The sequence below is a fragment of the Solanum lycopersicum genome, chromosome 3 (assembly GCF_036512215.1).
Source record: "Solanum lycopersicum chromosome 3, SLM_r2.1".
In the NCBI taxonomy this organism is placed as follows: domain Eukaryota; kingdom Viridiplantae; phylum Streptophyta; class Magnoliopsida; order Solanales; family Solanaceae; genus Solanum; species Solanum lycopersicum.
The window spans coordinates 19,975,847-20,047,935 of NC_090802.1; the positions used below are offsets into that span (position 1 = coordinate 19,975,847).

Here is a 72,089-nt window from a genome sequence, read left to right on the forward strand (position 1 = left end):
TCCTCTTGTGTCGGTACGTGACACTTCGATCCCCTAAATCTATGTGTCGGTTCGTGACATCCGATCCCCTAAATCTATGTGTCGGTTCGTGACACCCGATCCCCTATATCTACGTGTTGGTTCACGACACCCGATCCCCATAATACTACGTGTCGGTTCGTGACACCCGATCCCCTAATTCTACGTGTCGGTTCATGACACCCGATCCCCTAATACTACGTGTCAGTTCGTGACACCCGATCCCCTAATCTCCTTCCATCAATTCATCAAGCCTTCTTTCTTACCAAGGCATCATCAATCACATTATTTTAGTTCATCACGCCTTCTTTTATACCAAGGCCTCATTATTAACAAAGAGATTAGGATTTTGCAAGATTTGGGATTCAATACTTCATCATGCTTATATAATCACAATTATATAATTACATTCATGCAAGCATACAATTAAGCACATAGCAGGGTTTACAGTATTATCAATACATATCATTCTCTATTAAGAGTTTACTACGAATATCGTAAGAGAAACCATAACCTACCTCCACCGAAGACTAGTGATCAAGCAAGCAAATTCCCAAAGCTTTGTGTTTTCCTCTTCGTTTCTCCTCTCTCGATCAATCCTCTCTCTCTCTTTGTTCTTTCTATTTTTCTTTATTCAAACCCTCTTTCGTTTACCCTAATTAGTATATAATTAAGAATAAAAGATAGCAATAATGACTCACTAATTAACTTAAGGTTACCTCTTTTAACCCCCAAGTAATTAGACTTATTAACATTAACCCACTAACTTTATAATTAAAGCAAGAATAGTCAAAAACGTCCCTTAAAACGTATCAAGAATTCCGACCCAGACTGGGATTACGCAGTCTGTGATGGCCCATCGCGCCTGCGACGGTCCGTTCTGGTGCCCCGTCACAGAATTTAGACACTCAATTTCTCTGAAGAGTCTGTGACGGTCCGTCCTGCCATTTCGTTACGAAGTTCAGAGAGTCAATTTTCAGTACCTAATTTCAGATTTTCTAAGTTTTTTGGGACGAGACACCCTCGACGGTCCGTCGTGCCCATGACGTTCTGTCGTGGGTTCCGTTGTCTCAGCCTGTTTTTCCAGAAATAAAATCTGCTGCTCAAAACGACTAAACAGGTCGTTACACCAACTGATATTTATTCTGGTAAACTTTTAGTTTACTTTTGCATGTGATTCCATCATCATGCCCATGTTTGTATACAACAAACAAGAGGGAAAAAAATTAGGTAATCTTTTATATACATATTTATAACCCACTTTTATTGTAGTGATTTGAAGATATTAAATATTTTCATAATTTATAGTCTCAATATAATATTTTTCTTTTTAATTCTTTCAAAACATAAAATATTACTTTTGAGACTCACTGCAAGCACAATATTATTCCATTCCTCCGGATAGTAACAAATTTTCCCTTTCGGAACCTCAACTAATTTTGTGTACTACCACAAATTTTATAACGACATTCTTATGGTGACCGTCTTCTTCAAAGAGAATATTATTATAATTGTCATGGTAAAGTTATCACTTGTAAGACTTATTTCTTGACAACCAATAACAAATTTGTTTGGTCAAAGCCACAACCTTTATAAGAAAGAACTATTTCTTTCTTTTGTCCTTCAATAGTTCATAATTTAACATATCACAATATTTGTGTAGTACTTAAAGTATATGTATGACCAAAATAAACATTCATGTCAAACTATTTTTTTCAATCTCTCAACCTCCCGTAGATGTGTAATGTAAAATTCATCTAACAATACATGAACATGTTCTTATCCGTGCAAACACAAGTAACATTTTCTTCAAGGAAAGGACCATAACCATTTGTACATATTCCATAAGTTTTTATTAGAACTAATTGTCATGTTTTGGCATTATGTGACTCACCTGAACATCACTTTAAGAGGTCAAATGTACCAAATGTACTACCACTTTGTATTCATTTATTTTAATGGAGGATTTACAAAACTTTTTAAATTGGGTTGCACCAACAACAATGTGCTCAACTTCTCATACCAATTTGATGGATAAAAATTACTTTTAAAAGTTACCTTCACATTTGAAGGGCAATCTTAAGAAACAATGTGTCCAATAACGTTTTATAAAAAATTAATGGACAAATCTACCTTCACATTTGAAGGAACATCTTAAGAACCCATAATGTTATTCCTTTTAATTACTACAAAGATGACCATTAACATTTTACCATACTCATGTTCATACATTCAACCACTTGTCATTTTTCAGACAAATTAATAAACTACTACTACATTCACATAAGAGAATGAAGCAAATTAATTGGATAAATTTCATGACTTTTAGTCAAAAATATAAAAGTTTATGTTAATCATCATCATATCATCACTATTGTGCATTAGGACTTAAACCCAATGTCCTACCTATATAAAAACACCTTCGGTCATAAACCAATGGGACTTGAACTCAAATTCTTATTATTACGGTGCACCAAGACTTTAACTTGGTATCTTACCCACTTGGTGCGGTGAAATATGAATTCACCATCTTTCCCTCTACCAATGCCTTATTAAACAAAATGCATTAACAAATTTTTTTTAATAGAAAATCATTAATATAATCTTAACTTGACTTAATGTACAAGAAAAATGAACAAAATCAATTAATTCGCACAACATGTTAGAATCATATAAAATTCTCAAGTTAAAATAAATTCAAACATTTTGATAGTCCCTCTCAACATTGTTATGAAGATTATTATAATTTACTAACCATTTTAGAATAACTACAAAACAAGCTTTATTAGTACAAATAATATATAGGATATGAAGTATACCATGCAACCAAAAATTTACTTGGATAATTTATAAAAGTCACCTACCATTGATTATTAACAGAGAATGAACAAATCATGCTGATAATGTGTTGTAACACTTAAGAACAAAAGAACAATATAAAGATTAAGATAAGAAGAATATAAAACAAGAGGAACAATATAATATACGATAACTTTCTTTATTTGAAGTTTTCACCAAATCTTCAAGTATATACAATATGAAGCCTATGCCTCCATATTAAGTGTAACATAAAGGCATACAAAAGGTTATTCATAAACATGACATTAACATCAATATAATGGTGAGGTTATGAAAGTGAAAAGTTACAAGAATAATGGTTATAATGGTGGAGGTTATGGAGATTATGGTTATCTTCATAATGGAGAAAAGTAATGGAGTAACTTCTTGATCTAGTGGACATCAATAATATATTATTTTATAACACTTAAGTTTTGTATGACTATATTTTTGAAAAACAAACCTTAGGGGAACAAATCAAATATCAATAATATAGGAGACTATTTATGAAAACTCTAAAAAATTTACATTTGTAAAATCTAAATAAGAAATTCGGTCAAATTGTAATTTAACCACTAAACTCAAATGATATAATCATACAATTCACAATACTTTCATCCTAATTCAGTAAATATCTTTAGTTGAGCAACAATGAAAACAAATTTTCACTCTCTGATTTTTGAAAGTCATTTACTGAGGTTACACCCCTAAAATTTCATTAAATCAAGGAGAAAACTTAGGTATCTATATTTTCATTGTTTTTTTTTAATTTGTGAAAGATTTAGCTTGTATAAATTATTCATATAAATCTTCAAAACTAAATTGCAAAAAGAAAGGAAACTTTTGTCAGTTAACTATGGAGGTCAAATAACTATCTTTGATTTATGTATAACCTTTTCACTCTACGTGTGCACGTTTCTTATCTAAATATGAATAGCCTAATAACTATTTTTGATCTATGTATACACGTTTCTCTCTTTATATGTGTGCGTGCGCGTGCGAGTGCTTGTGTGTGCATGCAAGTGTGTCACAATCCAATATATATATATATATATATATATATATATATATATATATTACCTTTTTCCCTTATTGAACAAAATGTCTAATTGTGTAACTAGCAATATTGTGTGTGCGCGAGCTTGTGTGGCCATGCGAGTGTGTAGCGCGTGCGTGTATATAACAATTACATTATATATTACCTTTGCCCCTGACTGAACAGAAAGGCTAATTGTGCAACTAGAAAAAAGACTTAATGTTTAAGCTGAGGCTGTTGGGTATGTAGCAAGAATTGATGGGAAATAGAGGAAAGGAGACGAATTTGAAAAGTTTAAACTCAAAAGGTTGGGAACTTGAAAAGTCCTATAATTCTTTAACGAAAAAGGCAATAGTCCCTCATCGGTAATTGAAATGAAAATAGGAGAGTTTAAATAAATAAACACTCCTATTAATTGTTAAAAGGGTTGGAAAGAGGGACCCCCCTCGCGCCGTCGTCGCTCGCTTGCTCGCTTCGACTTTGGCTTTGGCTTTGGCAAATGATCGAGAGATAATTTTTTAGGACAAATTTATTTTAATTATTATTTAATTAATTAAATGTCCAAAGATTATTTTCAATTAATTAGTTGATAACAGAAATTGACCAAAATGTTTTCAACTTTTTAGTTAACCCGACCAGACTCGGGTCCGCGCGCGTGACCCATTTTAAATTTCAATATACTTAAAAATTCCCTCCATGACTGTTCTGAAAGGTTGCAACTTTCAGGAACAGTCAATACCATTTGAAAGTTTGCAACCTTTCATTAATGGTCGTGTCAATTCTGAAAGGGATGCAACCTTTCAGAATATGCCATTCAGTCTTCAGAATATTTCCCGACGAATTTTTTAAGTACACACTCGAATGCCCGCGTACACACATAGTCTTTTGCTAGTTACACAATTAACCATTTTGTTCTATGAGAGGTAAGGGTAGTATATAATTGATTTGTCACAGTCACACATGCACGCATCCACGCACGTGCACACACAAAGCGAAAAATGTATACATAAATCAAAAATAGTTATTTGACTTTGCAGAGTTAACTGAGAAAAATTTCTCTTTTTTTGCAATAAAGTTTTAAATATTTATATAAATAACTAATACAAGCTAAATCTTTCACAAATTAAAAGAAACAATGAAGATATAGATACCAAAGTTTTTTCCATAATTTAATGAAATCTGAGGGTGTTAACATCAATAAAAGGTTTTCGAGAATTCAAAGAGAGCAAATTTATTTTTGTTGTTATTCAACTAAAGATATTTGTTGAGAGTGGAAAAATGTTTGTGAATTGTAGGATTTTATCATTTGAGTTAAGTGTTTATGTTATAGTTTGACCAAATTTTTTATTAGATTTTCTAAATGTAAATTTTTTAAAGTTAGCACAAAAAGTCTCCTATTTATTGATATTTAGTTTGTGTCCCTACGATTTGTTCTTCAAAAATATAGTCATACGAAAATTAAGTGTAATAGAATATTGATACGTTTAGGTTATTGCATGAGATTTTTATTAATGATTTTATAATTACATGTTTCTCTTACATCCAGCAAAGTTTTAATTCATATACTTGTTAATGATTTTCAATTTATTCAATCAAGTATAATTCATCCAGGAAAAAATAACACTATCATGTTATCACATATATAGGGGCAATGTAATAAAATGAAAGAAAAATAAAATAATTTAGATCTCACAAATAAAGAATAAAAGTTTTAGTGTTGTCAAGGGGTTTCAAACCCTTGGCGCCTCAACTTAAACATTAACTTTGTTGCTAGTTGCACAATTATTCATTTTGTTCAATGAGGGGCAAAGATAATATATAATGAATTTGTCACACACATGCACGCGCACACATGCACATACGCGTGGGCACGTAGACACTCACACAAAGTGCGCACGTAGAGTCTTGTGCTAGTTACACAATTAACCATTTTTTTCAATGAGGGGCAAATGTAATATTTAATGGATTTGTCACGCTTCCACACACATAGAGCGAAAAGTGTATACATTAATCAAAGATAGTTATTTGCTAGTCCATAGTTAACTGAGAAACTTGTACAGAGAGAGAAAAGTGGATATATAAATCAAAGATAGTTATTTGAGTATCCATAGTTAATTGAGAAAAGCTTCGTTTTTTCAATAAAGTTTTTTAAATTTATATGAATAATTTTTATACAAGCTAAATCTTTTACATATTAAAATAAACTACGAAAATATTGATACCAAAGTATTCTCCATGATTGAATGAAATTTGTGGGGTGTCAAGATCAATAAAAGACTTTTGAGAATTCATATAGAGAAAATTCATTTTCATTGTTGTTCAACTAAAGGTATTTGTTGAGAGAGGAAAAACTTTTGTGAGTTGTAGGATTTTATCATTTGAGTTTAGTGTTTTAAGTTAGGGGCGGACCCACATGCACCCGAGAGGGTGCAGGTGCAGCTAATAACTCTTTTAACAAATGTCATATATATATATATATATATATATATAGATAGATAGATAGATAGATAGATAGATAGATAGATAGATAGATAGATAAAATGAGTATATATTTAAATGTGCATCCTAACAAACAAAAGTTGTTGTTGGTGTACTGGTTGAATGCGCCAAGTTGCTGCACAACCGCGCAAGATTGATTTCCGATGAAGGCAATATTTTTAAACTTTAAAGTCAGTCTTTTCTCTTGGAAAACTTTTTGAAAGTTTGCTTTTATCATAACACATTTTTCACTTCATCTGGTCTCGCTCATTTCTTAACCACCCTTTCATTGCTTTCTTAATTGAACGTAAAAACAAACAAAAGCCCTAGCAAAATTCTGAACAAAATATAAGACTAATCTTTCCTAGCACAATTCTAAACAAAATATAATACTACTAGAAAATCTACAACTTATAAGTATTCTTCACTGCATAATTGAAATCCTACTCCTATTATCTCAACGTAAATTGGTAACTACTTCTTTATAAGCATTTTCTTTTTTGGAATAATTTGTTGTTGATTCTTCTAATTAGAGATGGATAATTTTTGATGATTCTTCTCGACCATGTGCTATTTTTAGAGACAATTCTTTGCATTTTATATATGAGTTTTATTTGCAGCCATTTAAACTGAATCCTGGAGAATGAATATCCATCGATAAATATACCCCTCGAATACAAAATGATGTGAGAAGATACTATATTCAGCAAGGGTCTCACCACTCCTAGCCTTACCCTTGAGTCACTCTTAATAGTGTCCCCCTATCTTCAAATTCTGAGTTTGTTTTCTGTTTAAGGTACAATTTGACCAAATTTGTTATTTAAATTTTCTAAATGTAAATTTTTTTAAGTTTGCACAAATAGTCACCTATATTACAGATATTTAATCTGTGCCCCTACGATTTTTTCTTTAGAAATATAGATATACGAAAATTAAGTGTAATAAAATATTGATATGTTTAGGTAATTACATGAGATTATTGTCAATGAGTTTATAATCACATGTTTATCTTACACCCAACAAAGATGTAGTTTATATACTTGTAATTCATTCAATCAAAGCATGATTCATCCAGGAAAAAATAACAACATCGTGTTATCACATATATAGAGGTGGTGTAATAATATGAAAGAAAAATAAAAGAGTTGAGATCTCACAGACAAAGCATAAAAAATTAAGTGTTGCCAAGGGGTTTCAAACCTTGGCGCCTCAACTTAAACAATAAGTCTTTCGCTAGTTGCAGAATTAACCATTTTGCTCAATGAGGGGCAAAGGTAATATATAATGGATTTTTCACACGCACACACAAAGAGAAAAGTGTATACATAAATCAAAGATAGTTATTTGAATATCCATAGTTAACTGAGAAACGAACGTGCACACACGGTGAGAGAGAAAACTGTATTCATCAATCAAACATAGTTATTTAATAGTCCATATATAACTGAGAAAAGTTCCTTTCTTGCAATAAAATATTAAAATTTATATGAATAATGTATATAAGCTAAATCTTTCAAAAATTAAAACAAACAATGAAGACATAGATACCAAAGATCTCTCCATGATTTAATGAAATTTAAGGGGTTTTATCATCATTAAAAGACTTCGGATGATTAATGCGAGAAAAATTGTTTTTGCTATGGTTCAACTGTAGATATTTGTTGGGAGAGGAAGCAAGTTTTGTGAATTGTAGGATTTTATCATTTGAGTTTTAGTGTTAAAGTTACAGTTTTACCAAAATTCTTATTGAGATTTTCTAAATGTTAAATTTTTTAAAGTTTGCACAAGTTATCTCTTATATTACTGATATTTAATTTGTGCCCTACTATTTGTTCTTCAAAAATATAGTCATACGAAAATTAAATGTACTAGAATATTGATATGTTTAGGTTATTGCATGAAATTATTATTAATGAGTTTATAATCACATGTTTATCTTTCACCCAGTAAAGATGTAGTTCATATACTTGTAAACGATTTTCAATTTATTCAATCAAGCATAATTCATCTCGGAAAAATTAACAACATCGTGTTATCACATATATAGGGTGGTGTAATTATATGAAAAATTATTCGTCAAAAGCTAATACAATAAAAGATGAAAGATATACATAATTTCATGTAATAATTATATGGATTCATAATATTATAACTAAAGAATGTTAAAAGGTGTAAATAACGTTTGCAATAATTCGTAACAACTAGGAAAATTTATAATGTTATAAGTAGAGGATTAATTTGCAATAGATGTATTTCTAATAATTTTTATACTTAGATAAATCAATATGACTTTTAATTAATGTTACTATTTTTTCACATAGTTATTACATTTTGGTTTAATGTAAGGACAAAATAAAAATATTTATTTCATATTACTGAATATAAATTTTATTTTGTAATTGATAAATTTTCAAATGATTGATATATATTCGCATAGTTTCATTCTTGAGAAGTTAAATAATTTTGAAAAAAGGTGCTCGAAAGCATATATTTACATCACAAGAAAATGTGTTAACAAAAACAAATGAATTCAGATTACATCATGTTAACTTCACATATTGAAACATTACATACTAATGTATATATTAAGAAAACAAATAATTATTATATCAACAAAATTATTTTTCTCAAGTACTCGAGGTTATAGAATGTATCCTCTTAGGATCATTCAATTTACTTTATTAGAATAGTGGTACCCCATATTCCGCTAAACTTCGAACTCACTCAGGGACAATAAATCATACAAAAAAATTTAAAATGCAAGAAGTAGGAGATTAAAAAATAAATTGGTTGAAAAATAAGAGAAAGTCGCTCTATTTATAGTCAAGAAAGGGCAAATGAACAAATATTTTTTGTGTCTTATTTGAAATGTCATGACCTTCCGAGAAGTCACAACCTTTTGGAAAAGTCACAACCTTTTGGAAAAGCACAAATCACCGAAAAATCGCAAATCTTTGAAAAAAGTCACAGCTTATTGGAAAAGTCATAACTCATCGAAAAAGTGACATTTTCGAGAAGTCACAACCCTTTGAAAAAGTCACAATTTATTGAAAAAGTCACAACTCTTTGAAAAAATCAAAGCTCATCAAAAAAATCACAACCCTTTGAAAAAAGTTTCAACTAATCGAAAAAGTTACAACTCATCAAAAAAGTCACAACTAAGTTAGGGATATTATAGTAATTTAACATTCAAAGACTTCATGATTTTAAGGTAACTAATTTTTTGACTCATGTGTTGCACGCTATTACCATTTCCGAAAATATATGTTATAGTAAAAAGTAATTCTTATTGAAGCGAAGATTTTGAATAATGAGCTTAGTAAAAAATAATACTGCAGATTCTTTTGTGAATGTTTGACTTAGATCGTCATATATATCTCTTATTTACGCAAATCTATTAAAATGGTCAATGAAAAATTTTATTAGTTAAAGGCAATAATGTATATATTTATTTCAATTTGATGAGTTTCAATTATGTAATTAGTCTTATCTCGCTAATATTAACTTAAAGCCAATTTTGTTTTGTATTTTTCTTGTCATCTAATCAGATGTGTTTTGCATGTGTATTCCACGTTAAATTTTTTAGATGTCATATGAACATGTGAAAAGAACAACTACATTTTATATATTCACATATTTTCACAGTTTCTTTTCTAAAAAAATAAAATTCAGAATATTTTAAAATAATATATTTTGATGTTAGAAGATCTTGTTAACTTGATAATACATTTGTGACATGTATAATACTTTAATTTAAATACAAATACCTACCCAAATATAAATATATATATTTGCATTAACAAAAATATTTATCTCCTAAAATTAACTATTAAATAAATAATAAAAATTAAACTAATACAAACTTCAACTGGTGTTATTACAAGTCATATAAAATTTTCTTCATCTAAAATATTGAAATACTAGAAATAGTAAAAAAGTAAAACAAAAGGGCAATGTTTATATTGTTGTTTCCAACAAATTTTAAACATATGGAAAATAAATAAACCATACAAATAAAATATGAAGAAACATGATTTTATTAATCAAGATAGATTGGGGATACAATTCTGTTGATCCCTTGATTCTATTCTCTTAAGATTTATACATGATTCGAGGGCCATTAGTGGCGTATTTCTCGAACTAGGATGATTTAGATTTGACCTCTCTATATGAATAATCCATCAATTTGTGGAGTATTCAAGATCTTGATCTTTTTATGAAATTTTCGAGATGCCTTTTAAGGGAATTTAGTACCCTTTATATATGCATAAACTAGGGTTTAGGGTTGAGTAGCCTCCAAGAATCTTATTTAAGTTGAAAACAATTTGTAGAGTCTAACTCAAATTGAACGCATCTTGTAGAGTCCACAAAATTTCAATGTCTACAAATGCCCCTGCTTCAAGGCTTGATGGAGTGTAGACTTGTGAAACTCAAAGACGAGGCTTGAAGTACTCATTCTTCCATCTTTGCAGCTTCAGATTTTAAGATTTGATTTAAGAGAGAAGAGATGAAGGACAAATTTGGTCCCACTGGGCGTGCCAATTTGTTTCCAACAAATTTTAAACATATGAAAAATAAATAAACCATACAAATAAAATATGAAGAAACATGATTTTATTAATCAAGATAGATTGACGGTACAATTTTGTTGATCCCTTGATTCTACTGTCTTAAGATTTATCCATGATACGAGGGCCGTTAGTGGCGTATTTCTCGAACTAGGATGATTTAGATTTGACCTCTCTATATGAATAATCCATAAATTTGCGGGGTATTCTAGATCTTGATCTCTTTATGAAATTTCAGAGATGCCTTTTAAGGGAATTGCGTACCCTTTGTATATGCATAAACTAGGGTTTAGGGTTGAGTAGCCTCTAAGAATCTTTATCTAAGTTGAACACAATTTGTAGAGTCCCAACTCGAATTGAGCGCATCTTGTAGAGTTCCAAAAAATTTCGATGTCTACAATTGTAATAACAAGCAAACTTCGTGGGAGTTTAAATCACATAAACATTGATGAATAAAGTCATTCTTTTGTCTTGAGCATTAAAAACAAATTGTGACAATTCTCTATATTTTGAAAAAAAGATATACAAAAGCATATATATTCATCTTAAGAGAAATTGTTGACAAAAATAAATGAATTTAGACTACATCATGTTAACTTCATATATTGAAACATTACATACTAATGTATATATTAAGCAAAAAAATAATTATTATATCATCATAATTATTTTCCTCAAGTACTCAAAGTTATGGAATATTATACTCTCTTAGAATAGAATAACTTACTTCATCAGAATAGTGGTACCTCATAGTCCGCTAAACTTCGAACTCACTCGACAACAATAAATCACACAAAAAAATTTAAAAGGCAAGAAGAAAAGTAGAAGATTAAAAATATTGTGGTTGAAAAATGAGAGGAAGTCCCTCTATTTATAGATAACAAAGGGTAGTAAAAATAAATATTTTTTGAGTCTTATCTTAAAAGTCATGACCTTTTCAAGATGTCACAACCCTTTGAAAAAATTTACAACTTATTGAAAAAGTCACGACTCTTTGGAAAAGTCACAACTTATTGAATAAGAGTCTATTTGGCTCAGCTTAAAAGTTGATCAAACTGACTTAAAAGCTGATTTTTGACTTATTTAGTTGTTTGGCAATACTCAAAATAACTTATTTCAAGTTTTTTTTAAAAAAACTTATTTTAAGCCAAAAGTTAAAAGTTGGGGTAGGGCTTCTTCTTTTTTTTAGCTTATAAGTTGTTTTAAGTTGACCACATTTTTTCCTTTTTGCCGTTAATATTTTTATACAATCTCCAAATTACCCACATAACCCTAATATTTGTATTATTTTAGTTTTTCCACTTTTATGTTAGTAAAGTGTTCTCATGTTGATATTTGTATTTGAATCAAACAACTTATTTTTGAAATATGAATTAATATTCCTTTTCCAAGTAATTTGTTGATAAAGAAGTATGTGGATAAATCTTAAATCTTTCAAGTGATCTATTCAAATTATATATTATTAAAATGTAAAATAAGTTGCACATATAACTTAAATAAAAATTTATATTCCTCTTATAAATAATTTGTGATAATAAAGAAATATGTGAATGCTAGACAATTATTATTACCTATGGGTGAAACTAAAATAAATCTAAAATCGTTCTTTGATCTATTCAATTTATATATCTTTAAAATCTATGATAAGCTTATATTCCTCTTATAAATAATTTGTGATGAGAAAAAAATATGTAAATGATAGCAAAATATAATTATTTATGGCTGTAAAAAATAAATTAATTAACTTTTATTATGTTAACAGCTTTTAAGGGCATTTCAGACATTTTGATTTAAAAAGCTGCTATCAGCACTTATTTGCCAAACACATCAACAATTTTTTTAACTTCAGCACTTTTATCCAAACGCATAACTGCTTATTTTAAAAATAAGTTTCAGCACCTTCAAAAGTACTTTTTAAAGCTGTTTTATTAAGCCCATCCAAACGGGCCCTAAGTCACAAATCTTCGAAAAAGTCACAACTTATCGAAAAAGTACAATCCTTCAGAAAATATCACAACTTATCAAAAAAATCACAACCTAAGTTAGGGATATTATAGTAATTTAGCATTCAAGTTAGGAGTTCATGTTTTTAAGGTAATACAGAAAATAGATAGATAAATAAATAAATATCATATATATATATATATAAAGAAAACCTTAGACCTGCCTATGTGGCGCCACCACAAACCAGAATTTCCTTTTAAATTTATTTATTTTCAAAACTAGTCTTCCCCTTTCATGAAAAATAGTGACTTTTATGAAAAGTTGCGAATTTAATGAAGAGTTGTGACTTTTACAAAAAGTTGTGACTTTTATGAAGAGTTACTACTTTAATGAAGAGTTGCGACTTTCATAAAATGTTGTGACTTTTATGAAAAGTTGCGACATTAACGAAGAGTTGCAACTTCTATGAAAAGTGTTTACTTTTATGAATGGTTATGACCTTTCGAAGAGTTGTAATTTTTTTAAATAGTTGTAACATTTTCCATAGGCACAATACATATTTGTGTACTAGCCCTTTGTTGTCTATAAATAGAGGAATTTCCTCTCATTTTAAAACAAGAAAAATCTAAACCTCTTTTCCTTTACATTATTAATGTTTATTACCACGTAATCTAGTATGTAAAATAATAGTGTCTTAGTTTTAATAACTGATAGATTTAAAATATTACTTTATAAATTCTCTAATATTAAATTCATGCACGAAGCTCTCTCTCTCTCTCTCTCTCTCTCTCTCTATATATATATATATATATATATATATATATACATACATATACATACATACATACATACACACACGTTTACATAGGTTCCTTCTAAAGTGAAAATGTAGTCATATTAAAGGTCTAATGTTTGTTATAATGGAAAGTTTCCTCTCTTTATTCAGTAGGTAGAAGAATGACAATTTTTTATTTTTATTTTTTTTCAAGAATGACAATTTTGAACTCTCTATAATACATCAACCGCATAGTTGACTTAAAAGATGATATACTGATACCTTATAAACCAATTCTAATACGTTAAGGCATAGTTGACCTAATAGATTAAATAAAAATATTTTTACATCATTTCAAATAGGTTAAAGTACATTTTTTAACCTTTTCCATTTTTTCCAGTCGTGTATGGAGAATGATTAGAACTGTTTCAAGTCCTAATTTGAAGATGAGACATCTAGCTTGTTCAGATTAAAAGTTATCAAAACATTAGGAACGTTTTGCTTTTATCAACACAGGAAATAACAAATAAGGCTTCTCCTTTAGATATGTACTCCCACAAACTTCTTTTTTACACATCAATCAAAAGGGCATACAATAGTTAATTGCCATTTCAAGACTTAACATAGATAATCATATACACAAATAGAAAACTCCCACTTCTCTTGCTGTTAACCAAAAGAGTCTTATCAGCCTTCACTTATAGAAACAGTAAAATAGCATGGAGATGACCTACCTACGCAAGAAAATTTATAGCGTAAATAATGACTTCATTATCATTTTACTAAAACTCGTATTCATACACACAAGCACCTCCACTATATCATGTCTCTCTGCATCAAAATGAGATTCCCTTTACACCACAGTTTCTCCAAAAAAATTACTCTTTTATATAAGTTACAAAATTGAAGTGACTTCGGAAATCCACATGCTTCTCTGCTCTCTAGCATGTTTCAAAACTTGTACTTCAATCTCCTAACTGCTCTTTTCAATCACTTAACTGTCGTCCAACAAGAGACGGTGGTTGTAGTGCTCTTTTGTACGTCCAAGCAGCAGACAGTTTCAACCGCAAGGCAATCTCTGAATTGGACACAGTAACATGCAATGATCTGTTCTCCAGCACTATGGAGGACTCTGGAACCATGTCAAGAGTAGCTCCATGACTGCTGAATTTAATTCAAGTAAGACTGCTCTCAACATATTCCATTGCTTTCCTTTTCACAACCTCCATTCGTTCATCATCACCATGCATCTTTTCGTACTCAAGATACTTCTTAAAGAGGAACTGCACTCCAGACATCACAAACCATTAGAAAGGGATAGGGCACCACCATCTTAAAACAAGAAGAAAACCAATTGAAAGAAACATCTTAGCAATTATTCCAGGGTCTTGAAAATATAATAATCACCTTCATCTTTTTGGGTGGAAGGCTGAGAGTAATTGCCCTTTCAAATAAGGCACGGATCACATCTGCATTTCCCAGACGAATCTCCTGTTCATTTGGTTTAGTTTTGAGTCATGTAAAATAAAAAAGATTTTCTTCGCACACACATAGAATGCAGTTTAATACAGTACCTGATCAAGATATACGCTCCACAGATCAGTTCTCTTCGGATATTCACGAAGCATCTTCTCAAACAAGGAGCGACCCCTGTCAGGAACTCCACACTTGAACTCTAGAATAGCTGTCTGTGTGATAAAGTTAATATGTTTGTGCGCAGGAAGACTTAGCAAAGCACGATTCACCACTGACTGGACTCCATCTTGTTTTTGTTTCAATAGCCACTGAGTCCGCCTAAGCCAAACCTAAAAGCAAAGGACAACAAGAGTTGGCAATAGCTAAATAGAAATCAGCCAAAGTATTTCCAAAACCACTCTTAGGTGTCAGTACCTTGCACGAATGCTTGAACTTCTTAACCATCTTGTTAAGAAGTTCATCTGTGAGTTTGTGTTGCTCAGTCCTCTCATACATTCCTAACAAGGCCAAATGCACTTTTTTGGGATCACAATACTGCAATGCTCTTTGGAATACTTTTGCAACAGCTTCCTGGATCGTAATCAATAATGTGGGATTCAGAAGCAAATACTTAAACCGTAAATAAAAATAGCTCTACATTATTGTTTTGCTGTACCTCTGGGGGATTTCCATACTCGTTTTCTAAATTGAAGAAGGCAACCCAAACATTCAGCTTTTCTAACTCTTCTCGCACGTTTATTGTCCTCAAAGCCCTAGAGAAAAGAACCAATAAACAATTAACAGGTTATACATAATTTTCCATCACATTATACAACTCATAGTACCTAAGAACACAACTGCACAAAAAAATCATCACTTCCATGGCCAAGTATGAGTTGTGCATTTGACTTTGCACCTCATGTGATTATTTTAATTGTTCCATGCAAGGAATCCTTAGGAGCAAAAGTGTTGTACTTAAAAAAAGATAAAGATCACAAATATCTTCTGAGGCACTTAAATGTAATGGCACACCTGCCCAAGATAGTTTTTCCCAAAATGTGATCATTAGATTGACAGTGAAAGGGGCGCAACCCTAACAGAAGGAACTCTTTTTTTTGGAGAGTTTACGGTCCAGTTAATATATAGACTACCCTATCAAATAGAAGTTTGAATCACAAGAAGCAGACTTCACAAGGAGCATACATAGTTTAGAAGAGCTGAGAACAACTAAAAGTAATAGCTTCACATCCAAGAGCTTAAATACCAATATGACCAAAGGTTTATCGAAGGATAAAATTCCAGCTACATCCTTATACTACCAAAGATATTTGCTTGTTTAAACTCTTCATTTGCCAGAAATAGAATTCACGGTAGAATATATAACTTCGAAAGATTACCGTTCTGCAATCGATCGTGCCTTCTCAACATCAGCCAAAGACAGCACAAATGCCATGTATTTTATCCAGACAAAGCTGCTATTTGGGGAACTTCTAACTAATTTCTCAAACTCATCTTCATCCCTTGGAATATCTTTTTCCAGTAATCTTTCCTCAGCAGCTCTAATTTCTTGTTCCCTGCTTAAAAAGATTGCATCACATGAACACAGTTATGATATGGACAACATTGCGCTCTGTGAATTAGTAAACCGGAAGAACAGGTAAGAAAGAAAAATAAACGGTACCTCAATCTTTTAGCTTTTTTTGCTACATGTTTCTGGTTCTTGTCATCTGAAGTACCGAAATTGGTAGTAGCACCACCTGAGTTTTGATTGACTACATCACCCATATCCAAATTTTCTGTATCATCAAGTGGGACCTCCAGTGGTGGTATGGATGCACGAGATTCAACTTCAGCAAGGAACAGGTCCTTCCCATCAACAGATTCATCATCAAGATCCTCCCGGCCTTGAGAGCTACTCTCGGGTGATGAAGTTGATTGAATACCAATGGGAAGAGCATCTCCATTCACTGCATGACCAGAACTCGGCCTTGCATATGTTTCACCACTTGTAGCATCATTAATATATGAATTCTTCATCCCTAGTGAAATTCGATGTCTTTCCTTATCCACCTGAGAAAAGGTTGAAGAAAATGTGTTTGAAATGGAACAGATCCTGATGGCAGAAATGACACAAGCTATACAGCCCGTAGTTATCACTCATGCAATTCTCAAAAAGCTAGATTAGCACTTGTAATGATGTAGGAGGAAGAGCAATAAAATAATTTGACATGCAAAATCAAGTATCGACTTCTAGAATTCACGTATATAACATGGTCTAACATTGTTAATTTTGTCCAAAACGAGGAGAACGAAGAGCAAACAAAGCATATAAATAAACTTAGTTACATCAATCTCCCTTTTCCTGTTGGCATGATAAAATTTCATGTATTTCAAAATATTTGTCTACACTACCAAATAGGAGTGTCATACAGAACAAGCATTTACCTTCAAAATCTTTGCCGTCACTCTATCCCCAGCTTTATGTCTAGAGTCAATATTGTCGACATGATCGTCAGAGATTTCTGATACATGGCACAACCCAACCTAGAAAATGAAGCTGGAATCATCAGCATATATGTAAAACACAGCTTTCTGCTAGGAACTATAGCTTATCAATATTGCAAATTGATGAGAAAAATACATTCATGATTAGTATCAGAACATTCTTCAAGAATAGGGAAATTTCTTATAGCTGAAGAAAATACAAAGCAGAAAAAAGTTGCAGCTATCAGTAAAGAGTCAAGAAATTCATTACATCTGATGAAATTACAATAACGTAAAAAGATGTAGACTGATTTATTAATAATAAAGTGAGTTGGATCCATGTTTCAAAAGTAGTAATGTGGTACCTTAGGTCATAACTTATTTTCAAGTCAAAACTACTTGAAGTGACTGTTACATACCAAGTTTGTGTGATCAACTGTGATAAACAATCCATATGGTTCAACTCGCTTGATTCTACCAGATATGACATCACCAACAGTCAAATTACTTAGAGCATCTTTATCAGACTTGGGAGCACCAACTGCACTTGATGTCCTTAGAGTGATTTCAACTCGCTTAGACAAGGGCTCCACGGAAACCACCCTGTAGTACAGAAACTTAGTATACGAGAACATGAGGATTGAGACAGTTAAACAATTTACTCATAGTGAGAAAACTTACCTTCCAATGACAAGTTTACCAACAGGGAATCCTTTCTCTATATTTTCCACATAGCCATCAGACAAGTTTGACAGGAGAACTTTCGCATCAACTTTGCGCGAAAGTATTACGAAACATCCTTTCGGTGATACATTTTTCACATAAGCCTAAAGTAAAAAATGGAAAAGGAACCTCCATATTACACTTGATTGGCAGAAGAAGGAAATCAATCATAATTGCAGATGCAGTGACATAGAAAGACTAAACTACTAAAATGATTTTACCAATGAGTTTAAGTATACAATCAGTCTATATCATGTTTTTTTTTTTTTTGCTTTCTATCTAGAATGTTTTTAATGATAAAGGACGAATAAACAAGAGTTTTTAATGCATATGTAAGAATGAAGGATGCTGAAAGATTTCATTAGAATTCCCTATGATATGTCTATATACTGATTAATACAACAATTAATATCCGATTTAATATATCTTCTATATTTTATATTTATATTATATTAAAAAAAGACACATGATTGTGACTTTTCTGAAGTGTTGTGACTTCCCCAAAAGTTGTGACTTTTCCAGAGACGTGTGACTTTTCTAAAGGCTTGTGACTTTTCTGATAAGGCACAATACCATATTCATATTACCATTTGTTGCCTATATATAGAGGGGTTTCTCTCATTTTTAAACTACAAATTTCGAAGTTTCCTATATTTCTTCTTAAAAACTCAAGTGTGATTTTTGCATTCATTGAGTGAGTTCGAAGTTAAGCGGAATTGGAGGTACTACTATTCTTGTAATACAAAATTATAATTATTTTCTCTGATTTTTTTCCGTCATTTGAGGACCACTAATAGCATATTTATTAAATGTCGGTTGATTTGAACCTCCATAAGATAATTTGATCACGGGGCAAACTCTGAGAAAGACTGTATTTGATATCTTGATCCCTTTATGAATATCTTACAACCAATTTATGAGATATTTGAGATGCCCTCTTCAAGGGAATAGGCATCCCCTTTTATAGGCTTGAGTAGCCTCCAAGAATTTTTATTTTCTACTTAACCATCTGAAGGTTAATCAAAATGAGGACCAAAGTAGAACTACCAAAATAATGTTTACTAATGATAATATTATTGCATCAGAATTCATGATCTACGAAATTTATAAGACTTCAAAATTTGTTTATTTCAAATGCAAAATTAGTGAACAACTTATAATGGCTCCTTTTCATAGTTAAATTGCTTCATAGAGAAAATCTTATTATTTGCTCAAGTAATGATGCATTTTGCAATTGTAAACTGATGCGGGTAAACATTGCTATGCAGCTTGCAAGAGAAAAAGAAACATATAAGCTGTACCTGCACCATCATATTTGGACGAAGGTCCTCAATTTTCTCCACCAATACAGGAAAATTCCTGAATAAAAAATTAACAAGGAAAACAGAAAAAAAAATCAATCAAGAAACAAAAAGTACAGAAATGATATGGGTGCCAACACCTTATATATCCACATTGAAATAATTGTCAGATAGCCACAATGAGTAACTGAATACTTCTTTTTGTACAAGTAACAACCTTCTCAGTCAATTATTTAGTGTTGTTGGAAAGATATCTAAATTGTTTATTTCGATTTAGAGGGATGGAAACACTTATGTGGAAGGGCTTCTCTTTACATTCCCTCTTCTTTCGTTTCCTAAGCCAAACAAGGGGAATAGCCCGTCCGCCTCTAGTAATCTAGTACTGAGTATAATTCCAAAGTAATGCGACAACTTTGCCAATTCTATAACCAATTTACCTGAAATATTATGAGACAACTATAATGGGACATTATGGCCTAATCGTCTATTAAGTCCCTTGGTGCTGCAGTGAGGAGGATCGTGAATACATAAGAAGGTCCAATGCACTTTGAATAACAGAAGTCATAACTGGGATCAAGTGCATAGCACACATCAGCCTTAGAATTCATTGAACAGAACCTCTATTGCCCTGCCTAGTCAGCTAATTGACTCCCTTGGGTCTGAAGGAGGAGGATAGTGAAAACATAAAAAGTTCCAATGCACTTAAGATAACAGAAGTTATCACTCGGATCAAGCGCATAGCATACATTGACCTTAGAATGCATTGAACAGAACTCTCCAGAAACCTCCTAAATCAGGCAACAACTACTTTTATCGGCTAGGCGTACCATCATATTTTTTTAAAAAAATAACATCCGTAGAATGTTCTATTTTTGCAGCATGATATGAAATCTATTGCTGATGAAGATCATAAATGCATCCAGTCTCATGAAGTTCATGTATGTTGACCTTGAAGAAATAATGCAAGAGGACAAGGTCATAACTTGTAGACGTCTTAGGATGTTTCCTCAGAAAATTCAAGTGCAAGGGATTTGGAACTTACACTGTGTCATTGTGTGCAGAGAGTTTCTCCTTCTGGGTTTTGTGTGAAATAGACCGCAGCGAAAGATCAATATGAACAGTTCCCTTGCCTGACTGAGCAATCTCCAGCACTTTGCACTTTACGAACTGTCCCTCATGATATCCAGACAGAGGATCGGCTACCCCTGGATCTGTCAGTTCAGTGAAATGAACCTTACCATATAGGTGAGGATCAATCTGAACAAGCAATCCACCAACACCTGGAAGGATTTTGGAAATCCTGCCACCCAAAACACTGCCTTCACGAATATGAAATGCCACACTTTCACTTGAATGATCTGTGGGACCATCTCCTTGACAGGCAGTTTCTGGATCAACCAACAGTGGATGTGAAATTATGCGCACTAACTTCTTCTCCTTGTTACAACGTAAAACATAACCAGAGAAGGCCCTGCCGACAGAGAACCTTTCCTGAAATTCATCTAGCTCACTAGGTTCACTTGAGCTATTTAAGATGTAGAGCTGGGCCTTAACATCTCGGGATATCGTTAGCCAAGCCCATTCTTTGTCAACTTTGTACACAAAGCCAGAAACGAGCTGGCCAGTTGAATAACTGATTTTCTTATCGGGTTCAATTTCATCAGATCCTGGATCCAAAAGTAGAACAACCATAGTCAAAAGGGATACCTTCAAAAATAAAAGCAGACTTGCATTACTTGAACATGATTGAATCTGTCAATTTAACAAATGTAAATCTAAATATCATAACCACCCTAGTGCATAAGCTTTATTTTGTTTAACCTTTTCTGCATCCATTCTACCCATATCGGTGGAACTCATAAAAGATGAGATTTTTCAAGCTTAGAAAGTGAACATTTGTTGATTAAAATTTAACAGTTTTGCATCATGAATATATATGCCAACCACAAATTTATAAGTCTGGGGAAAAAATAGACCTCAGAGAATACCCCCAACATATCCTGTATATAGAAAAGGACAGGATCATGAGACTTTTTGGTGTTGGTAAACATAAAATAAGCATGCAAAGACACAAGGATTGTGTAAAATATTGTCCTATTACATGTCAGGCTTGTGAGGCTAGCAAAGAGACAAAAACTAAGGCAGCAAACCTTCTAGTTATGATAACAAAATACAAATTTCAGTTTATTGCACTCTCTCAAGTGGAGTTTCACAGCCAAAAGTAAACTCAGACCAATCAACAGGGCTTTATGTGCACGTGTGTATGTGTGCACGCACGTGTGGGGGGGAGGGAGAGTTAGTCTTATTAAAGGTGAAAAGCGCAAAAATGCTCCAAGGTCATAAAAGAGGTGTAAAGGGAAAAAAATATATAAATATATATGTTTAGTCCAAGACTAATAATTATATATATGAATGACAAACATATGACCAATGAATTTGAATTTTTTTAAATTAAAAAGTGAAATATCAATTGTTTAGTGTCAATTCTTCATGAGAGGCTCATTGTCAAGGAAAAGTTTGTCTTAGAACCTTGATGACGATACTGAAGCGCATATGAAGTGACGCGAAGCACTTTAACATGTTTTGAGCCTCGCTTCAGGGCTTAAGCACGCTTAAAGCGCGCCTTTGATAACATCCGAGAAGGGGGGGGGGGGGGTTCATTTGATCTTACAACAGAAAATATGTTCAGAATGGACGAGATTGAAGCCACTCAAGTGAAGGGAATCCATAGGAGGTACTAGTCGGCAAAAACCAAATAGGTATCATGCCTACTTAGTCATGTTATCATTTCACCTGTAAGTGTGGATGGTTTAATGGATAGCTCCCACTGATAGCCTCTCTTAACACTTTCTGACATATTGAGCTTTGAAATGATCCTTGCAGTAAGAGTCTGCCCAAATCTGAAGTTACTAAATGGAGCTTCAGCATAATTGTCATCTGATGCCTATTCATCAAGAATTGAAAGAGACAAGTTAAGGTACACAAAAATTAAGTTACATTTATTTTTTACTACTTCTCTTATTTCTTTAAAGAAGGCAAGGATTACTATTACCAGATATACTTTCTTTCTTTTTCTATTGCGAATGGGATGAACTCGAGGGTGGAGAGAGGAACTCATTATATCATTACATATTCATTTGAGAAGAAGTCATCAAGTAATTGCTTACCTCTGTTATGTGCACCCTCCCATGGAAACTTGACCCAAATTTTAGTCTCAGTTCAATTGGCCTTATTTCAGTAATCTGCAGTTAATTGAAAAGATAAAATATAGTCCCGGCTAATTTGTGATCTGAATTCTTCGTGCAGAAGAGTAACTATTGCAAAGAAAGATACCCATACCTCTGCCTGAACTAGCGACCCAACATTATAACCAGATTTCCTTTTAGCCCTCTTGGAATTTGACGTTTCAATAGCTTCACTGATAGACTTAAGCAGCAGCAGCAATCTCCCACTTGTTGAAGGAGAAGGAAGGGCCATAACAGTTGCAATGACACTACATTAACGAATAATGAATTGAAAAATAGAAATCACAATATCAAGCATCAAATAAAAATGACCTACTTTAGCTATCCATACAATAGAAAGCACAGTAGCATGAAACTGGAATTGGAGAGTACATCGATGAAGTAGGAATGAGTACATTCTTCTACAGCAATATGGGAAGGAAATTCTAAGAAACTTGAAGCGGTAGACAACAATCCCCCCTCCCCTTTTACACAACTAGTTCCCCAAAAAAGATTCTAATATTTTGGTATGTCCCATAACTAAATACTTCTTGAGCCTTGACATAGAAGTTGAAATCCCCTTATATTACATACTAGATAGAAAGATGTGCACACTCCTGACCACTCCGAAAGTGATTCAAATTCCGTGGTAGCCTTCTCTTCTATAATGTTCCATTCAAGTATCGGTTAGCTATATCTTCTGACTGGCATAAGCGCACACATCATACATAGATTGTTTCTCCTACATTTCTAACCATGGTAAAAGCACATTGAATGTTCACATTAGCTTAAGACTTAAGTTCCATCTAACCAAGTTCCCACTTCTCAAGGATTATTACAGGGAAAAATTGGCATTGCCAGATATATAGATTATTCCATATTTCACGAGAAACCATACAACTAGATTCTTCAATATGATTTTTCCTTTTCGACCATATCAACTCATCTATCTCATAGCTACCTCATCCAGCCATTTGTGTGTCACAGCATAAATAGCAACCATGTCGAAGCAAGTTTTACTCTGAAATTTCTGATTCACTTTATTTCCTTCCAAAATCTAGTGATACATGTAAGGTCCTAGCTTACACTGATGAAACGTTGCAGCTTGCAACATTTTCGATTAATTCTAGGGGGTATTTGTTACCTCCCACCAACATCAACATCTAGTAACTCTATCCACCAAAGTTTGGATAGATAGCAAGAAATCACCTAATGTGTTTGCCTCTGCTAGAATTTGAACATGAGACCTCATATTATTCAACCCACTTCATTGACCACTAGGTCACATCTTTGGTGCTTAAGTCACAGCATTTACCCCCATGATCTAAGATCTGTCTCATTTTCTTTACAGTCGAAATTTCTAATTGTTGAAGAGTCCCACATCTCTCTTATGGGATGGACAATCTCTTTATATGGCTTAGGTAATTCTCACCCTTTCGGGTTGAGATAGACCCAAAATTCATTTCTTTACATGATATTATAGCAGGACCCATCCAAATTCTCGTTTCCCGATGTTGGGCCCCATGTTAAAAATTGTCCATGCTCCTGATTTCCATTCGTGGTGTTGAGGGAGGTGTTTAAGAGTCCCACACCAGGCTCTTACAGAATAGGTGGTCTCTTTATATGGCTTGGGCAATCCTCACCACTTGAGCTAGGTTTTGGCATTGAGTTAGGTCCAAGATCCATTTCTTTACAATTTTCATTGCAACTCCAGTACAATTAATTCCAAATAGAAGCAAATCCACTAAATGGTGAAAAAACACAATAAGTGAAATGAAAATCATTTTCCTCTCAATCCAGACAACATAAAGGAAAATGTAAATGAAATAAAGACAAATAGAATAGGAATTATCAGGTTTTATTTTTTCAATAACCCAGAAATTATCAGATCTTATCACCTTTCTCCATTGGTAAATGATTTAGGAGGGAGATTTTGAGTATTGTAATCAGCTCTTGATGCATATCCAAGAGCGTTATCGTATGATGGCAGTGAAACAACCTGGTAAAGTAAAAATGTTAAGCACGCCAAACAATATGGATCGAAGTTAGGCAGAATACAGCCAAAAAAAAAAAGAAACTGAAAGACTTGCCAAGTAATTTTCTTTAACAATCTCCACAACCGCATTTACAGTTTGATTTACTTCCAATTCTTCTAGCGTTTCCATTTTGCGTTTCTGTTTAAAAAGGTAAAAGAATCAAATATATGAAAAAGAAAAAGTAGCATTGTGCAACCAATATAGATGCAAGATAAAACAAGAAAATAAAATACAATATTTATAGAAAAAATAATAGTTTTCCTCGGAAGAATTAGTACGAAAAAAGCCGAGTTTGTGATGTGTGGGTTAGCCGCCCATCACAGGTTGGAACCCTGCCGCAAACCAAAGCCTGGTATATAGAGGTACAGGCCATTTCCATCAAATTTCTAACTGTGCACACTGGCCCTTGGGAATCTCTCGGTCATAAAATAAGTAGAGTATGAAAGCAAGAAGGTACTACTTTTTCTTCAAAAAACCTCTTTAATGAAGCGAATAAGCCAAGAGAATGAATTGTACAGCATAACGATGAAATAGCAAATTCAAAAAAAACCTTCTGGGCTTGACCATTAGTGGTCTCTTTCTTTGATTTATTCACAAAAGCTGGCTTCAAAGACAGATCCACCAGGCGTTCTATCCTGGAAACATCAAGTACTGCTGTGCGAATACTTGAGCCGGTCTCCACAGGGAGTCCACTTACTAAAAAGAATATCATTTACTTAAATATTAGTTCTCAAGGCAACAAATAATAACTGGTTATCTAATGTTCAAAGGGACTTACACTGATAGTGGGAAATAAAACCAAAAACGTCGTCATATTTCTGAAAGCTTACTACAACACCAAATTCCTTTATTTCATGAACTTTTCCCTTCACAGTGCTACCAACATTAAATTGTTCCACCCATCTCAAGTCAGAACTTCCAGAGTCCACCGACTGCAGCTTGGCAATCTGATAGCATAGAAAGATAAAAAAGATCCATTCAAACTGATCTAGATTCTAAAAGAAAAGAGTATTCCCTATATCACCTTTTATATAACAAGATCTGATTGCGGACAGAGATCCTGTAAACATATGTCATAATTGTAGTAGCAAAAGAAAATATAACCTGATTCTTAAGCATTGATTGCTTGAAACTTGCAAATGGGCATTGATTACTTATTATTATGAGTTTAAATGTGTTTATGGGATACTCTAGTAATGAAAAACACTTTTACTGACATGGAACAATGATGACACTAGAGACTCCAATGCATGACCTACGCACACAGGATAATTTTGAATCTTGCTTCAGGTTACCCACATCTCCTCCGTAAGCAGGAGACAATGCAAACATACAAGCCCACCTATTGTGGACCCAAGGCAGGTATTCACACAGTTGAAAGTTGAAAAGGTTAATTAAATGATAAAACAGATGAGCAGAGACCGTAATAGTCTTTGATCATTCAAGTCAATGGCTACAATATGGAGATTTATGGTACTTCCAAAAGTTTGTAGTCAAAACAGGCAATTCATAAGAACATATGACATTTTACTTTCCAGTCCAGATGAACACAACCAAGAACAAGAAGTAGGTGAAGATAAATCAAATGGAAAAAGTCGGAACTAAATTTAGGGTAAAGTTAAATAATATATAACATAACTCAGCCGATGGGCAAAAGATTTGAAGTGAATTTCATTTAACCCAATATAAAAGGAATTATAGCGAATTAGGAAGTTTCACATGCACTATCAGATAGGAAGCCCATCCCTTGATAACGGCAGAAAATCTGCCTACACAAAGTCTATACAATTATTTTCACAGATTTCCAAAATGTTTGTTCTATATTCTGATAGTTTTTTTTTAAAACCAATTCTAGATGCACATTCTATGAAGTAATATAAAATATGCAAGAGACAATAAAAATATTGTGTATGACAAGCAGACAGGAAAACATCGCCAGTCAAAAGATCAGCAGAGCTGTTCTGCGACATAGGATTCACAGTCAGTAATTACCTTCTCCTCCACAAGAAAGTATTCTTGAATAAAGGATGCATCTGTTGAACAGCAAATGGACTGCTTCAAAGAAACTGTAATTCGACTTGTTTCACTGCTGACCTGGATGAGAGAGGGAAGGGAAAAAGCAAAATTTCACTGGGAATCCCAAAAGCGTAACATACTAAAGATTCACTTTATCAAACTGTTGGCCTACATCAATAATGTTAGTGCGAACAGATTGGCCAATCTGGTAAACTTCAGACAAACTGGATCTTCTGTCATCAGTAGCCTTCATGAAAAACAAAATGGTGATAACTCAGCAGCTTTTATTGATCATTTTGTGCAGTGTGTCCAAATAAAAGAGACAATCGTGAAGGTAATAAATTTACTGCAAGAAGTATATACCTTGTTTCTTGGAGAAAACCCAGTCAAGCGCCCAAGGTAGCGAATGAAGATGCCACTTTCAATTATATTACAAACATACCCCTGGATTAAAAAAAAATTATGTTGTAGTTAGCGGAGAAGTGGAATCACCAGAAAGTAATATCATGGTCAATAAACCAATGTCAACTACTAATGCTTTAGCATTTCAAAAGAAAAGTTTTATTTGTTGTGATCTCAATGGTCATGAACAATCATAGTTTTGTAAGAACCATAACCACCCATAAGAAAGGGAGAAAAACAAGACAACTTATGCCTCAGTTCCTTGCCATTGGATTATATACAGTTGCCTAACTTATCAATAAAGGAGGGATCAAAGAAACTCAAAAACTAATAAGTATGTTCTTACATGCAGCACAGAGTTAAGATGGACTTGATTGACATCCAGCGGAAGTTGCTGAGCTGAGGTCACAAGAGAATGTTTTGCAGAGAGTATTAAATTGCTTCCCTCAACGTCTACAAACATCAAAGACCCAAACAAATATCTAGTCAGTGCAAAGTACCGTGTTTAAACACATACTCTCCAATGCAGCACCAAAAACTAGCACAACATGGAAATGCCAAAGGATAGACTACCAACAGTAGTCTGTCAAATTACAGAAGAATCGCATAATAACAAGAATAAATAACAAGAGGATATACAGTTGACTGCAGCATTAATATAACGTATTATAATGGGCATCTCCAACTCCAACATCTACAGCAATAATGATTAAATCAGTATTCGGTACTTGACTTTGCAGAATGCGACAAGAAAACCTAGAATTCTGTTCCCCTCTTGTACTTTTCAGTTTTCATACTGGACCAATGATAAGTTCTGCTCTCAATGACACCTTATCTAGATTAACGACACCATCTTTTGGTATTATTGTATTGGCATACTACCACTTTGGCCTCTTCCCAGTAAAACTATTAGTTATGTCTATCCAACAAATAAAATACTACAAAATTACAGGACAACTGAAAAGTGAGCTATGGAAAAGAATGGTTGGAAATGAGCAGATATTAAATAAAGATATAATTGAATACAGCTGGATGTAGGAATGAGAAAGTACCAAGAACCAAAAGCTGATCAAACTCATAACCAGGCCTCAAGGCGGACTTCATCAACGCAGCATGGCCTGCAAGCGGTAAAAACAACAATATTAACTGCCTAATTGATACAGAAAGTACATAAGAAAATATGCAGGGAAATCATAAAACAGTAAAAGCAATTGCAGAGAAACAAAGGATTCAATGGATGATATTCACCACTGTGATCAGCCAAATGTTGAGGTGAGACTGTGCCCTTAAAATGACCCTGAGAAGTAACATCTAGGACGATTGCATCCGGAGTCACTCGTTCAACCACTCCAGAAACAACATTTCCTGGTTTAACGAGTTCAGTGCTGAATACTCTGGCATTAACATTCAAATAAATGAAGGAATCATTATTTAATCAAAAACTGCAATCCAGACACGCAATCTCATAAACAAGCCACAGGGGTGAAGGGCAAGGGAACATATTACAGATCAACATGGCAATAAAGCGGATCTTCTTGAAGAAATGCTTGAAAGTTGCAGTAAACATTCCAGTCTAAAGATTTCAATGATTTCACAGACACCAACTCTACCGATCTACCATAAAGAAAGCAAAAGAGCTGCCAAATATAATAATTTTAAGATATCTTTCTATCCATAATCCACAAAATTTACATATGGTACCAATAACAATAGGAACATCACTGTTAAAACAACTGCTCTAGCATCCAAGAACAAAAAGAAACAAACCTTGAGGATGTTCTTGTGAAACTGAGGTTAATACGGCGTGAAGTCGGATTAGAACTGGTAACTCTACATTTAACTACTTGTTCAACGTGATACATGGAACTTATTTCACACCCCGGATCTAGTCCAAGTTCAGATCTGGATACACAAATGGATGCGTCAGTGCCAATAAGATGTCACAAATATAAATAGACATATAAGTAGGGTAGAGAAAGTACCATAACCATGAATTTTTTGTGTTTATATAATACATAGAGTGAAATATACTGAAAAATCCCAAATCACATGTAGCCTTTACCCTGATCATAAAAAAAACTTGATCATCCAATTCATTTTATTTTATATCTAGTCTTACTTCACTTTGTCAGAACACAAAGAAGAAGAATAAATCAAAGTTTCCTTTAAATTAGAAAGTTAACATCTTCAATAAGATATACTAAGGACCAATATTTGAAGAACTTATCAATGTGCAAGCAACGCTGACAAATAGGCAATTTCCAACATTTATGGAGAGCTTCTATTGCACACTCATCCTGATACAAGACTGTTATCTCGGGATAAAAGCAACTCTGTAATCTCATAAAAATAATAACAGAGTTCAAATCTGGGATATATTATAGTCTACACCAATATATTCAATATCCCCTTGTAAAAGAAATTATGTAATGTCATACTTATAATAACAGATTCCAATTCTGGAGAAAATCCTTATAGCTAACCTACACCAATTTATTCAATTGTCATTATATGGGTCCACACCAACAGATTTGGTAAAATAAACTCATAACTCAGAAGAGAACAAAGTTTGTTGGAACATATAGGTAATACAAACTTAAGCGTCTCAGAGTGGTAAATCATGATTCACAGATATAGAACAGAGTTAATGTACTATCATTTATATAAACATAATCAGATTAAAAGCAAAAAGAAAAGCTTAAAAGCATTGCGTTACCACACATTATAAAATATCAAATATAGATACACTGGTAGATATTGGCATATAGTTTGAAGGGTGAATTTGCAAGGGACTACCTAGGGGCAAATCCTTGTACTCCATTGTAAAACCGGACAAAGCAACCATGGTTTTCAATCTTTGTTATCCATCCATGCGTTGTTAGTCCTTCAGTAGCATCAGCATAAGAACCAAGAATTTCAAGTTTTGATTTAACCTATAAACAACCCCAAGAAAAATTTGTTGGAGACATCCAAATTATGAGAGAATGACAACATGAGAAGGTACGAGAGAATAACAAATAATTACGAGCAATTTTCTTAAATGCCAATTCGTTATGAAGCTGCAACAATAGAATGGATAAGTAGCAAGTGATAGAATGGATACATAGTAGAATTTCCAGGAGCTTTGTAAAGCTAGAGTCTACTTGTTTTGTAACTTGTTTCTGATGGTGGCTAGCATTCCCAATGCTGAAGAATACAACAGTACTAATTCTCAGAATGGATACATAATTAATTGAATTTTGCAGTACAGGAGATAAATGGATGGGTTTACACAGGATAAGTGCAGACTCAAAACGGGCTTTTACAGAAGGTTCCAACACAACCTAATGCAATTTTTGGTCTAACTCAAACATAATGAATATTTTACAAGCCAACAATGAGTTAAGCCTAAAAATGGGATGAGATGCACCACTAACCCACTTCAACATATCTTAAACCAATACACTCAATACCAATATTAACTAACATCTTCTTTCAAAAAGCTAAATCATATAAAATTCCTTTTGTACAATGAGATTGTAAAATACAACAGTTGTCAAAATGACGTAAGAATAAGAATGCTAATGTACCGTGGCATTACTTGTTAGTTTCTTGGTATAAGAAACAATGAAGTGGGTCTTAGTGCACTCGTGAGGCAATGAAAAATTGAAATAGGACTAACTTCAACCTTTACCTTATCCAAGAAAGAGATGGGATTCACTTATCTTTTGCTAAGCCTACTATTCTTTGATTGTTATATGCACTATAAATGAACTAGTTTTTCATTTCCATGTGCTGTGAAACTGTTATGTATATGACAACACCCAAAGTGGCAATTATGGATTTGGAACCAGCTTTTCATCCATCAAGAACTTGAAATTTCGTGGAGGTGCATGGAAAAAAGACTATAAAATTCAAAAGTGCTAAAATGGCTATTTAGAAAGAAGACAACAAGGCTCAAGGCCCGGCGGTTTAGGCTTGGGACTTCCATGTTGGAGGTCCCAAGTTCGAAACTCCTTGCCAGCAAAAGCAAGGGATTTGCCTTCTGGATCGAGCTCGTCGCAACCCCGGGCTTGCCTAGTGCAGGTTACCTCTCTAGTGTGGTTTGCGAGCTAATGCATAGGAACGGGTAAACCCTGTGCGCACCCAAAGATAGTGACAGCAGGTTTCCTTGTCATCAAAAAAAAAAGGCTCAAGGCAATTAAACTAATTTTAGGGCCTAGGGTTATTTCATTTAGTCATATTACCTAATAGACGTAGCGTATAAATCGTTCATTAGGTGTTCATTTTATAGGAAGTTTATGGATGAATGAAGGATTGTACTCCTTGTGTAAGCGTTATTCACTTGTGTCACTGCAATTGTACTACTCCAAGGTTCATCCTAAAATGGATTCCATGTATGAGTTCAATTTCTTCTCCCTTGAATTAATTCTAATAATTAAAATGTTCGTTTGACTATTGGACTTTCTTCTAGTTTATGTTTTCCCCAATCAAATTTCTTGTCCTATCCTCTTATAGATATTAGAACCATCATGAGCACACTTGTTTTATTTCTTAAAAATATTGGTTTTTCTCCCACCCATCTCGGCAAAATTCCATCAGCTTCAAGGCTGGCTAGCGGCGCCACATCAGCTCCATGAACATTTGTACTCCGGTTAACAGTTGCTACACCCTTTCTAAAAAGGTCTGATTGACAAAAATCAACACTTTCCTTAAAAAACAATGTTTGGAACTAAGCTACCTATTCCAAAAAATAATGTATGTTTGGGATTGTAAGAAGTTCCCTTGGATCTTACCATTCCATTCTTGCACAATCTTGAGCAAAAGGCACCAGTTGCAATTTTCCAACAATAATAATGTTCTTTTCCAGCACAGGCAAGACACAGACCAGATCAATCTCATCCTTTGACACACTCATAATTGTGTCGCCCAACAACTTTGTAGGCAGCAACGCCGTCTTCTAGTATATCCCTATTGTCAGTGTAATTACATATGAAAACTCGCCAGAACAATAATGTCTACGGTTATCAGACCTCTCTGAATTTAGACCATATCCCAACACTTTCTCCATTCCACCATCCTCACTATTTTTTTACAAACCCTAATCCTTCTCCATGATAAATCGTGACATCCAGTCTCTTGACCTTCAATTATTCCATTAACAATCGATTAAATGTTTTTCCGCTTGTGAAGAGCTTCTTTCCATCAATGGAGTAAATGACATTTGTTTTCTAAAGACCCAGCCATGTCAGTTCGAACTAGTCGATTCAAGAAGTTGTGCTTCTTACAGACTCGCGGTCTCACCCATAACAATTAGTGAATCGGCTATGATTTCTCCTTCGGCCTGGTTCTCTATCTCATGGACATTTCTTTCCTTCTGCCCTCTACTAGCCTTATTTCCTCTTCCCATTCAAAATTGTCATTGAATCTTTTTGTGTTAGCTGTTACCGATAGTTCCCCCATAGATCTCGACAAGCTGTAACCACACCCACTTCTCTCTTGTGATATCCTTCCCCTCTTGCCTACCCTTCTATTTCCCTTTTCAAATCCCCCCCCCCCTCTTTTATGCACACCCAATAGCTCTGGCTTGAACTCCGGGTAGACCCAAATTGAAGTCTTTTTCGCCATCTTCAACCAACTAAGAGACTAGAAGCATACCCACCCACCCTCTTCACTAAGTGTAGCACTCGTAGTTGGGCAAGCTACTTACTGCATCAATAAATCCCCAACATAACTCCCCAATCTTCTTGAAGAGGTCGAAGAATCACACAGCCCACCTTTTCATCCCTTATTTCTAATCTCAGAAAGTTTCCACACAACCATCTTCTTTCTCTTTCGAGAACTTAGGTTGCCTTCTCATTTGCAAATTGAAACAAGAAACGAGTATCACCCAGCTGAGAAATTTCCAAACAATCTTCTACATCCTCTACCTCCACAACCCGATTTCAACAGCTTCAGGCAAACCCAGCCACTTAGAAAAAGATCCAATCAAGCATGATCGCAAATTCCTCATCTGTGTATGTTCCTCTTAAAATGAGAACCTTGGTTCACTGCCCATCTCCCTCTTCAAGCATTTTCCCCCATGCTCTAAGGCTGGGAACTCAAGGGCCTTCTTGTAGGATTTCGGCCTCCTTGCTTCTGGACATCTTTTTTAATTTGATTGTTATAAATATATAATATTTCTTGAAATTTTATCCTCCTGCAGACGATCTTTTTTAAGATACCAGGTTAGAGAGGATAGGATAGGATAAACCACAATTAGGAAAAGAACTGAAAGTGATTATGACAAAACTTTGTTTCCATTTGGGATAATTAAGTAAACATTTTTCCCTCTGTATCAGTAATAGCGCAATACTAACACAATGTTAATAAGAGGCTCACACTCATATAAACAAGATAAAAGAAGGGAAAAAACAGCTAAACAAGAGAAAAATAAGTTCAAGTACTCTACAAATCAAGTTAATTAAAAGAGCCATACTAGTGTCTTCTTGTGTGTAATAGTGATTCTCTTTGACTTGCAACCAAGAACACGAAAGACTAATTCTGCTCCAACCTGCAAAAATATCATTACCGCTCTACAGTTCAAACCAAAGAGATGAAGGAAACACCTGCCATATTATTCTAGAATACCTGGAATTTTTTCCTGGGTTTTACAATTTCAAATTCAGACATATGACGAAGAGGACAAAGTGCTTTCACACCACTGGAAAATTGTACTATGGCACCGAAACTGTCTACTGCAATGACTTTAGCTTTTACAATCATCCCAGGCTTGACATCTGAATGAGTGAAAACTGACCCTTCAAATGCACTGGTCTGTTCATAATAAAAGAAAAGATATGAAAAGTGTTGGTATTGCAGATTAAATTAAGGAGAACCTATCATTAGATATGTGTTGAGATTTCAATAAAAAGAAACAAAATGAAGCAACATTCAAATACCCTACTCATACCTCCCCTGCCCCCCTGTTTTATAATAAAGGAAAAAGGGAAGCAAGGAACACATCTTATCTTGCCACAGGGCTCTTCAGCTCTACCAAAATTCATTATGTAAATAAAGAAAAGGTGTTTTTAATCAGGTTTAACACAGAAATGCATAAAGCTTCTCAAGACCAAGCAGAAAACAGAGGCAAAGATACAAATCAAAAGGAAGGTAACAGTTCGCAATTTGCGTTGTGCCCCCGGTTCCAAGAACAAGAACCAAAATAGTAACTTCTTGACAGAGTTCTTCAACTAAGGTATCCACATACAAGTATATCGGACTAGAGTGTCTCACATCTTGCCCCTGGACAAACATCAGTTCAACATCTAAAATGCACTTGAATCAAAAGAATAATTTCCAACTATAAATAAGTGTACCTTTAAAACCCCAGTAGCAAGTCCTTCTAGACGCCTAAACCCAAGGACCCTGACACGAACAAGTTTCCCTTCCTTGAAACTTTTCTCCAGCTTTTTCACTTCCTTATCAGCAACATCAGATACCTGCAAAACTTGCTGAGTTAATAAAGTTGAGTTCAAAGGCATAAATAACAAGGCCCAAAAACTACGGAATCCAGGAATGTTCTTACATTAACATATGCTGGAGTTGGAACAGGAGAAGAGGGGATTTCCAGCAAAAGACCCAAACTCCTATCAATCCTGATCACTTTTGATTGATCAAAAATATCTCCAACCTTGATAAGCTGTATAACCGAACAGCTCAGTTTAATTTAATAATACAAAATTATTAATACATAAACATCGAGTTGATACAAAGCAATGCACGCAACCATGCTTACTTCGCATTACAATAGAAACACTGCAGCTGAAATTTAGTTTTTCAATAGGACTAACTAAATAGATAAAAGTACAGTACCATACAACTTGCATATCATAGGCTCATAACTTCTTCTATTTTTGACAAAGCAAATGATAGCTCACAAGTTCTTTTTTTTGACAAAGTAATTGATAGGCTCATAACTTACACAACAGAAAACTTGCTTTGTTGTGAATTCCCCTAATTTGCGGACATAGTATACTAGTTGCTGGTTTTGAAATTTGCTTTCACTGAGTGCTGGTAGCAACCTCTTACCTTAAATCTTAAACACTAAAAGTTAAATTGTACTTGGCACATCTCAGAACTTTGAGAAGTCAGCTCAGTGCTAGCAACATAAGACGGGAAGATAAGCTTCCTCTTTGTTTGAGAGGTTGCATGCCCTTACGATGGATGAACAGTTTCTCATCATCTCGACAATCATTTTGAAGCACACGGACAAAGAATGCAATATGTATGATCTGGATCAGACCGAAATGCACATAAAGCAAACAAAGAGAAATGGGGCCCAAGAATTGTAGGCAAGTCTGACATCTCTAAAGGACCTGGAACAGACCAACTGCAATGTTCTTTCTACCCATCAAAAAGCACCTCCTAAGATCTTACAACTACACTTGAATCAGGACCTATAACATCCACCATACACACTCAAGCACCTTAGCAAGATTCATACATAGAATAAGCAATGATTTATCCTGCATATATATCCCGAGAAATGCAAAAGGTCAGAGGTCTGTGTCTAACTTAAAATTGACTAAAACAATCTTTACTCACCATCAGCTTTTACGGCCATATTTGTCCTCCTATAATTCAATTTTTTTCCCTCATTCCATGTTTCAACCAAGTAAAGGTAATTCTATGAATCAAACAAGTGCAAGCTAAGTATAATTAAATAAACAGCTTCATTAAATAATTCTCCATGTGCAAACAACCAATCTGCAGCTTGCAATATTTTAGAGTCGATAATGTAGGATACTTAGGATCTTAAGCACTTACTGCAGGAGGAGCCTTGTTATGAACCAGGTGAGGATTCAAGGTCAAACCAACAGCTCTAGTTGAGGGATCAATAAATAGTATCCGAGCATTAACCTACACCAAGAAAATAAAGTGCTCACTGAAATTAAAGAGAGGACAATTTAATTGGAATTAAGTAAAGCATAGCAAGGAAACTCAATATAAACCCTAAACTGATTTCAACCTTCCCTTGATCAGAGAGGGTGTGGGAGGTAGACAAAACAGAATTCGCAAACCATTACTTGGTGCAATCCCAGACTCACTCTACCCTTTTCCTTCCTACTCTCAACTGAAAATCTCATACTCAGAAATAAAAGGCATATGCATGATCCCTTTGTTTTAAATAGGTAACTTGTTATAGGTGCACAGACTGAGAGTTATATCACTCCTGATATTGCCTAATGTAAAGGCATAATCATCTTTTCCTACACTGAAGATTTGCCTACAACTTGTGGAAGAAGCTTCCAAATAACTATGACATTTTCTTGCTCCAGCATCAATTTACAGTCATTGCTTGTAAAGCCACATACAATTTATATTGACTTTGGCAAATTACAACCCTAATGACATGATTAAAGTAGCCTGAGGTTCACAAAGGTGGTGAAGTCATTCAAATATATATGTATCAGTGTTATCAAAAACAAAAAGTGCAAAAAACTCCAAGGTCGGTTAGGGTTTTAATGAAAAAAGGCACAAAGAGATGGAAAAAATGCAAATATATACATGTTTAGTCTAAGACAGATAATTATAAGCATGAATGACGAAAATATGAAAAAAGAAATTGAAAAAGATTACGATATAATGAAATATCAATTGTTTAGGGTCTCCTCTTCCGAAGAGGCTAATTGGCAAGGGAAAGCATGTTCTTGTTACTTGATGACTTCATTGAAGGTACATTAAGCGAGGGAAAGGCAAAAAGCTCAACACATTTTGAGCCTTGCTTCAGGGCTTGAGCGTCCGTTTGATAACACCGATAGATAGGTCAAGAAATGAGGTGGTTTGAAGTGGTAATGTAACCCAAAGAAGTTGAAGACCAAAGTTGGAGTTAAGCTGAACTCCCAGGCCCTCCTGTGTCGCAAAAGAGGATGTAGGACCTAAGGAAATGGCCAAGGCATGAGGCAGTGGCAGTGTACTGATGGCCTTAGCAAGTTCAGTAACCTACAGACACAGGCAAGCACGGTGAAAAGACATTAGCGAACCATTCTTCGTTACAGCAGATTGGAGATCAGCAAGCCCAATGCATCACGGACCTGGCAAACCAACCATTCCTCATGGTGGGAAAACTGGCAAGTCTAAGAGGTGCGCGATAGGAGAAGAGCTGGCAGAACATAGATCTATAAATAGAAATGAGGCCGGGAGGTATAAAGTTAGCCTCATTTATGATACTCGAAAGCTTAGGAGAGAGGGAAACAAGGCCATAGTCATAAATAAACTTCAACATAAGAAATTTATGATGGTTTTTGATGATTTCCAAATGTTAACTTTCTCATGGATTGTAAATTGAAATTCTCAGAAATTCTAAGAATCATCAACACTACATTCTCCAGAAGTTAAGATTTTCCTTCAATACATGAGAAAGTTAATATTTGACTAAAGAATTTTTTTAAGAATATTTGGGTCTTGAGAAGATGATGAATAGTAAACTAAGAGATAGAGGATGAGTTGGTAAATTACTCCAATAACTCCAATCATTTTGAGAACTACCATTTGATGAATTAATGGGTATGTTTAATGGTATAGATAAAGGGGTTTGAATTTATATGGTTTAGCCAATGCATGAATCCTAGGTGGTTATGCTTAAATTGTTTGGAGTAGAATTGATGGAAATTAAATCACATATATATCAATTGATTGTATTGGGATGCATTTGGAAGTCATTTCGTTATGTTTTCCATGCAGATACATGTGCACACAAACTGGTGAGACGACCTAAACAAGTGCTTCCTCTTCAACTTATTTGGGTGAGCCGCACTACTATTATCAGTAGGGGCTATTATGTCTAATATTCTTTTGCATAAATGGGGCATATCTGGTGCAAGTCGTACTCCTTGTGTACCACCAATAAAGGTTATGTGATACATTATGAAGGTCTATTACGTACATGAGACTTATGTTGTTTTACATTATGTATGATTTTTGCACCATTTTTGAGGCAATGGGCTGTACTAATGATTTTAGGCTATTGATCCATATGTTTCTCTTATTAAAGATATGAACGTTCTTAACAAATTTTGTATGCATGTTCATGATTTTATTTTCTTGATAACGTCATGTCGGGGCCAGCTTGCACATCTCGACTAGTTCCACGAGATACATGCATGTCACCTCCCACCGTCAATATCTACCAAGTAGCTATGTCCACAAAGGTTAGAACAAATGGGAAGAAATCTCCCAGTGTTTACTGCCTCTAGCCCTCTACTGGGATTTGAACCTATAACCTTGGGCGCTATGTATATTCATTATTTTGGGTAGACATCTTCTTAGTTTACTCTAAGAAAGTTAAATGCATTGGGTATTGTCACATGCTCCTCCGATTTGGGAGTAACATTTCCAACCTAAACTTTGTGCCGTCGTGGTGTATTTGTCTTGAGAGAACTGTCAGCACTTTCTAGACAAATATCTACCATAGTATTTGGTCTGGGACAGTGATTTTCTTACCCTCTAGCAATGTTTAATGGCGAATTAACTGATATACAGAACAACTCAATTGGGAAACTTGATCCACTCAACTTCTAGAACATTAAGGGGCCATTTGATTGTTGGTTAGAGTTATGCATGTATTATTAATTCAGGAATTAGTTATGAATGGTTTAGTTATACATGTATTAGTTATTCCATCTTCTACCTTGCATAACAGAATACATAAATTCCTTCATAAAACCTATACATGTACTAGTTATGCAGAACTGTAAACTGGTAACCAAACACCGTACATGATGTGTTGAACTCTATACATAGCAACTAATATGCTACCAAACATGGTACTAGTTAAGTTGGCTTTAATACATGAATAATTCTACTCCTAAACAGCAACCAAAGGACCCCTAATTGTTTAACTCATGTTTGTCACTTTTTTTCTTTTTTGAGGTTTAGTCCTCCATAGTGTACCAACAAAAATCTCGTTATAAAAACATCTCGGTGTTTGATGACGGGGCAACAAAAGCTCTTAGAAACAATAAAAACAAAGAACATTCGAAAGCAAATGAGAATGACTTTCACTGCTCTCTCACCACATTATGCTACAATTACAACTTATGGATAAAGGTCTTCTTAGTGGTAGCCACCCATTGGTGTTAAGCATCTCAAACACCAAGTAAATACATTGATGTTTCATTGCTATGCAAACAAACATGAGATTAACTTTCATGTCTCTTCCTACACATTATGCAACTATGACAGCTTTATGAATTTGTAAGGCCATCTTCCCATTAGCAAGTTGAAAATCATAGGTTAATTAATACCTTCCTGTGCCAAGCAAAAAGTAAATGCCTTGATTTTAACACACATTGTCTTCTAAACAGAAGAGGTATTTGAAAAGTACAAGCTCATTCTTGATAAAAAGCAGAAGGAATATATTGGTCTAACAAGTCTTTCATTCATAATACACATTGAGTTATCATACGAACTTGCACAAATTTACGAGACCAACTCATTCGAAGCATTGTTCTAAAGTCCATTTCAGCTTCGCCGTTTTTATCCAAGCAAGGGAGGGGTTTTTGTGAAACTGAGACAGAGACAATAAATGATCTTCTTTTGCATTGTTAAGTGACTGAGAAATTATGGCAATGGTTTGTTAACCTGAGTGGTATTAGATAGTCCATGCCAAGGCATACTGCAAAAGTACTAGCATGTTGGAATAGAGATGGAAATCAGTCAGGACAAGGAAAGATGGAAGATTGTCCCTGCCTGCATTTGGTGGACAATTTGGAGGGAGAGAAATTTGTTTTGAGAACAAGAGCATTCCCTTCCAAATTCTAAAAATGAACTATTTAACAACATTTTACTTTTGGTGTATCCATACCGTATCTAAGGATACAGGGGACATTACCCTATTTTTAGATGGTTTATAAGGGACAAAGGTGATAGATTTTTTTGCTGTTCCTTTGTACTATTGATAATTACTTCAGGAGCACACTATTGGTGTACTTCTCTTGTTTATAATACCAGTTAACCTTCTCAAACAAAAGTGAGGGGTTATTACCTTTTTATTTTGTGGATAATCAACTTTCCAATTCAAAGAGGGGAAAGTTTGCTGCAAATTGAACATGTCAGCCTGTAGCAGCAGAGAGTAAAAATAAGTAGATGGAAACAATGAATCATATAGAATGCTACTCTGGTGACAGGACTGGAACACCACAAACTTACTGTTCCGGTAAAGTACGTGAGGAATGATAACATAATTCCATTTTCAAGAGTTGAACGCACACTAGCATTAACCATCATGCCTGGAACGAGAAGATCAATTGAGATACCCTTAAGATCCTTGGTCTGTACAGAAGTAAATTTTTGTATGTTATACATTAATCCATCATGAGGCAAAAAGGAACAATATACAAAAGTAAAGAACCAAAACGGCAGAATGAATTCCAAAAACATACCACACATTTTGAGACAACATCAGGATCAGAACTCAAATAAACAACTTTATGTGTTCTATCAATACGTTTAACAACCCCCTGTACCAGCTGCCCACTTCTATTCTTGACTTCCACATTTTCTGCAAAAAGAATATAACCAGATAAGAAATTAGGTTCAATATCAAAAGGCAAATAAGAAGTTAGGTACAATATAACGGTTTCATGAAAAATTGAAAATAGTGCCTCAAGAACAAGTCGGCAGGCGGCAGCAATGAATTTTTTAATGTGCAGAATGAATAAATTAGTTGTATCATGCAGAGAATATTCCGTTTTCTGGTAGGGGTAGGGTCTGTGTACACACTACACTCTACCCTCCCCAGACCACACTTTGTGGGATTACACAAGGTATGTTGTTGTTGTATCATGCAGAGAATATTCTGTTTTGTGTTTCCAATATGACCAAATGATGTTGAAAGGTAAGAAATATGCAAATTACAGTTTAACCAAAAATTAGACAGCAATTTATATTTATAGGAAACTAGTGCCAACGAAATATTTCTGACACTGATGCCTACCAACTTGGTATCTGAAAGATAAAAATTCACACTGGCAGAAATAGGAAAAAGAGGATAATAAAAATCAAGAAAATGCAGCAAGTTAATTGCTGATAATGGTTCAGTAATTTCAGCCAAAATCATGAAACTGCTTCAAAATCCAGCTAGTGAAAACTCTGCAGAAGTCCATTCTAACAGGACTACATGATTTTGAAGACATAATACAACATAGTGATACAATACTTATTTCCTAAAATTGATAAAAGAAATACACTGAAGAAACTAGTATCATATGTAATGTTTCCATCTTTTGAAGACTTAACAAACCTTATGGACATGGTTGACAGCTGAAATTGCCTAATAAAGGGCTCTATTGAACGCCTTCAAGTCTTTGATCCCAATATCCCCACCTTCACAAGAGATGCATAGTTTCCTGCTTAAATAGGCAGAACTTTCTGTTTCTTCCCACCAAATATTTCAGATCAATTCCTCCGACCTCTGTGCCACGCTCTGGACAACAAAGAATATAATAGGTCTAGACACTGGACAAGGGTACTCTAACCTAATTACAATTTCCCCAAAGTTATAAAAGATCTACTGTTAAAAGAAGGAAAAGAAAAGAATCGCTACACATTCAGACCAACCTCACTTCTACTTCTGCTTCTTTTCAGGCCTAGGGTTCCAGTAAAGCCTCATACTTCCGTTCTAAGGGTTGACCCATCGGGCATGAATAATGTGATCCGAACAAGAAGATATGATTGTGCTCGGCAATATAGAGTTTATTTTGAAGGTCTATCTAGTGTTCAATAAGAATGTGTGGTCATACCGACACCGTGCTCATGTTTCGATTCCAAAGCATCAAACCACTCCAGCGATCCAAGTTCGGTACAAGATGCTAAGCGCGATTTACCAAAGTCATGACTTTTAGCCTAAAAAGTATTAACCACGATACAGGGTGCAAAGCAACGCCCAACAAAATGGAGGTAGCGCCGCGACCATGGTTAGATGGGAAATGGGGGAAAATGTTGAGTGTTCGTCATGAAGATGGAGGACGCAACGTCCATCGCGCCCAAGTTGGACGCGTTGGAAGTCGCACCACGACTAAATACAAGGGAGAAAAATAGTTTTGTCCAGGTATAGAAACATGACGCCCGTCGCGTACAATGGAGCCCTTAATACCCCAAAGCAGTTCGGTCTCAAGTCTATAAATAGAACCTAGTCCAAGCTTTTCCAAACTCTTACCTCATTTTCTGATTTTTCAAGTCATAGCACGAGTATCATAGGATCTTCGAAGATATCCAGCCCAAAGGTTCAAGCTTAGGATTCTAAACGTTCTTTATCAAAGCTCAACTTCTTATCTACTGTTTGGAAAGGGTTACAGCATGTTAAGGCTATTTCTCAAGCGGGAACATCCTTGTTCTTCCCGTGTGGGTAATATTAAGAAAAACGCGAGAGCATTTGAAGGAGTAGAAATTGATATTGCATATTTGAGGAATAATCTCTTATTCCTTATTTCTTTATGGAGAACCCATGAGGTTACTAAATGTATAGAAGGTTGGGTGACAATTCATAGAAAACCATAGTTATTGTAGGTGTTCTCTTTGATAACTTGAATATAGGTGTTTGTCACATCAGTAACAAGGTTATCTAACCTTAGTTGGGAAAAAAAACTGATTCACTCTACATCGTATTCTGCAAAACTAGTACATAGGTGAACCCAGTGTTATAGAAAGCGAGGAAAAGCCTGCTTAAAGCACAAGGCAAGGCGAAGTGCAGCCCCTGCGCTTTTCTTTCCTGAACTGAGGCGACATTCAAAAAGAACTCGCTTCTACGATTGAAGCGAGAAGCGCAAGAAAAAAAAAAAAAAGTGAGAAAAGGCGCGCTTAATTTGATAAGGCGCTAATTAGGGTATTTATAAAAAAATTGCAAGGTTTTTTTTTTAATTTCTGATATTGTCTTCCGCGACTTCACAATACTTACTTTCGCTACTTCAAATATTTTTTTGGACTGTTGCGAGGCTGCCACTGCTGCTGTAAGTTCTCTTCTTCTCTTCTTCTCTGCGACTGCTCTGCGATTTTCTCATTAATTTTTGGTTGCTACTGTGTTTTTTCCTGTATTTTTATTGCTGCGAGGCTGCCACTGCTGTAAGTTCTCTTCTTCTCTGCGAGGCTGCGACTGATCAGTGGTGTATGCATGCTTGCGGCTCTGTTTTTTTTACTATCTATTTACTTTGAATCAAAGATTATATTACCTCTATTCAGTTATTTAATATTTTTTTATTTTTATATTAAATATTGCTTTACTTATTCAAACTAGATGTAAGAAAAATGCTTTCTGCTCTTAAAGACAAAAATTCCACCAAAATCAGCACATGACGAAATTATAAGGTTCTATAACTCATGACCTAATTTCTTCATTTTTTCAAGTTTATTTCCAAGAGAATGTATATACATAAAAGATACGCACAAAAGAACAAGTTCTTTGTCGAATATGTCTTTCATCAAATTCATATTGCCAATCCTACAAGGCGTTATTTTTTGTGTACTCCAATAAAGACAACAAGAAAGAATGATTTGGGTCAAATCAAAAAAATTATATGTTCCTTGAGAAGCTTCAACGATTTCTTTAACTCCAAATCGTCCCCTTCAAATTTTAAAATTTAGTACACTATTATGGCCAGCAAAGTTGGCGTTGCAAAAAAGAAGATACCAAGCATATCCCACTAGGAAAAGTAACATAAAAATTCAAAGTATGATATCCTCCACATATAAACACATCAAATCACAGCTTAATTATATTCAAAAAGACAAAAAAGTGCCAAATAGTTGGCTTTTCACTCTTAGAGATGAGATACTTTTATTTGTTTATCTATTTAAGTATACAACACACTCCACTACATGACAGGATATTAGAAGGAAGCTTGATTCTTCCTACAAGCAATTTCCTTTTTCCCTTCAAACAAAGGCATGAAAGAAAAATACATATCTTTAGCTTTAAGCACCTTAATCAAGAATACACTTTCAAGAAACGACATCCAAGCACCAATGAACACAGCATAAGAGCCACAGAAATAGAACTCTTCGCCCTTCAAAGCCTCATAAAGTTTAATAAAGCAAGGAGGTTCAGGGATCTGTATACAGATATCTATATCCAATACATATCTAGCTTCTCGGCGCAGTTATACTGAGAATGAATCAAAAAGGAGTATTTGAGTGGAGGTGAAGACTACCTGATTCTTTTGGCATAAATCCTGAGAAGGAAGGCAGCCCAAAATGAATTATATAACCATGGTCTTCCGCGCTTTTCACGTATGCACTAAGAATCTGTAAATCAAAAAAGATAAGGAACAGGTTCAGGAAAATGCATAATATCAAGTAAAGGAATGTGAATTTAACATTTAAAGAACATGAATTTAGCATATACAAAATAATATACCAGTTCCAAAAGTTGTTTAGACCCAATTTAGATAATATACGTTTTTCTTCTAGTAAAGGTTAAGTTTTACAAAGTTCAGGAAGTTGTTCTACAAAGAAATGCCAAGAGTTGAGAACTCCCTCTCAGACTTGTTTGTTTCGTACATTTCTGGAGCACATATAAGATTCCCTGTGTGTAAGAGCATCTCCAACGCTACACTTTATTTTACTCTCCAAATATAGAGTTCTCTATTTATTCAGACAACCAACTCCAATCCAATTCTCTATTTTATTCTCTACAAAGAATCTTTTTCTCTCTCCTTAATATTATTATTATTTCTATTTCATTCTTATTTTCTTATTTCATATAAATCATTTATTTCTTTTCTCAATGATTACTCTATATAATTCTCATGTGATAAAAAAATTATTTTTTCAAATTTTTTATTTAATATAAATTATATTTTATTCTAAATTTTTAGACATCATAAATTGCACGAAAATATTAGAATACATAACTTAATGAACAAATTCAAATAAAAGTAAAATATAATACACAAACACTCAATTTTTGAAATTATTATGATGCTCCCATAAATGCTCTAATAATGCATTACGGAGTTCAAAATGAGCATCGTTGTCCTTAATTTTATTATGTCTACCACCATTTACGTCGTTGGAGTTGGAGCCTCTACAACATCTTGAATTGGTGCATTAAGATCATGCCCTCAATTATCATGTTGTGTAGTATATATAATACATGTAGTCATTATATCATGTAACACTTTCTTTCTCCAAAAACGTGACGGTCATGCAATAATTGCAAAACTCTGAATGCACGTTCCACGTCTTCTCGACATGATTCTTGTTTCATCACGAATTAATTATTATGTTATGTATTGTATTTTATCTTGTATTTAAATTATTATGTCATGTATTGTATTGTTAATTGTATTTAAATTAATTTTTTAATCTTATCATTTTCAATTCTGTGTATTCTTTATAGGGAAAATTAATAATAAAATAAAATTTTATTATTGGTGAAAATTACTAAAAATATATTAATTGAAATTAAAGTAGTATATATTAGATCATGTATCTTTTTAAAATAATATATTACATTTTAAAAAAATAATGAATATTAGATATTTAATTAATGAAATTATATGTAAAATAGTATGTTAGTTAAAAAGTAATGGAAATAATAATAAAATATTGAAAAAGTGAAATAGAGAGTGTGAATAGTAGTTCACCAAATTTGGAGAACTACTATTCAGCTCTCTATAAATGGAGTATAGAGAGTAATATGGATTGGAGAACTACTATTCAGCTCTCTATAAATGGAGTACAGAGAGTAATATGGAGAGTGATTGGAGAGGGCATTCTCTATTTTACTCTCTAAATATAGAGAATGGAGAGTAAAATAGAGGTGGGCTGGAGATGGTCTAATAGATGATTAGTTCAGTCACCTAAATACCTTTACCTTAGCTACCTGAAAATAAGGATCAAGGATAATTCGCCCTACTAAGGAAAGTGGCAGCATCTTCCTCATCCTTTTATTTTCATAGTTAACTGGTTTTTCAACTAGAAGATAACGAAATAGGTAAATGGCCACTTGCCATACCTGCTATCAAAAATTAGCCACACTCTATTAACCGAAAAAGTTTTGGACCAAAATACCCCCAACTAAAATAAGGAACACCTCCAGCAAATGATGGTAGAATTTGAAGGATTAAAAAGTACAACCCAAGGGAAACTTCATAAGATTCAAAACCAATGAAGAACTCACGGGGTTCAAACATTTATAAGTTTAAAACTAAGGAACGATTGGCTGGAATATATGGAAATTGACAAGACCTCAAGGGAATACATGGAAATTGAATGCAGATGGTAGCTTCATACCTGAACAAAGATTGGCTGGAATAGGAGAATCGTTAGGAGAAAATGGTAAAATGGTCATGACTTTCGCTAAATCTACCAAATTTTCTACTAACAACTCTTGTTAATTGCAGGCAGCTTTAACACTATGTTTGGATCATTGTTATCCATTGTATTGTATTGTATCTTTACTATAGCTACAATGTTTGTTTTGTTTGTTACTTAAAATGTATTGTTATGTATCGTTATTTCGTTGTCACGTAACAATGGAAACCCCTATTTTATGGAACAAACAATTTGGTGTGTTCCCATTGTTACTTAATTTCTTTTTTCAATTATATCCTTACATAATATTTCAAAATACTATTTTACCCTTTACCTTAATTATTTAAACCTAGTCAAACCTCCTACCATAGAATAATTAAGGATATTTAAGTAAAATTTATGAATTACAATACAATATAATACAATCAAACCAAACAATTAAAATGTTACTAAACAAAAACAAACAATACAATCTAGCCAAACATTGTATCTACCATACAATACAGTACAATAGAGTATAATACAATACACAATACATTATGAAACAATGGACAACAATGATCCAAACAAAGTGTTAAACGGGATCAAATGGGTGCATGACAACTCAAATTCTCACATTATCTTGGAGATGGATAATCAAATAGCAGTGAATATGATCAAGGGATTGACTCCAGCTCCTTGGACTCCAAGGAAAACGATGAGCAAAATCCAAAGAAAGATACAAAATATGAATTGTGAGATCATCTATTGCTTCAGGGAAGCAAATTGTGTAGCTGACGCTCTTGCAAGACATGCCACTACAAGGGACATGGATTATATCTTCTCAAAGGAAGAAAACATGTTTGCTTCAACCGTAAGACCAATGAGAATGGACAGACTCAATCTTGCTTCATTTAGGTTCAAAAAAAAGAAAAACACTTGGGATGGCACTATGAACCACCTTGAATGTTAACAAGGGAAGGTATAATCCTATTTTGTTGAATAGAAATGCCTTCCCTTCAGGAAACTCTCATATGGTAGTCTTTACTTTCTTTGAGTAGAGTTCCTTTTTTGGTGTTATTTGGAAAGAGGTTTAGGCCATATGTCCCCTCTCTTGCAAGTGATCTTAGAAATAAGAATTTAACATCGGGAAAAAAAAATTCATGGGGTTGAAAATTTTGATGGAATTACAAAACCAACGGAGGATACAAAGAATCCAAACCTTTAGAAGTTTTCAATTTAATTACTACCTATAGTTTCACATGGTCTTTTGGTTCGTTTACCGTGTTATTTGTTGCTGCTATTGTTCTCTTTCTTCATTATTTTTAGGATCATAGGATGGCTTCTTCATTATTTTGATCTTAGAAATAAGAATTTAACATCGGGAAAAAAAAATTCATGGGGTTGAAAATTTTGATGGAATTACAAAACCAACGGAGGATACAAAGAATCCAAACCTTTAGAAGTTTTCAATTTAATTACTACCTATAGTTTCACATGGTCTTTTGGTTCGTTTACCGTGTTATTTGTTGCTGCTATTGTTCTCTTTCTTCATTATTTTTAGGATCATAGGATGGCTTCTTCATTACTATATTTCATTTCCATATTTGATTTTGATCTTCTTTACTTGACCCGGGAGTCTATTGAGTAGTGTTCAAGAAAGCGAGCGCATCAATGCTTAGTGATGAAGCGATGCAAGCCTTCTACGCTTCACTGACTAGAATGAGTATGTGAGCGGTTCATTCCTTAAAGCGGGGCCTTATCACTTTTTCCCACTTCACGCTTCATTGCTATCGTGAACGGCCTCTCTACCTTCATAGGGTAGGGATAAGGTTGCATACATACCACCCTCCTAAAACCACCTTCATCAAACCTTTGTAAGTTTAAACCTGCAAACTTTATTTTATTTTTGCATTGGAGTATTGGTTATCTCCCTATAACTTTTCAAATGGTGACTCAAAATTCATAACAAAGCCCAAAAATTGGCCATCCCACCAATCCACATCTCAGCAAAAGAAAAAGTATTAGGGGTCGTTTGGTTTGAATACAAGTTATGATGGGATTAGTTATGATGAGATAAGTTAAGTTATGATTAGTTATGATGGGAAGAGTAATATTGAGATTATTTCTTATTAAGTATTTGGCTTGTTGTATTCAAAATAATATGCATTGCACAAATTTTAAGAACAAGTTGTTTGTTTACCAAAATACCCTCAATTGATCTAGTGTTTTTGTTTTTCGCAAGCTTTATTTTTATTGTTATTTTGGTGAAAAGGGATTTATTTATTGAAACATACTAGGTTAGCCAATTTTGTAGCATCTTTATCGAATTTCCCTTTTTCTCTTTTAGAAATGTCACCGGGTTTATATTCTCTAGACATGGATTGAGAGGCCGTTTTCGCTTTCATTTCTTCTGTTTGTGGTCTTTGCATTTTTGGGGCAAAACCAATCATATAATCATTATAAAAAAGAATACATTTATTCATTTTTTAAAATAAATTTTCATCTCATTTAGCTTGAATATCTTTTTGTGTGTGAATTCCCATGAAGGTTCGCAATGTATCTAAAATAAATTTTCCTCTCATTTAGCTTTAAAATATAGCATTCATCTTATGCCTGTTAAAAGCAAAAGAGGATTTATGAGAATTCAAAAAAAAAATAAACGTACGAATTAGTCAAATAAATTCATAAACAAAAATTATATTTATATAGTGTATTTTTTAATAGAAAAATATGAAGAATTATCATAAAAATAAGGAGTAGTGAAGGTTGTGAATGTTATAATACATGGTATTAAAATAATGTAAATATACATGAATGTGAAAAGTTATATAAAAAGGGTTTGAGGAGATATCTTTGTCATTTAACTATTTTATTTTGGGATAAGTCATCCCGAAATTATATACCATCTAGGGTGAGGGATAACTTATCACGCTATTAATTAACAATTCCAATAAGTTATTCCAAACATGCCAACCAAACAACAAATTAAGTGGCACCATAATTTAATCCCAAAACTATTTGATGTTTATCCTTCACACAAAACGACCCTTTAAAGTCTTAGATCTTGTACTTAATAATGCATAGGAATGAAGGAAAAAGTTTTATCAGGTCATTAAACAATTTTTTTAAAATTTTGTTTTAAGATGGGCAACATTTTATTCCTCAGAAAATTAAAACTTGGTAAAAGTCAGTGTGAAACTTAAAGAAGCTCTAACATTAGAAAGCCCAAAATTTTCCTTAAAGAGAAATTATTTATGAGCAAAGTTAAATAGGAATGGTCTTGGCTTGATATTGCAGCATGCTACAGAGGATTCATATAACCAAATGTTTTTTGACGAATTCAGACATACTTGACAGAATGAACATATGTTCACCTTGGATCTCTGAGTAAACCTTTCCACAAGGTGTATTTCTGGGTTATCATACAAAAAATCTTTCTTATTGCTTTAAACCACAATAGAAAATTAACAATTTTCTTATTCACTCTTTTCTCAAATATTTGTTATCATCTTATATCTCAAAATTTGAAACGCAAATTAGATTGTTGAATAATGTCTAACTACCTTCTTTGTTTTCCGATAAGCACTTCCTAATTTTTTCTTCTACCTAAAGCAAAAGGCTGGACTATATCTCTTGGGGAAACAATGAAGCCTTCAATTTTTCCTTTTTAGCAAAAGGTAAATATAACCTCATCTTGCAATAATACTAATTCAGACTACAACACCATAAAAAATATAACTCAAACTGGTGTAAACTAAAATGGTGTTAACTAAAAGATAATTATCATACCATTCCTTCTTGAACAATGTCAAGAGTTAAGTTCTTGTGCAATAAAGAGAGACGCAAGGAAAGCCAAATCTTTCTCTTCCCTACTTCTTTCTTATCGTCATCCAAGTGCAAGACGATGCAAGAAACCAGCTGCCCAGCGTGATATACACTAGAAAGAAGATTAGTGTCCATCTCCGACTGCGAAGGTAAATTAAGCTATTAGGAAAACAATTTCCCAATCATTAACAATAGGCAATATCTTCAACAACTACGTCTAATTGAGAGATGATAAACTATGTTGAAAATATAAGGAACCTTGGTTTGAATTTACCTTCACTAGATTTATTTGATTCAAGTGTTATCCACATACTTGATGAGCAATAGTTATAATTAACTGAAAGGGAAAACTCCTCATACAAGATGTATACAAAATCAAGCGCTCTGTTTGCATGCGATATTTCAGCTATTATTCATTTGTCTGATTAGTTTATTACCTCAAAAATTAAACGAATAAATATATAAAGTTTGTCAATGATAAGATCTCTATGGTGAAAGGAAAACTTGGAGGGTTTTATTTCTTCAATAAGTCATAAAGGCTAGAGACAGAGACACTGCTAAAGAGATTTCATAGTCTGGATGATAAATCATCATCTCATAATAGAAAAGACTACCAATGTTTTCCTCCAGCATAGAACAGTAAATCAGCAATTTAGGAAATCCTAACAAATCCAAGTATGTGTATAAATCTGTAAAAGCTTCCAATTCAGACATTAATATTACATGTATCAAGTAATAAGGTTCCATATGGATATCTCCCCTCATTTTTTGCTTTGTGGCATAAGCCTCTACGATTTTTCTAGTAACTTTTTTGGTCATGAAAAGTTCTATAGAAAAAGGTTGAGCTCTTTCTCTCCACAAAATATCAATCTTTGTACCAAACAATTACTCTTGTGGGTGTAACATACTCTGAATATACTACAGCTCATTATTTAACCACTTTTAACCTTAAAAAAGATGACCTTACTATTATAAATATGGTGTGCACAGTAATAGCAGGAACTAGAATTCAAGCTAAAAGATCATTTTAACCTTGACCATTTGGTTTTCATATAGATCGTAACTACTCCACATCTCTCATGATGGTTCTTAAAATATTGGCTAAGCACTAAAAGAATATGAACCCTCAAAAACTGAACAAAGCTCTCATGCTATAATATATTTCAAATTATAGCTCAATGTTTATCCATATCTGAGCCTAAATAAAGTACCTTTCTATGGGAAGGTTTTGCAATAGTAATCCTCGAGAAATTGGTTAAGAACTAAAAGGATATGAAACCATTGAAATACTGACCAAGGTTTCATAAAGAACTAAAAGGGTGTGGTACAATAGAATCTTCTTGAGATGCAATAATGACATATATTTTAGTAAGCCTTGAGAAACAATAAACACATGCTTTTACCAAAAACCTTAAACAAATTGATGATTGTATAACTTATTAAAATGCATTTCTTCTACAAAAACAATTATGCCTCAATGCCACGCAAGTTGGAGTCCACAAAATGAATCATCACTAACCATAATGCGTCATTTAGATCAGAACTAACTCAATGTTTGGAAGTTTAGAGACCCTACAATAAACATTCTCTAGATATTCCATATTTTACAAATCTGCATGAATTCCAAAAAGTTGTAGGTTTTCAGAGAAAAATTCTGTAAATGTGACTTTAGGCCTACTCCTTCCCCATTTAACAACTTGCACCATGGATTCACACCTATCGACTAATGCATCTATAGAGGGGGGAAAGTATTTCTACTGTGGTTCAGAAATTCAATTCTATACACATGCACAATTATCGCATAAGTTCAGGACTTTTTGTTCAGACACTATTCAAATGGGCTTATAAAAGAGAGATTATTCACTGAGAAATTTTTTAAGTAAACATAGAGAGCATTAGCTAGAATGTCTATTTTAATGACCTTTGACTTAACAGCATTTTAGTCAATAAGTTTGAACTAGTCACTTTGGGTTGGTTTCCGTATCTCACCTTCTTTTATCCTCCCTTATATTTAATAGATAAATTGAAGATATTGATACACCATACACTACATAATAATTTAAATTCCTTCCAGCTTGCCAAACAATTAAAACACTGGCATAAAATAAGCTATGAACAAATAAAAACTGGAAGTGTTCTTTGGAAATTTCATAATAGAAGGACTTGAAGAATTCATTAAAAATACAACTCACAGAACCTATATCAGAAAATAAGTTGTCAGAAGATTTAATACCAGTTTTGCTCCATCGTCTACAAAGGGAGGAAGTGCTTCAGAAGCTCGAACTAACCCCCGCAAGCCTCCTGGGAGACTGACAACAATATCTTTCTCATTTACTTCAGAAACTACTCCCCAGAGCTTCATTCCAGGAGATATATTCTGAATGCATAATAAAATAAAGTTGTTAAATGTTTGCTGTCAGTTGTTAGGATAAGCAATAAGTTACAGATGTGCTAATAAAAAATGAACTTGTAAACAGCCTAAACATAACATGCAATTTAAAAAAAAAAAAAAAGAAGTTTCACCGACATGTGAGCAAGTCCAGGAATTGTCAGTATACCTTTAAAGTGATCCTGTTGGCGAACCTTGGCAATTTTCCATTGATACCACCGCCGAAAAGGGAACCTAAATCATCTTCTGTATTAGTCTTTTGGAGCTTGTGTTGTTTTTTCCTCTTCTTCAATAATCTGTCTTCAGCCTCAAACTCTGCATCCACCTCAGCTCGAACTTCATCCAACTCTTTCCTGCTCAAAGAAGATGCCCCACCTACAAACAGCATAATGTTTGATTTCATTGGAAATAGAAGAAATATTGTTAGGATATAACAAAAAAAGAATGGTGTTTGAATACCTCTAGGGAAGTCAGGAACTTCCTCTTCAAGCTGAATGGGACCGTTTGATTGTAAATTTTTTTTGCTTTGGGATTTGGGTGCCATGAAAACGTAGTTTTTCCTTCTTCTTCTTCTTCACAGGGAGTACAAGTTTACAAATTGGGAAAAGAATGAATGGAATTGGCGCAGGAGGGTTTAAGGGTTTAACAAAGATTTTCGCTGCTTAGGTTTCTTTCCCTACCTTAATTATTGGGCTTCACAATTTTTTTTTCTTTTCTAAATGCTTGAACTGGCCCATAACACCTCCTTTTCCTTTTTTTTACTACTCTATTGTTTCATAATATTGTTCATCTTTAAATAACATTTACTCTTAACATTTTTCAACATGCGATATTTTAAAAAAGGTTCGAAATATATTTGAACATTAAAAGAAACAATTTCATACTTTAGGCAAAATCTATTATCTCTGCACTATTAACCAGTGTATTTTAAAGATATATAAATTGCTCACGTGGACATCATAAATATTATATCATTATAAATAGTAATTTATCTAGTTGGACACTATTACAGCTTTAAAATACACTATTAAATAGTGCAGGGGTAATAGGTTTTGCTCAAAGTTTGAAGTTATTACAGAAGTTTCTGTCAAAGTTTAGATATATTTCAAACTTTTTTTCCTATAAATTGGCATGTGAATAATCTTTGTCATAAAATTCCTCCTTTTTGATTAAAAAAAAATATTAACCTGTAGTAACTTAATTAATGTATTTTTTTAATAAAATAATCTATTTAATTATTTTTTAAATTCAAATAAAAAAAAAGATAAATGTCAATAGAGACTAGGGGTGTCAAAATTGAACTCAAACATAGGTAACCGCTCAGAATTTTAAGGGTTGGATCAAGATAATTTGAATTGGGTTCAATCTCAACACATTCAAGAATAACAAGTTTGAAGAGAATTCTCAATTGAACCCAATTTAATCTCTAACTTTAACCTGTTTTAAAACTTTTTATTAAGATGTGTTTCTATATTTAATGTATGAATTTGTAGCACCCTGTATCCAAAACTAACCAAAAACCAGCTTTTTAGAAAAATCTACAAGTGAATCGACGGTTGCTATCGACGGAACGTAGCCTGACCCTACGGTCTGTCCACACATCCGTCGATTGGGTCAGAAACCCCCCAAAATCTCAGTCCAAAAAATTTGACTAAGTGTCGAACGACAAACGGACCTACGTTCCGTAAGTCAGACCACGGTTCGTAATTTGTGTCTGTCGATCAACACCCCAATTACCCACTTTCTGATACGAACCACGGTTTACCAGCACGGACCGTCATTCGACATACGGTCCGTAGGTCTAACAGTTAGGGGAAAATATAGTTGGGTTAACTTCAGATGATCATAACTCTTAGCACAAAATAAATTAGATGTCTCATGACATACCTACAGATAGATAATTGAATTAGCTTTCAATAGCCACTGACCTTGCTAAAATCAAACCTCTGAGTAAAAAGTTATGCCCGTTTTAGTAAAGGCCTTACGAATAGACCCAACCGACGGACCGTCGATGGAACAACGAACCATCAGGCCAGGTCGTCGTTTGGTCCGACAACAATTAACTCAGGGGTCTTTTGATCTTTTCCCACTTTGTTTAAACCCTATGATACGTCGTTTTGACCCTAAATTATTAGATTTTAGTAAGGTTAAGCCTAGGAACATAACTAAAAACTTATCTAAGTCAAATCATTAATCAAAACTTAGAAAATTAGAAGCAAGAAAGGAGAAAAAGGTCAAGAACCCTACTTCAAGAATGCAACATGGTTCCAGCAGTTCCAGCTGTTTTATTTGAAATCAAAAAAAAATATCTGTTTTGAAGAGTTTTTGACTTTTTAGAGTCGCCACTTAATTTTTAAGAAAAATTAAGAAAACTATTGTTTTCAAATAACTTAAAAGAGAAAATTATTTGAAAACATTTAAAGGGTTCGGGGACTCAAATTAATGTTTTAGGAAGGTGTTAGGCACATAATACATCCGTCTAAAACGTTTTCCAATAACTAACATAGTTGGCTAATAAATTAGATTTAACTTGAAAAATATTTGGAATAGTAAAGAGTTAAATTACTAACTTTTGCAAAATTTATTGGTTTTATGTTGATAAAACATTTAAGGTGTTTACGGGGAGTTTGGGTTTTCTTAACTTAAAACTAACTCACACATCAAGCAAGTAAATAAACAAGAAATAAGAGAGAGGGAAAGAGATTTGGGTCCAAATCCGGGTTCTGTTCACCTTGACCAGTTTTTGGACCCACCTATTTTGGGTTTTTGGCCCCTTTGCGTCTTTCGAGTTTTCAACCATTTTCGTTTTGGGCCTTTGTCCCACTTCATTTGTACCTGTCCTTAATTCTAGCATAATAAAGGAAGCTTTACAAGGCTTAGACCCGAAGAAAATAAAATACAACAAAAGTAGAAGAACATAAAATCAAATATGGGTTTTTGACCCAAATTCCTCTATTATTCCGATCTTCTTAGATTTTCTTCAAGTCTTTAGACTTTGGATCCTGTCCGTCAACTTTATGGTTTGACTCGATAATGGAATTTTAAGCCTTGATGGCTCTCTCGAAATGTGAGGAAGAAGGGATAAGAGTTCACAACGAGCTCAAACGAATTTCTCATGCAACAACAAAAGAAACAAAATAAGTAAGCGAAGAAACAACGATTTATTGTAAGGAGTCATAAATGTACAATCCAATATTAATGCACTTCAACTTAAACACTGCAATTAAAAAAAACTTATTAAGCAACAAAAATAATATTTTTTATTTTTCAAGACTAGTAAAAAAGATGTGGTCAAAATTAAGTAATTTCGATGCCCAAATGATGAATGAATCAATGTCTTATTAAAGTTTTCCAAAAAGAAGAAAATCGGCTAGACTATAAGCAAATAATGGCTACATGGTTGTGTGATCCATCACGCAAAATACCAAGACAATGGTAAGCCTAAAAAAACCAAAACATTTTAGCAAGGGTGGGTAACAGAGGACACATCAAACGAATTCAAACAAAGATGAATACGACTGTACTAAATAAAAATATGCAAGGCCTAAAACATCATGATTGAACCATGTAAACAATTAAAATCGAGAATAGGCAAAGGAAAGAGAGTCAGTCATTAAATCGCAACCAACAATAATCTCAAAATAACCCAGAAAAAATGCATTGTACTTGACACATTCAAGAAAAGGAAAAAGGATTTCATCTTTATTGCTGGAGTTGCAGTAGTAGACCAAAAAAATAAATGATTCATTTTTAGCAAACAAACTCAGAGCACATGGACTGGACTAAGAAATTGACTAAACAGATACTCCATTAATAGAGAGCTAAACACGCACACAACTCAACATGCGGATAGCACAAACAGACATTGATACAAAAAACAGAGCTAAAATAAATTAAAGCAAGAAAAAAAAAGAGACAAAAAAAATTCTTACAAATTACAAATATTGTGCTATGTACGCATATGAATCAAGATGAATACCAAGAAACATATATTCAGAGGCCAAATAAAATCACCATACACAAGAGAGAGTATTTTGTAAGTAATGGTAGTATAAGAATCTTCTATATGGATAAATAGATGGTTAAATACTATAAAAGGTCACAAAAACTTTAGTACAACAACAAATAATGTAGAATATTGAGATTGATAACAACTGCTATGCTATTAAAAATGCTTTTTCTTTTCTGGCTGATTAATAATGGTTTCTTTTGAAAACCCTCTTACCCAAAATAATCAAGAAGAAAAATAAACATTATATTCTAGTACATGACACTAAAGTGAACACAAGTATAACATAAGAAATGCAAAATCTTAGCTATCTTAAATTATTCTTTCAACTTTAGATGAGAAGATAAAATACAATGTCGAATGTCGAATCGACAACACATATTCCTAATAATATACTAAGATGGGATATAAATGCGTGGAAACCAAAAAAAAACATGCTAACAATGTGAAAAAAAATTAAAAAAAATAAAATATATATAAAAAAAAATAGCATAACAAAATTTCAATAAACTAAAATAATGCACAGGCTATCATCAAGTTGATAAATCAAAATTAGAGACCGACATAACAATCGCAAGTCAAAAATACCCACAGATAAAACTCGAGAGGATAAAGAGGCATAAGGGTTGTTTAATATCCTGACAATCGAAGAAATATTTTTTTACAACCCATCAGAGTAGGCAGCCATCGACTAGCAGTGAAATGTAACAAAAAAATAAAAGAATCGTTTACCTTATGTGAGCAGCGAACTTGGGGGCAACGACGAGCTAAAATAGGCAGCAACTTTCATGCCACAAGCTTGAACACGAACATCCGACCAAAAGACAAGAAAGACAAAGAGAAACAGCTGGAAACTCAAATTTTCAAACCAACAAGGAAAATACCCACTTTACATCCCTGTAGGTGTGTTACTATTAAGAATTGTGGCTAGGATCTCCGAAACGAAATCTTTCCTACAAGTCTTTTAACTAGGAAGCTAGTATAATTTTCTTTCCAGAATTTTATGCCTAAAAAAATTCTTCGACTAAGAACCTTCAGCTCGAATTTCAACTCCGAAAAAAAAGAAAATCCTCTCACTAAATCGTTCCCTGATTTTCTCAAAAATTCCCCCCCCCCCCAAAAAAAAGACAAAAAATCGAAAAGGAATTTAAATAGAGGAGGTCTTTTGGGGGGAAATGGGGGAAAATCAGGATCAATTCCCAAATTCAAAATTTGAATTCCCTCTTAAAAGATAAGATTGGAATAGCTGTAAATAGTATCAAATTCGTCAATTTGCAACAGCTTGCTGAGGAGAACCGTCTGATTTTGGCCCTAGGACGAGAGATGTCCTGAGATATCGCGACATCGCCCTGTTCTCCCATACAAGTACGTTTCCCTTTTCTGCAATTTCGTACAAACGGGCAGGGGCGTGTGTAGAAAGGGTTGAGACGCCTCTCACCATCCGTACGCATTCTGAGAACGCGCGTATTCCCATTGTAAAAGCTTCCCATTGTTGAATTGGGTGTTAACTTTGGGTAATCGTCGCCTTCTGGGTTTTCACGTTGCTTCCGTCAAGCGTGAGGGAATTGATGCTACTCTCCCACGCGTCTATTGGATTTAGGAAGATGAGTTCGGATCTCTATTGGGAGTGGGCCGAGTCAAAGAATGTTGCTAGGTATTTTAATGAAAATAAATGGGCTCAAAAGAAAATGAGCGTCGTCTGGGTTGGGCCCTAAATTGAAAGTTGGATCATCTGACTTGGTTTGGAAAAACTCAAAATAGGCTGCTGATTTTTAGAGGAGAAAATAACCAAAAAGATTGGGAAAAGATCACACGGATTAAAATTACAACCAGCTTAAGTTATAAGGTGAATTCGACTAAAATCTAAACAAGATGAATTAATATAAATTAATTAAGGAGCTTCTTAAGGTTAATCAAAGTAAAATAATTAATTTGAATAAAAATCAACTATGCAAACTAATATCTAAAATAAATAACCAAATATTTATATAAAATAGAGTATTACTCTCAAAATGATTTTGAATATTAATAAAATTTAAATAATTATACGAGCAATTATATAAGATATATACATTAGCTAAAACAATATAAAAGGTGTTGAAACATTATTTTAAATAACTTGCCATTTAAAATTTATTTATTACTATTATTATTTTTATATATATAATTAATTTTTTAAAATTGTTTAAACTCGAGAAGCTCGCTAATTAATTACTATCGCGGAGGGTTAAGATTGGGTGTCAACAACTATCCCTCGTTTTACTTGGATTGATGCAAGAAATTAGAGGAAAATTAAATTGACTAAACCAATTTTGGCCGACTACATCTTCATCTTTTGCTAAGGGGACTTTGGTACGGACTTTAGGAATTATAGCCGCACCCCAAAATGGGTTTCCTACATATCTCAGGCTATATGAGAATTCAGGCCACTTGTAGTTCGATACGCTTGATTTAACACACGATTTTGAAGGAATTCAAAAGTCATCTTGACACCGGATTATGAAGGGATCGAAATGTTAGGGAATGAGATTCAAGAGTGAATGTTGGAATACAACCGAGTTTTCAACACTGAGCCTGCCTACATATCCTTAAGCTTTAGGAATCAGGTTGTTTGCAGTTCGACTCCATCGGTGGAAAAGAAATCTATTATGCTAGATGACTTTAGGATCTGGACGAGTGACCAATTAAATCCAGTATGATAAAGAGACTTGTAACCTCTCAGTCATAAATGTGGCGAGCTTCACACCCATAATTAAGAATTTACACAGACATAATTTCCAAAACTCTTGGTGCATGTCACTCAGATAGGAAGCTTGCCTCCGGTTGACCGAAATTCTAGATGCAAAACCAAAACTGACAAAAATAAAGAAAAATCACACATGCCATCTAACAAGGGTGTGGTGGAAGTTGCCCCTCTGCTCGCGTCCTAAGAGTTTGACATTCCTCTTTGGACTGTTTCTCAATTCGCTGCTAAGAAAAAGTTCCACGTTGTGCTGCATCCTTTTTGATGTCGTCCGCACCTGTGGTTTGTTTTGGAGAACTCATCCTTTCTTATGCTCTCGACAAAGACTGAGATAAAACTTGTCAGCATAAAAATGCAATTTAAATGGGAGACAATGTCTTTTATTGTGTCGACACTTAATTGTTCTCCTCGACATTTGACGTCAACTCAATTGGTTTGACATAAAGCAAATAAAGTTTATGTCTTGTGTTTGCGATATAATCTTTAATGCACTCTTCATTGGATGTCAAAATAAATAAAGCTGATGCAATGCTGATATTTTCTTCGTTGTTTTCGATGATTCTCTTGGCATTCACTCTTGTTAAATAAAGATGCAGTTGATGTTGAGGGGTAAATATTTCCCTTGAGATGCATGATTCCTCCTCTGGCAGTGCATGATTTCTTGTGGGGCATGAATATCTTTCTGTGATACGTGATTTCTATGAGGTATGAAGTTTTCTCACGATGCATAACTTTCTGTGAGGCATTAAATCCTGCCGCGATGCACAAATTTCTGCGAGGTATGAAATCTTTTCGCAATGCATAAATTTCAACGGTGTATGGAATCTTCTCGTGATGCATAAATTTCTGCGAGGTACGAAATTTTCTCGTGATGCTTGGATATTAACTCGCAATGCATGGTCTTCCACGATGCATGAATATTGATTCACAATGCATGATTTTTCATGATGCATGGATATTGACTCGCGATACATGATGTTCCGTGATGCATGAATATTGACTCGCAATGCATGAATATTAACTCTTGATGTCATCCTTGGTACCATATGAAGATAGTGCTTCAATCGAGCAACATAATGATCTTTTGGGTACTTTCTGATAAGCATATCGTCTCCGGCATAAGCGATATAAAGTGCTTCCTGCTTCTAGGAAAACTATTGATTTTGGGATAGTTTTCTTCTCCTTTGACTTCTCCATATTCATCCATCGGAAGAATTTGCTGATTTTATAGCAAAGCTATTAACCTGCGTCCACAGAAAAACTTTTAGTTTTAAAAATGAACTGATCTGTGTCGATTTTTCAGTTTTCTGCTCTTTATCCTGCTATCTCCGATTGGGTTTCTGATCTCCTGAACTTTTATTGATAATGCAAAACTTTTTATGCCAAAACCAATGAAACATAAAAGGAAAATCTTTAAAAAAATAAATTTTTGAGAAATAGTACCTGAAAAAGGTCACTACCAAGTCATGTCATATCGGGCTTAATAAACTTCTTTGAGTCTGATGCTCGGAGGTTTATCTAATTATTTGCTGGGGAGTTTTCCGAGTCACTCTGGACCTGTAGATAAACCCATGCCAAAATTTTGAGGCCATCCATTAAATTTCTGTCCTTGTTAACTGTCTTTCTCATCTTTCCACTGTAACTGAGTAGATTGCGGAATTTTTGAGATCTTTTCAAAAATTCTGTCCCGGTTGCAAATCTCGAAGTATCTTCAATCTTGACTTGCTGAGGAAGAATCTTCTTCTCGAGAATTTTTGAGTCCCTCTCAAAAATCCTGTCCCAGTTTCTATTGTAAAGAGGAATAGAAATCTTACGGGTGATATGACCGAACCCTTGTGGTTCCTACGTATCCCGTTGAGGCAAGAATCAGGTCAAACGTAGTTCCCCCCTCAAAGGTTGACAAAATAAGAAAAACTACAAAGAAACTGACCGAGGCCGACATAGGCCGCATACGTATCTCATTCTTGAGAATTTAGGTCGAACGTAGTTCAAATACAAAGAAATATTTAAAAGGGATAAATGGGGTGACTGAGGACGACACAGGCCGCGGTGACACTAATAATGGCCCTAGGTGTGCCAAATCTAAAGAAGATGTTCGTCTTCAAGAACGCGGTGACACTCTTCCCTTCATTGCTGGCAAGTGATATGGATTCCACCCATTTTGACTCATAATCCACCGCCATAAGGATATATTTCATCCCATGAGACTCAAAAATGGGACCACAAAAACAATGGAACATACATCAAACAACTCAATCACTAGAATGGGATTTAAAAGGAGCTCTTTCCTCTTCGAAATGCCTCCGTCTCTTTAGCACCTATCACATGCCTTGGCGAACTCATGAGCATCTTGGTGGATGGTTGGCCAATAGTACTCACACTGCAAAATCTTATGGGTAGTTCATATACCACTATGATGCCCATCCACAGGCGAGGATTGGCATGCCTCCAAAATACTTAGCATCTTAACTTCCGACACACATCGGCGTATAAGCCCATCAACATAACTTCGGTATAAATAGGCTCATCCCAAAAGAACTTTCTCACATCATGCATGAACTTTTCATCTGATGGAAGGAAAAGTCCGATGGGATTATATCACTAGCCAGATAATTTGAAAAATCGGCGAACCATGAAATCAAGTCACTGAAAACGGCCAATATCATCAATTTTAGCCTTTTCACCCAACTCTCGCATAGCTTCATCCTTTAATCTGGACAAGTGATCGGCAACTTGATTTTCAGTCCCTTTTCTATCTTTTACCTCAAAATCAAACTCTTGCAATAGTAGCACCCATCTAATCAACCTTGGTTTCACATCCTTCTTTGCCATCAAATTCCTCAAAACGGATTGGGTAGTATGCACTATAACTCTTGTGCCAAGCAAATAGGAGCAAAATTTTTTGAAAGCAAATACCACCACAAGGAGTTCTTTTTCAGTCAAGGTGTAGTTCTTTTGTGTTTCATTTAGGTCCTTACTAGCATAATAAATGGGGTGAAGGATTTTATACCTTCTTTGTCCCAATACTACACGAAGAGCAACCCCACTAGCATCACACATCACCTCAAATGGCTTACTTCAATTTGGGGAAATAATCATGGGCGCAGAAACCAACTTCTCCTTCAACTCTTAGAATGCCTTTAGACACGATTCATCAAAATAGAACTTACATTCCTTTTCAAGTAACTTGCACAGAGGATGTGCAATTTTTGATAAATCCTTAATAAACCTTCGGAAGAAGCCCGCATGCCCAAGAAAACTTCTCACACCTTTTACAGAGATGGGTGGAGGAAGTCTCTCTATAACCTCAACTTTGGCTCGATCAACCTCTATCCCCTTCTCTGAGATGCGATGGCCCAATAAAGTACCCTCTTCTACCATGAAGTGACATTTTTCCTAATTTAACGCAAGGTTGCAATCTTCACATATTTTGAAAACCTCGGCCAAGTGACTCAAACAACGAACAAAAGAGTTGACAACAACTGAAAATTCATCCATAAGCACCTCAATAGTGTCCTCCATCATATCGGAGAATATCGCTATCATACATCTCTTAAAAGTAGCTAGTGCATTACACAATCCGAAAGGTATCCTCTTGAATGGGAATTTCCCATAAGGGCAAGTAATGGTGGTTTTCTCTTGATCCTCCGGTGCAATACAAATTTGATTGTAACCCGAATAACCATCAAGAAAACAATACCATCCTTTTCCTGCGAGTATATCAAACATTTGATCCATGAAGGGCATAGGGAAATGGTCCTTATCAGTCCATGCATTCAACTTCCAGTAATCCATACAAAATCTCCATCCGGTCACCGGCCTCATTGGAACAAACTCATTCTTCTCATTAGGGACCACTGTCATTTCCCCTTTTACGATAGGATATATTACTCTGGTATCCAACCACTTAATAATCTCCTTCTTAACTACCTCTTGCATAGGTGGATTCAAACGTCTTTGGTGCTCAATACTTGGCTTGTGATCCGGCATGAGTTGGATTTTGTGTGAACAAATACCGGGTGGGATCCCAATAATGTTCGCAATAGTCCAACCAATGGCTCGTTTGAACCTCTTTAACACTTTTACTAGACACTTTTCTTGTTCTACATTCAAATCCAATTCAATAATTACTGGAAAAAGTGTCATCTCTTCCCGAGAATACATACCTCAGATTAGGTGGTAAGCCTTAAGCTCTAATTTTTGGGCCTCCTTAGTAGATTGTTTCATGCATGGAGACTCGCGATGCTTCATACCTAACTCAAATTTCTATGGTTTGAACCAAAATTCACCTCGATAAAGTTCCGCAATCAACGACCCATACTCTTCAATACAATCACTGTCAAAATTCATGATCACTGCTGCTAGTGCCTCAACACTAAGGCGCTCTTGGATTTGTACCTCTGACGTACTCTCAACCCTGTAGGTTATAGCATATACCGTTTGGAGCTCACCACTCTGCTTTATGGACCTAAAAATGTTAAAAGTTGCTTCTTCATTGTTTAATCAAAGCTTCATCTGCCGTTTTTCCATGTCAACCAAGGCGTGACCGGTAGCAAGGAATGACCTCCTAAGAATAATAGGCACCTCAAAGTCAAGAATCACAAAACTGGACAGAAATATAGTCACCTTCACTTACACATCATGGAGTAACCCAATAGGCCTCTTTACCATTCGATCGACCATTAGTAACCGCACCGCAGTAGGCTTTGGGTCACCCAAACCCAATTTCTTGTAAATATAGAGGGGCAGGAGATTTATGCTTGTACCTAGATAACATAGAGCTTTAGCAAAGTGTAACACACCGTTGGTACATGGAACAGTGAAAGAGCCGAAATCTTCTTTATTTTTCACAAGAGCCTTGTAGCAATAGCACTACAATGTTGCATTCTGTCATCATACTCAAAACTTACCGATCTCTTCTTTGTAACCACATCTTTCATAAACTTGGCATACCAGGGCATTTGTTCAAGAACTTCTATCAAAGGGACATTGATGGAAGTTGTTTCAACATAGTAATAAAACGCTGGTATTTACCATCCTCTGTCTTCTTCACCAATCTTTGCGGGAATGGTGGTGGTTGTCTAGGAACAGGGATCACCCTTTGGGGTATCTCTTCATCTTTCACTGCTTTGTCTACCAACTCACCACTAACTTCCATTACCTCATCATTTTTTCTCACCTCATCTTCCACGCCAGACAGCATAGGTGGATCAATGCTTTGCTTACCCCCTCGAGTAGTGACTTCCATGCAATGTCCATCATTTTTCAGATTTTAGACGGTATTTCTAGGAAGAGTATCTGGTTTACATGGGTTCACAGTAGTAGACAATTGGGTCATTTTCATCTCAAAATGCTTGATTGAGATTGCATGTACATCCACTTTTTGCCCAATATTAGCCAAATCACCTCTCAACTCTTTGGTGTGATCATCACTAGCATCAAACCTCCTCATCATCTTTTGCAACATATCTTCAACTCGCACCATACTACCTCCACCATCCCTAGGAGAAACTCCCCGATTTTGAGGCAGAACATAGGGCCTACTTCGATCGTTTCTATTACCATAGTTACCCCGATTGAAGTTGTCGTCACGATTATATTTTCCATCTCAAACATAATGACCCTCTATGTTGTAATTCCCATAGTTACGACCTTGATTTCCTTGAACTTGGCACTAATTTTCTTGATTGGAGCCTTGGGAGTTCGATTGGAAACCCTCCGTCTTCTCATTAACTGCATAAGATTCATAGTAGTAGTCATCCGCTGGCGGTGGCAGTTTAGTTAAATAATTTAATGCATTTACTTTCTCTGCACCCCCAATGACATGTTTTAATACCAACCCGAGCTTAGTTCTCATTTAAGCCATCTCTTCACGAATCTCATCTGCGGCTTGGTTGTGTGTAGCTTACACTGCAAAGGTGTTTCTCCCAGTGTCTGACTTCCTAGTGCTCCAAGCCTTATTGTTGCGAGAGATTTTCTCCAACTTCTCCGCAATCTCTACATATGTTTCACAAAACCCCCCTTTCTTTACTAGTTTTCGGAATGCTAAGAGCTACTCACCGACTCCCCCGGCAATGCCATAAAGTTGTTCAATCTATCTTTGTGGTTGAGCTTTTTTGACACTGGGTAGTACCGTGCTAGGAACACATCCCTCAACTGGTCCAAGTATAGATCGAATTATAGGGCAACTTAGTGAACCATATGTGACTTCTCCCATCAGTGAGAAAGGGAACACCCTTAATATGATAACATCCATGTCTAAGTCTGTCCTCCCTACGCAAATTTTACACACCGACATCAGTTTAGCGATGTGAGTATGTGGATCCTCATATGGTAGCCCCGAAAACAAACCTCTAGCGGTAAGCATCTGCATCAAGGTACTAGTTAGCACGAATGTGTGACCCTATGGTAGAGAAGGTAGTCCAAGAGGCCCATCAGAGTCAGTGATGTCAATGTTGCCCCTATTGAACTCTTGAGGGAATGGGACGATAGATTGACACCTCAAAGCAGCGGTTGGTTGTGAGATTCAAGCAGCGGAGGAAGTTGACGGTTGATCCCATCACTTAGATTAGTGGGATTCTGTTGATCATTCATTCTGCAGAGTGTCCGATTAAGTTCAGGATCGAATGGTATGATTAGTTCTCCTCGGCTCTGTGTACTTGGAATACACTAGATCTAGACCTGAGACAAACAAAAATAAAAGAAAAAAGTAAAATTAGGAAATTGTTGACTAAAATTCAGTAATGATATTTAATTTAATCTAAAAGCCAATTTGCCCGGCAGCAGCGCCAAAATTTGATATGCTCAAATTACACTTCCCTAAAGAAGTATAAGCAGTCGTATGATATACCGTGGTTTCACGGTATTTTTAATTCTTTTTCCTTAAGTTTAGTATGTCCAAAAACCTTTTTGTATTAATTTTAATGTAAGTTTCTCTTTATTTGCAGGAAATCTGTCTAAAAGATGAATGCGGAGGTTTTTGAGCAAGAAGTGCAGAAAAGTACCACCTATGGAGCTTGTGACGGACCGTCGTGCCCGTGACAGTTCGTAGGTGGCATCTTGGTGCAGCTGTTGAAGGAAGATGGGAAAGTCTGACCAAGCGTGGGGTTACAGAATGCGTGACGGACCATCGTAGCCATGACGGTCCGTCCTGCTGTTTCATCATGAATATCAGAGAAGTAGTCCCAGTACCCAAATTCCAAGAGTTCAAGTGTTGTGGATTAGATACCCCCGACGGACCGTTGTGCCTGTGACGATCCGTCATACCTGCTGTCGAGGGTACTGAAGAGAGCACAGAATCAGTTACATGAGTATGGGACGAAGGAGTCCATGACGGCCCGTCATGACCATGATGTCCGTCGTGAGGTCTGTCGACCCAGCCGCGTTTTGATAGATTTCCAGAAAATAGAGTCCTTATTTAATTAGGTTTTATTTTTTTATAAATAGTTAAAAAACCTCGTTTTTTGGGGTTAGACTCTTGATTATTTTTAGACTCATTGTTAGACTCTTAATTATTTTTAGACTCTTTGTTAGACTCTTGGTTATTTGAGCTTCTTTTGTGGATTAGACTTGGTGATTATTGTAATACTTTTGGAGAATCTTCAGTCATCAATTAATTGCATTAATTGATTGTTGGTGATTTTTGTTGATTAATCAAGTGAACTGTTGGATTTTGTTCTTTATCATTGATGTAAGTGCATGAATTCTTATATTACATATTTAAATATTGTGATTATGACTATGGGTAACTAAACTCCATAACTAGGGTTGTGGGAACCATAGGTGAATAATGAGGTAAAACCTAACTAAAATAACAATTCTAGAATAGTGTCTTGCATGTATTGATAATTCTTTCGCTTTGAAGTCTTTTTAACGGATGGCCAACGTTAGAACTTGCCTTAATGCTACTTGCTGGACCAAGGAGGTAGATAATAGGAAAAGAATTATCAACATAGATTTAGTGTATACTATCTAATAGGCTAGTATTGATTGGTACGAGGTAATAACTTAGTCAAATATCGAATACAATGCTTAATATGAGGTAAAGGTAAGGGTTAATATAGCAACACACGTAGCCGGACCAAGGTGCGGAGTGAAATTTTCTAGATGCCGGACCAAGGATTTAGAAATACATAACTTATCACTTTGCATGCAAAATATTAGGAAGGAATTGTTATAGTTAGAATTATCAAGTTATGAACCTGTATGGAACACGTAAACCCTAGTTACTTTTATTAATTGATTAAACTCCAACATTTGAAGCTGTTAGTTGTCTCCTTTTATTTTCATTTATTTAGAAATAGAAAACCCCTCTTTTATCATTTTTGCTTTCCAAGGAAGTAATTGACTGAACAATAGTAATAATAAATTGAAGTTAAGTCTAAACTATTTTCCTCGTGAGAACGATCCAATCTCATTAGTTGGGTTCTTTACTTGCTACGACCGCTTTACTTCTTATTTGAGAAGTAAGTTTGAGCGTATCAAATTTTGGCGCCGCTGCCGGGAAAGTAGCTTTTACATTAACTTAAACTTATTACTATAGTTTAGTTGATATTTTCTTGATTTTACTTTGTTTTATTATTTTTGATTTTTGCAGAAACATCTTCCTTTTATGCCAAATACACAGAGAGGAAGAGAACCCTTGTTTCCCTACGATCACGAATTAGAGCGTACACTACACAACATGAATAGAAACTTGGGAATTAATGATGATGATCCAATCCAGAACATCCCAGCTCCAGTTGATGTTCATGGTCAGTTGTTACCCGATGCTATGGGTGAAAACCATCAGAGAGGACACAATCCCGCTCCGCGGCCCCAAGAATACCACAGAGGCTATGAAAATATAGCAGACTCTGATGGGACACTTGTCTTGCATCCTCTACCACCAGGCCACACCTTTGTGGTAACTAGTAGCCTGATGCGAATGTTCACTGCCAGAGGTTTGTTTTCAGGTCTACCTTCTGAGGATCCACATGCCCATATAGCTAAGGTAAGGGTAGTGTGTAAAAGTTGTGTAGGAAGGCCTGACTTGGACTTGGAAGTAATAGGGCTAAGAGTGTTTCCTCTCTAACTGACAAGAGAGACTATTATTTGGTTCACTGAGCTCCCTTACAACTCAATTTTCACTTGGAATCAACTAAGGGACGTTTTCTTAGCATGATACTACCCGGTTTCCAAGAAACTAAAACACAAAGACAGAGTAAACAACTTTGTGGCACTACCAGGAGAGTCAGTTAGTAGTTCATGGGATAGATTCACCTCGTTTTTTAGAAGCGTCCCAAAGCACCACATAGATGATGAATCACTGAAGGAATACTTCTACCGGGGACAAGATGATAATAATAAAGCGGTGTTGGATACAATAGTGGGTGGTTCTTATGGGGAGTGTCCTTATGCTGAGATTGCTGAAAGTTAGAGAAAATCTCTCGGAACAATAAAGCTTGGAGTACTAGGAAGTCAGATAAAGGGAGAAATACCTTCATAGTGCAGTCCACTCACACCCCGACCACAGATGAGATTCACGAAGAGATGGCTCAGATGAGAAATAAGCTTGGATTGGTATTAAAACATGTCACTGGGGGTGCAGAAAAGATAAATGCAGTTAACTACTTGTCAAAAGCACCGCCACAAAATGATGAGTGCTATTATGAGGAGGATTCCTATGCTGTAAATGAGCAGACGGGGGGTTTCCGACCAAGTGCCCAAGGCTCTAATCAAGAGAATTGGCGCTAAGGTCAAGGGAACCAAGGTCGGATCTATGGTAACCATAACCGTGAGGGTCATTATGTCCGAGATGGAAACTACAACCGCGACAACAACTTCAACAGGGGTATCTATGGTAATAGAAATGATAGGAATGGGCCCTATGTTCCCCCTCAAAATTGTGAAGTTACTCCTAGGGATGGTGGAGGTAGTATGGCGCGAGTTGAGGATATGTTGCACAAAATGATGAGGAGGTTCAATGCTAATGATGATCACATTAAAAAGTTAAGGAGTTATTTAGCGGGTATTGGACAGAAATTCGAGACACATGCAATATCGATTAAGCACATCAAGTTGCAAATGGCCCAATTATCTGCAATTGTGAACACACGGCAATCGGGCACTCCTCCTAGCAACACTGTACAAAATCTGAAAAATGATGCACACTGTATGGAAATCACTACTCGAGGTGGTAAGAAAACCATTGACCCACCTATGCCGTCTAATGAGGAAAAGGTGAGAAAGGATAATGATAAGGGGGTAGAGGGTAGTGGTGAAGTAGAAGATAGCACTGGAAAAGATGTTGAAGTAATTATAAAGGTAATTCCCATGCCTAGACCCCCCCTTTCCTCAGAGATTAGTGAAAAAGACCGAGGATGGTAAATATTGGCGTTTTATAACAATGTTGAAGCAACTTTATATCAATATCCCTTTGGTGGAAGCTCTAGAACATATGCCCGGTTATGCCAAGTTTATGAAAGATCTGGTTACAAAGAAAAGATCGGTCATTTTTAAGGATGATGATAGAATGAAGCATTGTAGTGCTATTGCTACAAGATCTCTCGTACAAAAGAAAGAAGATCCAGGTGCATTCACTACTAGTTGTACACTCGGGTCATTACATTTTGCGAAAGCATTATGTGATCTGGGGGAAAGCATAAATCTCATGACCCTCTCGATTTACAAGAAGTTGGGTTTGGGTGACCCAAAGCCCTTTGCGATGGGGCTATTGATGGCCGATCGAACAATGAAAAGGCCTATAGGGATTCTCCACGATGTGCTAGTAAAAGTGGAGTCATTCATATTTCTGGCAAATTTGGTTATTCTTGATTGTGAAGTCGATTTTGAAGTGCCTATTATTCTTTGGAAAGTTGAAGCGACCTTCAACATTTGTAGGTCCATGAGGCAGAGTGGTGAGCTCCAATCGGTATCTGCCATATCCTACAAAGAAAAGATTAAGAAGAACCATGACCTACAAAGTGAAAAACGAGAGCTTATGATTGGGGATTTGGTGCTTTTATACAATTCTAGGTCGCGTTGGTTTCTGGGCAAGCTCAAGTCCAAATGGACTGGCCCCTACTTGATTACCCAACTACTCCGTCATGGAGCAGTTGAGCTGAAAACCAAGGAGGGTGAGCAGTTTAAGGTAAATGGAGGACGAATGAAACCCTATTTTAGGCATGTCGAGTCGGTGAATGAAGAAAGCAAGGCATACCATCTTGATAAAGAATGAGTAATCAAGTGTCCTCAGTCATGCCGCGACGTTAAATCAGTCACTTGTTAGAAGGCAACCCAATACTTATAGTTTTTCTTTTTAGTAATGGTAGCATTTTCTACCAATGGGTCTAAAATTTGCAGGCACAACACCAGGAAATTTTGCAGAAAATCACTCTACAACAGTCACAGACGGATACCTCGACGAACCGTCATGCACGCGATGGACCGTCGCATGAATCCGTCGTGCTAGGTACGTCTTTCTGTTATTTTCAAAACTAGGGCACACACAACGGAACCAACGATGGACCGTCGCAACTGCGACAGACCGTCATCGGGGACTCTTCGCATCATTAATGAAGCGTACCCGATCCGACCCGGCTGGGGTTTTTTAAAAAATTCTTCACATTTAAAACCCCCACGCCTTTCATTTCACCCATTCCTTCCCTCTTTCTCCCATTTCCCTCCCTTTTCAACTTCCATGTTCATAACCCCCCTCTCTTACAACCGATCATTTTCCTAAGTTCCCTAATTCCTACCATTCACTCTCTACTAGTCGGAGTCTTCCGCTGTGGTTCTTTACTTGATCACCAAGTACCTTCTTCACTTGTTTTTCTCAAATTCTGAGGTATGTATCTCTGATTTCTACCCATTTACATTGCATTTTTGCTTATCAATTAGTATTAACCTATTTCTTAATTATGGGTTCATTCTTTAATACATATTCTGTCTGACTTAGGTTGAGAATCATCAAAATTGCCTTGTTAAAACTCTAGAAATAGGTGCTTTAGCATTGCTAGTTTACTAGGTATTTGGGTTAGACAATTGTAGGTTAAAACACTAACAATTCCATTTGGGTCATAGGGATGAATAAGGCATCCCAGTTCTGTCACTGAATGATAGAACGAGACCCTGATGACGGACTGTCATACCCACAACGGACCGTCATTGGGTCTGTTCCAACATCCCTAACACCCCATTGACCAATTTTCTCCAAGTGTTCACCAACGGACACGTGCGACGGACCGTCATTCCCATGACGGTCCGTCCTGCACAACCGTTCTGGTTGTTAGAGACCCTGTTCCTAAGGGTCTCTCACTTTTTCTAGGTGTCCTCCAACAGACACATGTGATGGACCGTCATTCCCACGATGGTCCGTCTTGCACAACCGTTCTGGTTGTAAGAGACACTGTTCCTAAGGGTCTCTCACTTTTCCTAATTGTCCTCCAACGGACACATGCAACGGACCGTCATTCCCACGATGATCCATCCTGCACATACCGTCATGAAGGCCAGAGACCCTATTCCTAAGGGTCTCTCAATTTTTGTAAGTATCCTTTGACGGACACCTACGACGAACCTTCATACCCTC

The 72,089-nt window shown here is 35.0% G+C and overlaps 2 protein-coding genes across 2 annotated transcripts; one reads left to right on the forward strand and one right to left on the reverse strand.

Annotated features, from left to right (window-relative positions):
• Positions 1–14,404: 14,404 nt before the first annotated feature.
• Positions 14,405–53,574, reverse strand: LOC101261692 (rRNA biogenesis protein RRP5). Its single transcript, XM_010319556.4, has 40 exons — positions 53,226–53,574; positions 52,936–53,141; positions 52,611–52,754; positions 50,342–50,518; positions 44,464–44,557; positions 40,702–40,820; positions 40,469–40,591; positions 40,305–40,376; positions 36,086–36,178; positions 34,845–34,958; positions 34,636–34,758; positions 33,908–34,093; positions 33,756–33,830; positions 30,095–30,231; positions 29,066–29,200; positions 28,547–28,692; positions 28,351–28,416; positions 27,645–27,751; positions 27,260–27,340; positions 27,069–27,143; positions 26,873–26,974; positions 25,659–25,827; positions 25,431–25,576; positions 24,935–25,018; positions 24,743–24,843; positions 22,960–23,113; positions 22,788–22,862; positions 22,414–22,564; positions 20,663–21,287; positions 19,621–19,678; positions 18,278–18,423; positions 18,016–18,199; positions 17,558–17,656; positions 16,794–17,182; positions 16,510–16,686; positions 15,789–15,885; positions 15,548–15,703; positions 15,232–15,462; positions 15,065–15,148; positions 14,405–14,940 (listed from the first exon to the last, which is right to left on the reverse strand). The coding sequence occupies exons 1-40, from the start codon at positions 53,308–53,310 to the stop codon at positions 14,833–14,835; spliced, it is 5,694 nt and encodes a 1,897-aa protein (XP_010317858.1). The 5' UTR covers positions 53,311–53,574; the 3' UTR covers positions 14,405–14,832.
• Positions 53,575–69,905: 16,331 nt separating this feature from the next.
• On the forward strand, positions 69,906–70,736 carry LOC138347453 (uncharacterized). Its single transcript, XM_069295749.1, has one exon. The coding sequence runs from the start codon at positions 69,906–69,908 to the stop codon at positions 70,734–70,736; it is 831 nt and encodes a 276-aa protein (XP_069151850.1).
• The last annotated feature ends 1,353 nt before the right edge of the window (positions 70,737–72,089 follow it).

What these genes read in the sequence shown, in the direction of transcription:
- LOC101261692 (XM_010319556.4), bottom strand. Translation starts at nt 53,310, where the DNA reads ATGGCACCCAAATCCCAAAGCAAAAAAAATTTACAATCAAACGGTCCC. An exon ending in AACCCAGGAAAAAATTCCAG is followed by an intron (nt 33,831 to 33,907) that starts GTATTCTAGAAT and finishes ATATTTTTGCAG; the next exon opens with GTTGGAGCAGAATTAGTCTT. An exon ending in GGTAAACTTGTCATTGGAAG is followed by an intron (nt 18,200 to 18,277) that starts GTAAGTTTTCTC and finishes TCTGTACTACAG; the next exon opens with GGTGGTTTCCGTGGAGCCCT.
- LOC138347453 (XM_069295749.1), top strand. Translation starts at nt 69,906, where the DNA reads ATGTTGAAGCAACTTTATATCAATATCCCTTTGGTGGAAGCTCTAGAA.